The sequence below is a fragment of the Pinus tabuliformis genome, chromosome 7 (genome assembly GCF_031772625.1).
Source record: "Pinus tabuliformis cultivar Carrire ecotype Pingquan chromosome 7, CPIR1, whole genome shotgun sequence".
Classification (NCBI taxonomy): domain Eukaryota; kingdom Viridiplantae; phylum Streptophyta; class Pinopsida; order Pinales; family Pinaceae; genus Pinus; species Pinus tabuliformis.
Window position 1 is genome coordinate 1,266,452,849 of NC_142293.1, and position 72,089 is coordinate 1,266,524,937.

Consider the following 72,089-nt stretch of genomic DNA (forward strand, 5'->3'; position numbering starts at 1 on the left):
TGAGGTCACTATTCACAATGGGATGTGCAATTTGAGGCCAAATGGAGCAGGCGGCGGGCATTTAAGACATGAGTTATGGGCAAGATTTGGGAAAAGCTATTTCCAAGAAAGCATTAATGGCCTGAAATTGGGGGGAACGGTCGAATTCGAATTCGAAAGGTGCTATAAAACTCAAAGGGCTAGCCAGTGAACAGCACTTGGTCATTTTAGAATTGAGCGCTTGAGCAGAGCACTGAGCATTGAGAGCCGAGTGATACTTGAGCCCCTAAGTTCGCGAGAGACAGAATACAACCTAGATATGATGACGACCACTAAGGATGGGTTAGGAATTGAAGAGGTAATTGTCAGTGAGGCCGCGCAAACCCAAATGGTGGAGGATGTTCCGGAAGGCACCGTGGTAGTGACAGAAATCCCCAAATCACTGTGAACACCGAGGCCCAAGAAGGATAAACAGGCAATGGGTCTAGTATGCATGTCCCCGAGGAATCCGTGGCACAACAAACTATCCATGGTAGAGAAGGGGAAAGCAGTCACAATAGAAACGGATGAGGAAGAAGAAGACTTGCAAGCCCTGATCGCCACAGCAGAAGAAGAAGAAGACATGGAGGAGGATATCCAACCGTTGCGCTCTGCAACAAAAATGCTCGTGTATGTCCCTCCGTGGAAAGGAAAAACCAAAGTGCCGAAGGACCTAGACAAAACAAAGAGTTCACTCCAGACCCTGCTCCTCCCTGATGGCATTGTATTTCAGGGCACGCACCTAGGCCGCATGCCAACCATGAAATTTGAAGACTGGGACCTCGCTAACTGCAAGAAGTTCCCGCACCTAGAGACCCGGATCCTAATGAAACAGAACACTGAGGGGGCAGTGATAACATTGGAGCCATGGAAATGGTTGCGCAAGTGTGGAAAAGGTTGGGTTGCTGCACTTATTATGGATATCACATTTCCACCGTGTGCCCATCACCATTTTCTTCATCAGGCAGCTACTCTGCCTGGTGCATTATGGGTATCTATGGATGGAGGAGCCTATTCTTATCACAACAGACCTCATTCACCGCATCTCTCAGCTCCCTTATAAAGGAAAGGACCCTGCAACTATAGCTGGAAAAGGTAGCAATTTGGCTCTTGCAAAATCCATGAAGGAAAAATATAAGATGGAGAAGAAGAAGAGGGGATATGCCATCTCTAGCATCAAGGACAAAGGGGTGCGCGTAGCAACCCAACTCTTGGCCGACAAAGTTATGAGGAAGTGTCACGCCGATGAGGTACCGGTGCTGGTGGTCGCGCTGATCGAGCAGTGCGCAGAGGGGGTCTAGTTCAACTGGTCTGAATTCCTCTGCGAGGAATTTTTGACAAATTGTCGCAAAGCCTAGGAGCAGGGTAAAACCTTCCACTACGTGTGGTTGCTATTATCCATATTGCTAGTAGCAGGAGAACTGCTAGAGGACAGTCAATTCCCCAACATTGACAGAGAGTTACCAGAGGCCGCGAAGTACACTTCACTTTGGGCCACAAAGGACACGAAACGGATTCACAAAACCAAAATTTTCTGGGTGCTGATGGAGGTGAGCATCCGGATGTGGATCAAGCGGAGGCTGCACCTATCAACTATGGTGCACAATAGTATGTAGAGTTTTGCAGACTTCAAAGCTAATATGCACAACATTTATATCAGGGTGTGAAAGGATCCGGCTAAGCAGTGGATGAAGTTACTGTTTGTAGCCACTTACGATGCGATTTTTACTGTCTTGGAGACATGGCCTTCCGAGTGGCACACCCTAGATCTGTCAGAACTAGAGAAAGTGATAGCCCAAAAGAAAAAGGACGATGCCAAGCTGCGCGTCACTCAATTGACAGAGAAAAGGAAAAAGGAAAAAGCATTAGCTGAGGTAGGGGCAGCATGAGAAGTGGCACAGAAAGCCACGGAGCAGAAGAAGGCTACAGAAGCAGCAGCAGCAACATAGGCAATGGAGGCAGCAACAACACAGGAAGACAAGGGTCAAGCAACATCCTCACAGGGGCAGGAGGCAAAAGAAACCGAAACAGCAGAAGGGAGCGCAGACCCAGGGGCCGCATCCACACAGTTAAAGCGACCACGCATCGCAGAAAGAGTAAGACCAAGGAAAAAGGTCAAGGCCTCAAAGTTGGCCATTGACCTGATCACCTTAACCGAAGGTGATCTCCATGACATCGGCGAGACGGTCCGTGATGTCACAAATGAAGCACTTCAGGATTTTATGCAGGAACATCAGACTGTGTTAGGGGCCCTCATGGCACAGCTGTAGGAATTACAAGTGCGTCCCCCTCAGGTGGGTACCCTTTCTACCCAGCTCATAGCAGGATCTTCGGCAGCAAAGCAGATGCTGTGCGCACGGATGGACAATACGATAGTATTACCGGAAGGGGCCATAATTGCAGCGAATGTGACCAATATATTTACGGTTAGCATGTTGAAAGGACTTGGCCTTAATTTGGCTACCCTTTCGCGAGAAACACTGTATTATCTATAGGATGGGATAACAACAGAATTGCGTGCCAGGGAGAGCCACGCGATCCAAGTTCTGGGAGAGAAGAAAATAAACATAGAACAGCTTAGCTTGCAGCGCGACGAGTTGGTGTTGCAAAATCAACATTTGGTGCACATGGTAGATGACGCTTGCCAACATGTCTCGGAGTTGGCCATCGTAACAGATCTACTGGTAGAAGTGCAGATCCACAATTTGGCAACCGGAGTTCGCGAGGCCAAGGAAGAGACAACAAAGGTGTACCTGGAGCTGAATCTCCAGATCACCGAGCTGGGGTTGAAGGCATAGCCTTCCACTCCCTTGGAAATTAGAGAACAGCACGCTAACACTATTATAGCAGGGTTGGAAGAAATTGGAGGTGCAGTGCTTGACTGTACTGACATGTTGGAACATGCACTTAAGGTCCTCACAACTTTGCAGGAGGACCCCAACATCTAGTGGCTGGAGACAGAGGTGTGCGAACTCTAGCAGCAATACGACAGTGTCAGAGGAACTGTGCAGACAGTAGTCCTCACTCAGCGGCTTGCGAGGATGCAGCAAGCCAAGGCATTAAAGGAGCAGGTGGATGTGGCGCGCCATAAGGAAGCAGTTCTCAAAGCACGCATTCAACCATGGATTGACGAGGCCTTCACGATCATGGAAAAAATCAAAGGGAAGCTTGCACACATACAGGGGATGCATGCGCAGATGCAGGAAAGCGCACTGACCATAGAGCTCTCAGAAAAATGGATGTAGCAGGTTCAACAAGCAGCAGCTCAATGCGCTACAGACATCAGTACTATTCGAGAGTAGTTGGAGGGACTCTGCGCCAAGATTGTCGTTCCGACAGAGTGACTCGAGGGTGAGTCATGATGTTTGTGTTGGGGGCCTGTTGGGCATGGAATCCCCCCCACAACATGTTTTGGGGCTCAAAGCCCAAGTTTTGAGTTAATATTGTTGTAAAGCTCCGCAAATTATGGGCACGAAATGTATGTTAGAGTCATAGGGTTGTCCACCCTAAGTTTGAATGTAATGTCGGCCTACCCATGATCCGCGGACCATGGGATTGTATAAATAGAGAAAATCTCTAAGTGTAAAAGATAGTTAAGTGAAGTTAGAGCAAAGTATGAGATAGAAGCGCAGAGTAAGTGTCTAAGTGTGTCTTGGTTCATAGAGTAGGAGAAGGCTCTACAGCTGAGTGTGCAAAAGCATAGTTGTCCGCAACTGAGTGTGCAGACCCCTGAAGCTAAGTGCGTAGGGCGGAATAGAGTTTGTAACCAAAAGAAGAGAATAATAAAGCGAATTTTTATCTGAATTCCATGTATCTTTCCTTGAGTTATTACATGTTCGATATCAATTGCTAATGTACTGTTTATTTACTGCGCGCACTTGTATGAATGATTTATAATGCTAAGTATACTTTACACATGAAAATAAGCTAAGTTAATCAACTAATATCAGGTTACTAGTAAGGACATGGGTGATAACACTGTTCGGCCCCTGAGTAGGGCTATGTGAAGGCAACATCACAGGCTGCGAGGTACGAGTAAGTGCGTGTAGCGACATGTGCACTGGGTCGAACCGCGGACCACTTGAAACCATTAGACATCTCCAAGGTGCAGAAACCTAGTTCGGGTGAGACCACAGTCTGTGCTCCATGGACTATTGCCGAAAGGTCCAGTAGTACCAGGATTTGTTTGGCTAAATCACCTCTGAACCTGGGTCAGGCCCCAACAAGCCAACAATTGTTGTTTTTTTAATGCCTGTAGCTAGGGTTGGCTTCAACTCATCACCGCTTGCAATCATCCATGCATTTTGCCCTTCCAACAGGGTCTGCAACTTAAATTTCCAATTAGAGTAATTAGATCCGTTGAGCTTATTTCTCTCATTCAGATATGCCTCTACCATCTGGTTATTCATCTTGACAAGTCTACCTCAAAGGAAACTTTGTCCTCCAGCAATTGATTAAAAAAATGGATCTATCTCCAGATCCAGAGAAGGGATCTCTCAAAAAAATATATATGTGTGCCTTCTATTAAAAGTATATATAAAAAAAAAATCCCTCTCCCTCTTTTCTCCCTCTTTTATAAAGTGCAACCCCAGAACTTGCTTTAAAAAATGTACCCCTTTTTTTAATGCACCCCAAAAATGACTTCTCAAAAAATATTCTTTGACTGAAAAACCAATGATCACAAAAAAAATACCCTTCAAAAAGAAGACGGTCTCCAAACAATCAACCTTTAAATGTTGGCACAACACCTCGCACGTAGCTTCCACTGACCAAGGCACCAAAACACAACACTAGCATGCAACTCCAACACGTAGTTGCCATCGAACAAAGCACCAGCACATTTTGGCTCTTTGCCTCTTCGATCAATGCCACGACAAATGCTAGACTCATTGATCACAGATCTGTGAAGCTGTTACTGTTATCACCGACTCCTTCAATTCTGTTCTGTGGATCAATAGAGAAATAAGCACAAAATTCTACATGGCACTCAAATTATTACAATATGGAAGGGACTTGGACTCTTAAATGACCTTAAATCCATCCCATATTGAGAGATTTGTTCAGAATAAATATACACACCCAAATAAATATACGTAAACTCAGTTGGAAGAAGTAGAGAGTAAAGTTACACCTCCAGATTATCCATGGAAAAAATACATTCATAGGCGCATTTGTTGGGATGGGGTCCCCTGGGTTAGTTTTGGGGAAAAAGCCTAAGTTTAGATTGAAAAAGATGAAAAGTCTCCACAAATTGTGGTCACGAAGTGCGTAGCTAGTTAAGAATCAAAAGGGTTTTTACCCTCCTTTATGTAAAGTTGAGTTAGATTTTGAGATCTACCCATGGTCCGCAGACCATGGGATTGTATAAATAAGCGTGTCTTAGAGAGTCTAAGGCAAGAAAATAGAAGTCAATGGGTACGAGCAAAAAATTCTAGCGCAGAGAAGTAAGTCTTAGAGGAGGGAAAGGATCTTCAGCTGAGTGCGTAGAGGTCTAGAGTAGTTTTCGAAGCTGAGTGCACGAACCCTTGCGGCTGAGTGCGTAGGGAAGTATTGAGTCTGTAAACCTATATTAACGATCAATAAAGAAGATTATTGCAGAAATTTCTGTGTTTTAGCTCTTTACTTCCAATATATATGATTGTGATATATGTTGTAATGGAATGATGTCTTTATAAAATAATGATGTATTGATGCTCGAATTTACTTGATCCATCTTATTATTTGAATGAAATTAATGTTAAATGATTATGTGAAGATCACAACACAGTCTTTTAAAGTTATCTAACACTTAGGTAATTTTGAGTAATTACTGATCTAAGGGTAATCTATGGTGCACGTAAGTAGCTAATTGGCCTGTTCAATGTCCACAAAAGTTAGTCATAGACCTTTGCGGAGGTCTCGAGGATGGTTGAAGAAAGTTACTTCCGTAAGCCATAAGCACTTAAAGATCTGTGCAAAGGCATATCTAGGTCGCAGAAGAACATCACACTGATCTCTGGGTGTGGAAACTTGGTTCCAACATCCCCCCATACTGCTTCGGGTGAGACTTCAGTCCGCACACCATGGATTGATGCCAAAAGGGCCAGTAGTGTAGGGATTTGTTTGGTGCAACTAACTTTGAACCTGGGTCAGGACCCCCTAAGCCAACAAATGGTTTCGTTTTCAAGACTAGGATCTGCATAAAGAGATGTGTGATGTCGCATCACTGGAATCCAACCAAGAAGGAAATTGAGAAGTGGTTAGATAGAAAGATCCATGAATTCGTGGTGCAAGAAAACAAAAATCCGCACCTGACAAAAGAACAATGGTTGGACAAATATTTATACACAAAAATACACGAAATCTTCTTCTGCACCTTCCCGAGCGAGCTATATGAGTGGATCGCTAAATTGGCAGAGGACCAAGGGAGGTGGAAGTTTGCCGGTCTAATAGTGTGGACTCCAGAATTAGTGTGAAGGCTAGAAGCTTCTGAAGATAAGATCATGTACGTTATTGACCATTGGCTTGATTGGGTTATAGGAGGATTTGTTACAGAGTTCGTGGTCGACACCTCAGCCAATTACAATGAAGCAGCGCGATGTTTCTTCAAAGGACTATGAGGTAAGTATCTAAGATCTTTGAATACTTGGATTAAGATGTTGTTGTGTGAAAAATAGGTCATGCCACTAACTTGATGTTTGGAGCTACGCGAAGTGGAAAGATCTTCAGGGATAGGGGAAGAACAGGCCCTGAATATAGCCCGTTGATTGAACCTCCTGTGAGTGATGACGAGGGAGCAGCACAGGCTTCACTGTAGAGCACTGTCCAGTTGATAAGGTAGGGATTTCTGCGGATACCTCATCCGTCCACAGCACCTCCACCTTCACCTCCACAACATACACCTTTGCCCACACCGCCACCACCACTACCGCCGGTAAATATGTCGAATACAATGAAGTTGCTAGTTTTCATGGCTTAGGAAGTGAGGATCCGGATCAATTCTTGTTTGTTGCAAAGGCTGTGTGGACAACACAACAAATTACATATGATAATATAAAGAAGTCGCAGTTGGTCACTGCTCTACAGGACCGTAGGCTGACATGGTATGTTAAGTACTACACCGATAATCCATTGGCATCATTAGCAGATACTCAGACCGCTTTGAACAAGGAATTCAATAAGCCTAAATTTTCCTCGCAATCAATAATTGAATTTAAAGAATTCATGATGAGGCCTAGTGAAATGCCATGGGAGCTAGATCAAAGATTGAAGTGCGGGATCCGCGAAGCTAATATGAATCTCACAAATAGTCAGCACCGCGATTGGTTTATAATCGCGCTATTGCCCCACTTAAGGATTGCTTTATCACAAAAAATATAGGAAATCAGGTAGAAGCCCTAGAAATTTCGATGAGATTGCATGAAACTCCTATTCAAGATGCTTTGTTGGGGTTTCAATAGATACACACAGAAGAACCTTTGCTTGGAACTGCAAAGCTTGAAGAAAGAAAAAGCGGTGCGACCAGAGGTGCACGAAGAATTTTGGTGTCTTAAGTGTAAAAACTAGGGGCATGATAAATATCACTACCCTGTGTTTAAGAATTACATCACAGGAGGGGGACCTATGCCCCTAAGTCCGAAATCTCTAGCAGGACCAAGTGCAGGGCCCGTGCTATGGTGCACTATTTGTCAAGTGGACGGAAAACATGTCACATATAATTATCATTTACTGCAAAAGTCTGTATAGACACCACAACAATTGTTCTATGATTTTTGCAAATCGGTGGGCCACGATGAGCGCCACTATCAAAGCTATGAGTTAATGATGGAGAGGATGCCTACGTATCAAATGCAAGTAGAAACCTAGCCTCCGGATCAAGGTGTTGGCAGAGTGCACAGCGGATATCAGGGACGCAGACGAGGCCGAGGAGGAGGAGGACCAAGTAGGGGTCATGGTAGGTCATTTGCTACAATTGCAGAACACTAGGACACTATGCACGAGAGTGTATGAAATAGACACGTTTGTCATGTTAATACTGCACTCAGTTTGACCACACAATCAAAGAATGTCCTGTGTTGATGGCCAAGATGCAGGAGAAGAAGGCGTAGCCTTAGCATCCTACCTAGAACTTATAGATGATGAGGGCCAAGCCCCACGTGGAGGACCTGAATGTGAATATCATGCTATGAAGTGAGATCACGACCAGTGACGATAAGGGAAAGCAACTTGAAGAAGGTGGTTGGGTCCGCAAGGTCCCAGAAAAGGAGACTAGTTTCGATCTGGAACGTGTAAAGGAAACATTCATGGAAGTGAAGAAAAGATTCGCTGAAGCCTCCACCTCAGTGAGTCAAAAAAAACTGCCAGACACCAGCGCCCCTACAGAGGTTGACCCCTCTGTGCTTACCACCTTCTTGGAGAGTTGCATGAAACTATTGCACGATAGCAAGGTTGTGAAATGACTACAAGAGTTGATAAAAAAGTGTGTTAGTAAGGATAATGCTCCTGATGGACCCCACGTAGTCTGAAATATGGGTAAGCATAAGGAAAGAATAGGGCACGAGATGAGGCTTACTGCACAAATAAGAGACTATGAGATGGACCAAGTTATTTTGGATTTATGGTTTGACGCGAACGTGTTGCCTAAATAGACCTGGGAGAGAATGGGGAAACCTGCGATGAAATGGTCTCCGATTCAAATGAGGATGGCGAACCAACAAAATATTATCCCTATGGGATGATTGCAGGGAGTTATCATAGATATAGAAGGTGCGTGCACACTCGCGTATTTTGAAGTGATAGAAATTGTTGATGACAACAATCCATACCCCACGCTCCTTGGAATAGACTGGGCTATTGATATGAATGGGGTAATCAACTTGAAGAAGCGTACAATGTCATTTGAAAGAAAATCACTCCGCGTTGTAGTACCATTGGACCCTACAGAAGGACTGCGCTATACTGAACCGGTCCGCAACTATGAGGAAAGTGACGATGATTTGGATCAAATATATAAAATTATGGCATGAGACCAAGATTGGGTCAATCCAACAACTGATGGATAGATTGCATGGGACCGCGAAAGATCCTATACCTGGGATTTAGACAAAAAATTGGAACATTGGAAAAACAGGTTGAATGAAGTATCCACACTGCACTGCAACATGATGACCAAATTGCTGCGTTGTGTGTCTTCGAAGGTAAGAAATTTACCTTATTACGATGGCTTAATTGATGTAGATAATTTTTTGGATGATTTTGAAAGAGAAGTTCCAGATGATCACCGCTTTCAGGCACTGGATTAGGCACTATGCACTGCACCCGCACGGTGGTGGGGTACGCACAAGGACAACTTTGATTAGTGTTGAGATTATAGGAGGATGATGAGGATGTAATTTGGTTGTCCTAAAGTGAGATTGGCCAAGAAATATGATGTTATGAATGGCCCGCGTGATCATCTAGAAAAATGGGCTGAAGTGTATGGAATGAAGCTGCAACCAGAATGGGTGCATTTATTCTGTCACACTCTGGACATAATCCCTATGAATTGGTATTTGGAAAAAAAGCTTTGCCGTGGAACCGTAGAGTGGGATATCTTAAGAGAAGGATTTTTGATGACTTTTAGCTTTGAAGACAAGTTCGAAATCATTGATGAGGCGCTGTAGGAGGTTAAGGCAATGATCTTCCAAATTCCGCAAGATCCTTTGGAATTGGTTCAACTAGATTGGAGCATCCAGTTGTGCCATGTGCTAGAATGCTATAATGTGACTGCTGAAGAGGAGGATGAGGATCTAATGAATATCAATGTCTCAAAAGTGGAAGGCCACTTCAAGGTTGAAGGTCCACAGATAGAGAACCCAGATATCACCGTGCTGTTGATGACTAGGTAGGTAAACATTGGTACAAAAGTGGAGCCTAAATTAACAAAGATTGGAGATTATTTGGACAATGCCATAGTGGATAAAGTTGTTGAGTTACTCTGCGAGTACCGAGATATTTTTCCTACAAAATTTTCAGACCTGAAAGGCATCATAGGCGATTTGGGAGTGATGAAAATAACTTTGAAACTGAACATGAAGCCCGTTAAGTAGAGGCCACATCGCCTAGATCCCAAATACAAGGAAAAGGTTCGCTTAGAATTGGACAAGATGCTTGAAGCAGGTATTATTGAACCAGTGGAGGAATCTGATTGGGTGAGCATAATGGTAGTTCAGGAAAAGAAGTAGAAGGGAAAGATAAGGATTTGCGTAGATCTAAGAAAGCTAAATGATGCCTGCATTCACGATCCTTTCCCAACATCGTTTACTGATGAGGTACTGGACAATGTTGGAGGGTATGAGGCCTACTCATTTACTGATGGGTTCTCTAGATACCATCAGATCAAGATCGTGCCAGAAGGCAAGAGTAAAACAACCTTCGCGATAGAATGGGGGTGTTTTCAGTACACAATGATGCCCTTCGGAATCAAGAATGCATCAGCGATATTCTCTCGCATAGTCATCAAGGTGTTCAAAGAGTTTATTCAAAGATTCTTGGAGGTATATTTTGATGACTAGACAGTGTTTGGTCTATTAAAGCACCATGTAGCCAGTCTGCACTTAATGTTGGATACGTATCGAAGGTATCAGATAGCGCTGAACTTGGAGAAGTGGTTGTTTTGTGTCCCCTTTGGGATTTTGCTAGGTCATGTGGTATGAAAGCAAGGACTCATGGTGGACCCTGCCAAGATCACATTAATAATCAATTTGGAAGCCCCAAGGAGTGTTAAACAGTTGCGCGCAACAATAGGCCATAGTGGGTACTATCAAAAGTTCATCAAGGCTTATGCTCAAATTACCACGCCCATGGAGAAGTTGCTAAAGAAGGACGCTATGTTTTGTTGGGATGAAGAATGTCAGCACAGTCTAGATGTCTTGAAGGAAAAGATGGTCACTGCACCAATATTGGTCTTCCTGGATTGGAAGAAGGAATTCCATGTGCACGTTGATGCCTAGTGTTTGTGCTGGGAGCAGTGCCGACACAGGCTGGCGAAGGAGTGATGGATCACCCTATAGCATTTGCAAGCATAAAATTATCAAAGGATGAGAAGAACTACTCAATGACAAAGCATGAGTGATTGGATATGGTATATGCACTCCAAAAATTTCAACACTATTTGTTGGGCAGACATTTCAAGATGTACACAAACCCTTCTGCTTTCAAGTACCTAGTCAATAAGCCTATGTTGGGGGGGAAGATATGCATATGGTTGTTGTTGTTTCAAGAATACGACTTTGAGATAATTGTCAAGCTAGGAAGGTTGAATTCTAAACCTAACCACTTGTCGCATATTGAAACAGGGGAGGAGCCTACTAATTTGGAGGAAGGGTTGCCTAATGCGCAACTCTTCGTGGTGCGCATAGCGGACAACTATTTTGCGGATATTATCCACTTTTTGACTATAGGAATGGCTCCAGAAGGATACACTGGCCAACATAAGAAGGAATTAGTAGTGCGTGTGACAGACTTCTTAATAATTGACAGACATTTGTATAATATGGGCACTGACAAGATACTCTGATGGTAAGTGCCCGATTTTGAATGAAATAGCATCCTCGTTGAAGCTCATGGAGGAGCTGCGGGAGGACATTATGTAGGAAAAGAAACAACGTAGAAGATTTTTTGTTCCAGATTGTGGTGGCCTATGCTGCATAAAGATTCTAAAGCATATTGTAGGGCGTGTGATGCATGTCAAAGGATGGGCCAACCATTGCAGAGGGATGAGCTGCCATTAAATCCTCAAGTGTCATTGCAACCATTCAAGAAATGGGCAATCAACTTTGTGGGACCGATTCAACCCCCATGCAAGAAAATAGGTGTGCATTATATCATCACCACGATGGAGTATCTGACCAGATGGGCAGAGGCACAGCCTGTAAAAGATTGTACAGGGGTTATAATAGCTAAATTTTTGTTTAATTACGTGCTAACTAGGTTTGGGTACCCAAAAGTGTTGATGAGTGATCACGGTATGCACTTCCTCAACAAAACGATTAGCACGCTGACAAAAGAATTTCAGGTTTACCATTAGAATAGTACACCATATCATCTTTAGGCCAATGGAACAGTTGAGGAATTCAATAAGATATTGGAAAATGCATTGACAAATATTTTCAACGTGCAGTGGAATGATTGGGACGTGCACATACCAGAAACATTATGGGCATGCAGGACTACTTCCAAAAAACTAACAGGTTAGACACCTTTCCATTGGTCTATGGCGTAGAAATTGTGATGCCTATGGAATATATCGTGCCTAGTCTACGCATAGCAGCCTTCACAAGGATGGCAAACTGCGGAGCCTTGGAAGAATGGCTCGCGCAATTGATGGAGCTCGAAGAGGACAGATTCTTGGCTGGATTTCATTAGCAAGTACAGAAGGAACATGAAAAGGCATGGCACAATCAACACATCAAGCTGTGCACATTTAAGGTAAATGACTTGGTTTTATTATATGATAGTAAGTTCTATAAATTTCCAAGAAAAGTTCAGATGCACTTGTTGGGACCATATGTCATCAAAGAAATCACAGATGGGGGTGCAGTTCAGCTCGCAAAGCTGAATGGAGAACCATTTCCGAGAAGGGTAAATGGAAGCTGGTTGAATCCATACATAGGTGATCCAACTAAATGACTACATGATGGTAGCATAGTCTTATCTTTCTAGGTAGCTGCAAGGGAGCAAGGAACTATAAACTACACTCCCTAGTTTGTGGATCTACGCGACAGAGGAGTTGCATGAAAAAGGGTGACGTCACAGTCTCAGAAGGTGTGTGAAGGGAGTTGCGCTATGGGGGAAGATACCACACAACACAGCAAGAAAATGACCGTTACAGTCACTGTTCATGATTTGACACCCAGGAGACAATTAAGAGGACTGGGGGGGAGAGACATTTAAGGCTGAAATCTTTGAAGATCTGCCACCAAATCAGCATTTATGGACAGATTTTGGGGGGAACGGCCAAATTTGAATTCAAATTCGCCTATAAATTATGCATGCCAGTTGAGTAGAGAACACTTTGCACCCTTAGAATTTTTGAGTTGTACTGGCCATCACTTATGAATCCTCAATTTTTCGCAAATTTGTTCGCAAGCTCTGTGTTTGATACTTTTAGTAAGGATACCCAACAATTTATTTGCAGCACTATGTCAGGACTAGGTGAGACTGCAAGCACCGGAGGAACTGTTGCCTCCGTAGGAGTGCTCCAGAAGTTGTGAGCATGGAGGCTCCGACTCCTTTGCCTATGATGCCAAGGTTGACTAGGCCGAAGCCTACACTAGTGCGTGAAACCCCCAAGCCAAAGAAGGACAAGCAAAAGAGGCCGATGCCAGTGTGAAATTCAATGAGAAATCACTCTGCTACCTAGGCCGAGAAGAAAGATAAGCCACCAATGAAGGATAAGGAGAAGGTTGTAGATTTAGAGGCCAAAGAGGGCGTGAAGGATATAGATGCTGAGGGCGTGGAGCCCATCTCCAAGTTGTCAGATTATATCCCTCCGTGTAAAGGAAAGGTGAAGGTCACCAAGGACCCAGACGTAGAGAAATTCCTCATTCATATGCCCTTGCTACTAGAAAGCATCACCATTGAAGGCTAGCGCCTAACATGGATTCCCTATTTAAAAATGGAAGACTATGATTTGGCTGACCATGAGGGGTTCCCTCACCTCACGACGGAGAATTACATGAAGCGAGTGTATTACAAAGAATCGGTTGTCACTGCACTAAAGCCATATGAGTGGATTCGTGGGGTAATTCAATCGGCATTTTTGTACCTACAATGGGTGCCCCACTACCTCCAATATCAATATCGTCTGTATAAAGCAACTGCTGACTTAGGTGCATGACGGTTGTTTATGGCTAAGCGTGCCTATTGTTGGCTTGTGGGGGCCTGGCCCAGGTTCAACGTTAGTTAGCCAAACAAATCCCTACACTATTGGCATGATGGACCTCAAAAATTCCCATGTTTTTTTCATACAATGTTGCCATTCATACCCTAAAACCCTAGGTTTTTAACCCGTTCCGTACCCTAATTCCATCAACTTGCCGCCAAATCACATTTTATGTTTTGTGGTTGACTATCATTAGTTTTCTTAGATTTTTATATGATTAAAGATTATTATTCCATTATTTACTAATGATGGTTTCACCAAGCTCACTTTCACAGGGTTCCAACGCCAAGTTTTTGCACAAGCCAGTAGAGTACGGAAATGACCAATTTGGGACTTTTGACACTTTCGGCATGCTTCCGGAGAAACTGAGAGAGGTTATTGTCAAAAATGATGTTGTAATACCTTTTCATAACCTGGATTGCACCCAGGTCACTCCTGTGGGTCTCTAGAAGGAAATTCCCAAATTTGCCCAAATCTGCAATAATTTTCAAACTGCAAACGTCTGCCTCGATTTTTTTGTAGATGGAGACAAATGAAGAAAATCTGGAACATGGGTTTTGATCCTAGTATAGCCAATTTATTGACCCTCAAACAGTTTTCTAAAATTCCATACGGTTTGGAAGATATATGGAGTTCTCTGAGACCAATTTATATAAAATGTCCAGATTTGTAATTAACAATCAAATTCTGATTTGCCTATTTTGATGCCACAGTTATGGTTTGATAACATATTTTCTTCCATTCATGAATTGATAAACATCAACAGCAACCATTAGCTATTTGAAGGCCATCTAGAGAAGTCAAATTTATTTGTTGTCCCCTTTGATTTAGAATGTAATTAATCTCCAGCATGTATAAAAGCAAAGCAGCAAGAAAGGAAGGTAGACCGTAGCACTGTAGCACTGAACTTATGAAGAATTTTTAATGTATGATCAAACCAGTTTGAATATAAGCATGATTCTCTTGTCCTGAAGATGTTTTTGAATGTGTTGATGGAATGAAGTTTATGGTTTTAACTATGCATCAAATTGTTTAAGTTACTGTAAGTTATCCAACCCCAGGTGTGGCCGGGCCCACTCATCTGGGATTGTTTGTATTTGAATCAACAATGACACTGCAACCTTAGATTTTCTTAATCTCCTTTTCATTTACAATTCTGTTGCGTGAATTATTATTTGGTTAATTGATTATTGGTTATGTTTGCAGAAGTCTTTGTCATTTTCTGAGTTGCAATTGAATTTCAGTGTGATACCACACCCTTCGAACCAAAGCCATCCCGTCATTTGTTGCCTTCGCTTGGAACGCATTGCATAGTCATTAATATATTTAGAATTTTCACCCATAGTGAACGTTGGAGTCCTTAAATCGTTTGAGATGTTATAGACGGGGAATGATTTCGATTGAATCAGACAGGCATTTTCCCCTTCCCCTAAAATTAACCTCCATTTCATTGAAGGGAATCAATTGAAGTTAACCCCAATTATAGTATTACAGAGGCATTTGAAGTTAGGACGAAACTAGTTAGATCATTCGAAAGACTTAATGAACTCAATCAAATCATCAAACTGATAGTTTAAATACAATAATGTTTGGGTTGCACAAATGATTAATTGCCTTGTTCTACTGCGGATTGATGCATTGTAAACTGGTGTAAACATTATAGGGACGCTTTCAAATGATCCATTCCATAGTTACCATTCCTCTTATTTGTTCATTTAATTGCTAACACCAGTGGTAAATTGAAATGATCATCCCCACTTTTGTGAAAAAGGCAGTCTCCTTTGAATGAATTCTTTCTCAGTACATATATTCGGGTTTTTATTCGATGAACAAATCATTTTTATGACTTATAGCGGCAAGAGGTAGGGATTTATTTGATTGTAGTATAGAATTAGGTATAATCTTAGTATTGATAGCTGAACATCAAATGATACAAGTATCATTTTATTAGAATTCTGTAAGTGATCCATTGAATACAAAACATCAGGATAAATCAAAACAGAGTAATTACTCCAATTGATACTTGAACCTTAAAACTTGATCTAGACATAAATCCTTAAGCACAGAATAATTGGTTGATTGAAGCATTAATAGGATAGGTCACTCATTGAATTAGCAATTGGATTGCCATAGATTATTTATCATAATTTTCTCTAGTAACGAATGATTATGGCATCAATAGTTTAATAAGTTGAGTGGTGATTATCATAGGGTTGTTTGATTTCTTTCAAATAATTGCCATTATAGAATGCTTGTTGAAAGTGATTGAATGATTTTTCATATAGACCTTGGTACCAGCATGCAAAGTTTGATTAGGGTTTGGTGTGAATAGAAGTTCATTTTTACTAGGAATACTCAGATAAGTGCAGATTTGAATATTGGGATTTGTGAAGATTTTAGGTAAAATTTGATTGTTGGGTTTGCTCATTAGATGATAAGATTTGCGTAAGGAAACAATTAAACTCTAACATAGCCTGAACAAAGAAAGCGCAAGGAAATTCGTGCTTACGAACCTCGGGTTGACAATTAATCTTAAGGGATTTAATCTGACAAATTAATCTCTCAACATTTTGGCATCGTTGCCGGGGAAATTTCCATTTCTTATTCAGGTAATCACTATCATTTGAGTTTCAAGAACCTGTAGAACTGTCAGAGGGCAGATGGAGTATGGTAAGACGTGAGTGAAGAGCCATGCATCCATTTTTGTGGGGTTGCTCCAAATTCTGACTAATCACTATCTGTTCTTGAATTTCTATTTCCTTCATCTTTATGCATAAGAGTACAGGTAGACCTAGGGATAGCAAAGGTAGATTTATTTTAAATTCTAAATTTCCTACAACTTTTGGATCAGTCAATATAGCTTTTAAATTCATCTTCAGATATTTAACGTTATATTATTTTGGGGTGCTGTAAGAACCTCGTTACTAATATGTGTGTGGAGACAGGGACTATTAATCAACCAAATGGACTTGAAGATGATAATTATGAAGGACCTCTCACAAGCCCTAGCAGCTGCTGGGATCTAGACCTTTACCTCTTAGGAAGAGAACTTCTTGACAATATTCAAGAACTTTTCCATTTCTCCACCATCACAAGAGGATTTGGAAGACTCTTTTGATTCCCTTCACCAGTCATCTAAGGAGATGAATGAATCATGCACTATAATCAATGGAGAACATCCACTGGAACCTGAGATCGAGGAGTTCTTGACATGTCTATAATCAGATCCAGAATGTAATCAAGAGACTACTCACCCTACAGAGAACATTCAACATGACATGGAAGAAGAGGATGAGCAACATGGGCCAAATTAGGAAATGGACCAACAATACCATGATCATATCAAACATTGGTTCTGAACAATGACTCAAGTGAGGGAGTATTCTTCTCTTTTAAAACTCTTGTTGTCATATCAAGTACATTGGTTGGTTTTTCATGCTCATGTACACTTCCAAGTTTATATGTTAAATCTGAGCATGAATATCTATTTTGACCTGCTCTGCACATGGCTGCATTGGAAGTACGCCTACACTTAAAGGATATCTTCCTCTCTCTCTAACTTAGAATAGGGTAGTATAGGAAAATGAATAAAATTTTCATTTGAATAAAATTGTTACAGTAGTACACATGAAACTACAATTCCTAAGGCACAACCATTCAATTTATTTTATTATTCACCCTTGGGGTAAGACTTGTCAGAAGAAATTCACTATTAATGCCTCATATTTTATAAAGTGACTTTGATTATTGGCTGAGAGTATTCATTAGCTTAGTTAGGGGATTGTTATTGTTATACTTTCCATTTATAAACTTAGCAGACTGTCATCCAAGAAATATTTTCAAGTTTCTCGTCGAAGGTTTAATGAAAATCCTCCTATGGTGGACCACTCCTATAAAACCATAATGAGCTCTCATAAGAACCCTAGCATGACTAACTCAACGAGTCTTTTAGTCATTATCTGAGATGTCTTCTTTTTCTTGAGTCTTTAGGGTAGCAGGATCAACCAGTAAGGATTAGTAATTAAAAACATTTCACGCCATCCTGCGCTCTTAAGGAGTAGATCTGTCTCCCCACTTATTAAGTAACCTCTAAGGTTAACCATAATCAGAGTCTACAAAAAGATTTAGGAGAGGATAGGAGGTCTTGTAATGAGCCGACCTACCATGATCATAAGACCTAACATGCATGACATTACTGCTCCTGGTCACCAAGCCAGAGTAATGGCTTTCAGCCCAAAAGCTAGAAGACAGGAGGTCTCATTATGAGCCAGCCTATTCATCCATGTTAATTCTTGTGAGTGGCACTACCATCAGTTGGTTACCAAGCCAGGACAGTGGCCTTTATCTAAAAGTCAAATAAGCTAACTCTGAATCTATATCTAGTAAGTGGGACACGAACATTTCGTTAGGTTAAAAGGCATCCTTGTCGAGGCTATAGATGCTTGCTGGCAGCAGGGCCATGCCTGTGGTATCAAAGTTAACTTTACACTATGATTTACTTGGTTGTTTTTGTCCTTTCCCTGAACTCACCATCATATCTCTCTGAGAATGGCTTTAAGATCCTTTCAGTAATGTGCTCTGGAGTTCTATCTTTTAGAAATGATTTTGTTTTTATGGATGTGGGACCCTTAGTACAGGTGATTCACTCTTCTTGAATAAGAGAATCTAGTACAGGTGATTCACTCTTCTTGAATAAGAGAATCTTCAATTATAAGCTTGGTTAATGTTAAGACATTCATTCTGGGAAATGTATCACTTTTTCATTTTTCCCCTATCTTCGATCCATCATAAACCCTTGGTTTTTAAATAAATTCTCTTTTACTTGTCATAATGAGGCTATTAATTGTAAAGACCTTCTGCTTTGGAATTCCCTTGAGATGTTGTGTGGAAATTCTTATGGTTAAACATTTTAGGATGCCATTATCTTTGCAGTAACAACATTGTTAGCATTCTTTTGATAGCCTTAGCTTTAGTTATTTTGTTTACAATGAAAAATGTTAGTCTGGACATCACTTGATTCCTAGTCACTGCTTTTTATTATCTTATTAATGCAAAGGAAGTTGACATCACATGAAACTTACTGACGTGCTCTCACTTAATTATCCCTATGGTTTAAGTCAATGAAACATACTATAAAATAGAAACCCTAGCCCTTCAGTCTTTGATCTCTACCAGAGGTTTTGGTTGCATGAGGACATGCAAGATGATAGGCATGGGGGGAAGGAGAAAGATGTTAGGAGAGAAATAATTTTCATGTACAAATTAACATTTTTCACCCTACGCTTACTTATGGTTTCACAATTGTTGGGCTTGGAGCATGATCAAGTGATTGTTCTTTGTTTTAACTGTTTCCTTTGTTTCAATAAAGAGGATTATTGATGATGGTGCTTTTGTTGTCTCAGGAAGCTGCGATACACATACATCAGCATTTGTGGGATAATGGGGATGACACATGCATCAAAATGTTTGGGATAATGAGGATGTCAAGGCATTTTTCCTTTTGCAGTAGGTTCTATCAGCAGTCACAACAACTACAACCTTTCCATTCTTCACTTCATCTTGCAGCAATAGGCACACCAACAACAGGGGTAAACTTGAGGTAGAGAAGGCTTAATATTATTTAATTGATTAGAAATTTAAGGGAAATTTTGATGATTAAACCACTACATATTCCATATACCCTCCATTTGCATGCTACCCTAGTTTAGGTCACAATCATATTGGTTCATGTAAACAAAAGCAGCAACTATAATGCCTTCCCCTCCTACATTCACACATATTGTCAGTTGAATCCTATAGAGGATGAAGTCATTTTTGCCTTTCATAAGGGACCATCCATAAAGCCTTGTAAAAATAGCACATGCAAACACATCTCCATTACCATCTACCATTTCCATTGTCACCTATCATCCTATTCATTATTTTCCTCCTCCTAGCAAAGTATTTGTTTGCATGAGGACATGCAAAACCTCAGGCATGGGGGGATGATGGGCCTCGAAAATTCCCATGTTTTCGTCATACAATATCGCCATTCATACCCTAAAACCCTAGGTTTTTAACCCGTTCCGTACCCTAATTCCATCAACTTGCCGCCAAATCACATTTTATGTTTTGTGGTTGACTATCATTAGTTTTCTTAGATTTTTATATGATTAAAGATGATTATGCCATTATTTACTAATGACGGTTTCACCAAGCTCACTTTCACAGGGTTCCAACGCCAAGTTTCTGCACAAGCCAATAGAGTATGGAAATGACCAATTTGGGATTTTTGACACTTTCGGCATGATTCTAGAGAAACCGAGAGAGGTTATTGTCAAAAATGATGTTTTAATACCTTTTCATAACCTGGATTGCACCCAAGTCACTCCTGTGGGTATCTAGAAGGAAATTCCCAAATCTGCAATAATTTTCAAACTGCAAACTTTTGCCTCGATTTCGTACAGATGAAGGCAAATGAACAAAATATGGAACATGGGTTTTGATCTAGTATAGCCAATTTACTGACCCTCAAACAGTTTTCTAAAATTCCATATGGTTTGGAATATATGCGGAGTTCTCTGAGACCAATTTATATAAAATGTCCAGATTTGTAATTAACAGTCAAATTCGGATTTTCCTATTTTGATGCCACAGTTATAGTTTGATAAGATCTTTTCCTCCATTCATGAATTGATCAACATCAACAACAACCATTAGTTATTCGAAGGCCATCTAGAGAAGTCAAATTTGTTTATTGTCCCATTTGATTTAGAATGTAATTAATCTCCAGCATGTATAAAAGCAGAGCAGCAAGAAAGGAAGGTATATCGTAGCACTGTAGCACTCAACTTATGAAGCATTTTTAATGTATGATCAAACCAGTTTGAATATAATCATGATGCTCTTGTTCTAAAGTTGTTTTCGAATGCGTTGATGGAATGAAGTTTATGGTTTTAACTGTGCATCAAATCGTTTAAGTTACTGTAAGTTATCCAACCCCAGGTGTGGTCGGGCCCACCCATCTGGGATTGTTTGTTTTGAATCAGCAGTGACACTGCAACCTTAGATTTGCTTAATTCCTTTTCATTTACAGTTCTGTTGCGTGAATTATTATTTGGTTGATTGATTATTGGTTATGCTTGCAGAAGTCTTTGTCATTTTCTGAGTTGCAATTGAATTTTAGTGTGATACCATACCCTTCGAACCAGAGCCATCCCGTCATTTGTTGCCTTCGCTTGGAACACATTGCATAGTCATTAATATATTTGGAATTGTCACCCATAGTGAATGTTGGAGTCCTTAAATCTTTTGAGTAGTTATAGATGGGGAATGATTTCGATTGAATCAGACAGGCGTTGTCCCCTTCCCCTAAAATTAACCTCTGTTTCATTGAAGGGAATTGATTTAAGTTAATCCCAATTATAGTATTACAGAGGCATTTGAAGTTAGGATGAAACTAGTTAGATCATTCAAAAGACTTAATGAACTCAATCAAATCATCAAACTGATAATTTAAATACAATAATGTTTGGGTTGCACAAATGATTAATTGCCTTGTTCTACTGTGGATTGATGCATTGTAAACTGGTGTAAACATTACAGGGACACTTTCAAACAATCCATTCCATAGTTACCATTCCTCTTCTCTGTTCATTTAATTGCTAACACCAGTGGTAAATCGAAACGATCATCCTCACTTTTGTGAAAAAGGCAGTCTCCTTTGAATGAATTATTTCTCAGTTCATATATTCGGGTGTTTATTCCATGAATAAATCATTGTTATGACTTACAGCAGCAAGAGGTAGGGATTTATTTGATTGTAGTATAGAATTAGGTATAGTCTTAGTATTGATAGCTGAACATCAAGTGAGACAAGTATCATTTTATTAGAATTCTGTAAGTGATCCATTGAATACAAAACTGCAAGATAAAGCAAAACACAGTAATTACTCCAATTGATACTTGAACCTTAAAACTTGATTTGGACATAAACCCTTAAGCGCAATATAATTGGTTGATTGAAGAATTAATAGGATAGGTCACTCATTGAATTAGCAATTGGATTGTCATAGATTATTTATCATTATTTGCTCTGGTAACAAATGATTATGGCATCAATAGTTTAATAAGCTGAGTGGTGATTATCATAGGGTTGTTTGATTTCTTTCAAAGAATTGTCATTATAGAATGATTGTTGAAAGTGGTTAGTGATTTTTCATATAGAGCCTCGTACTAGCATGCAAAGTTTTATTAGGGTTTGGTGTGAATAGAAGTTCATTTTTACTAGGAATACTTAGATAAGTGCAGATTTGAATGTTGGGATTTGTGAAGATTTTAGGTAAAATTTGATTGTTGGTTTTCTCATTAGACGATAAGATTTTCCAGTATTTCTTTCGTAAATCATTAATAAGGAAATGATTAAACTCTCACATAGCTTGAACAGAGAAAGTGCAAGGCAATTCGTGCTTACGAACCCCAGGTTGACAATTAATCTTAAGGGATTTAATTTGACAAATTAATCTCTCAACTTGGCCCTTTTGGCATCAACCCATGAAGCATGGACTAAAGTCTCACCTGAAGTAGTATGGGGGGATGTTGGAACCAAGTTTCTACACCCTTGAGATGGATGTTATGTCGGTTTATCCCAGCTATACCTACCTGCGCGCAAGTTGCTTAACCCTCTGTTCGCCCTTCAGCACATTCGCGAAACGGTACAATCGGCTTCCGTGCGGCCCTAACTTGGGGCTAATATACTTTCAAACTGCTAGGGCGACAAACTGTGATATTTCCCCAACTATGCTATGTGTCTTACTTATCTTGTTAATAGATCTTAGTTAGCTTCACGTAAATAGATGTTCTTACCTTCGTTCACTTAACCAATACATTTACATACATTCGTGCATCATATAAGCATTATAAGTGAAATTTATACCCAATATAACAGATGCATAAACAGGAAATAAAGACATAGAAGTTGTACAATACTTCTCTTTGATAATTCCGAACAATTACAGACTCGACTCGCCTTGCGCACTCAGCTGCGGACTTCTAGGCCTCTGCGCACTCAGCTGTAGAGCCTCTACCTACACTATGACCCAAAAATTAGACTTCTACTTCAGAGCTATCTCTCATACATGTTCGATCTTCTTCATTGATTCCATAATAATGCCTCTAACTACTTAGAGCTTAGCTCTATCTATACAATCCCATGGTTTGCAGACCATGGGTAGATCTTTTACAGCTGACATTACATTTTCAATATAAGGGCGAACAACCCTATGACTCTTTAACAACTACGTGCTCCACGACCACAAAATGCGGAGTCTTTGCACTTGGATTACAAAATTGGACCAAAATATGGGCTTTAAGCCTCAAAACTGCCCTTGGGGGATCCGACCCACTGAGTGACCGCCTGTTGGACTTCTTCCACTCGTTGTTCGGTGACTGCTACTCTGAATCTTTTGCTGAGCTACCTGCAACTTCATGAGCTTTCCTTCAATAGTGGTTTTGATCATGTAAGCCTCATCTATACATGGTTGTAGGTGCGCTTTTAAGACTGCTTCTTTATGTCGAGCAACATCCACCTGTTCCTTGAGTGCCTTTGCCTCCTACACCTGTGTGAGCCTCTATGTAAGAGAAACCGTCTGCGTGGTCCCTTTTACCTCGTCATACCTCTGTTGTAGCTCGCACGCCTCTATCTTTAGGTGCTCTATATGCAGGTCCTCCTACAGGGTGGTTAGGACCTCGAATGACTGTTCAAAAAGCTGCATGTAGTCTACCACTACACTGTCAACAGCCGCTATTGTTGTTGTAACAGTGGTGGTATGTTGTTCCCTGACTTCTGGCAGAGTTGAAGGTTTCACCTTCAACTACAATTCCGCGATCTGCAGGTTTAGCTCCAGTTGAACCCTAGCCTTCTCCGCTCGAGCGTCCCGCACCCCTGTGGCTAACTTGCGGACACCTGCCTCCACTGGTTCTTATACCTAAATGTCCAACTCTAGGACCATTTGGTAGGCTTCCTCTACTACCTGCATAATTTTCTTATTCTACTCCACTGCCTTGTTATGCTGTAGGCCTAACTACTCGATGTTGATGCGCTGCTTTCTCATCACCTATAGAGCACGACTCTCCAGGACCCTGAGTTCCATGGTGACTCCATCCTGCAAAAGGTAGAGCATCTCGCGAGGGAGCACGACCATGTTCAATCTGACCCCTTTCAAGCTTCTGACCGTGGGCTTGTCGGCCTCATTCTTTGTAGTAAGTGCCCCATCTGGTAGCACTATCGTGTTGGTTACACTTGTGCGGAACATCTCATCGGCAGTTGAAGTGCCGATCACGAGGCTAGTGGACAATGTGCCGGCCTGTGGAGTGCATACCTACAACTCTTGCAACTCTGTTCGGAGAGCCCCCAATACCAACTATACTATTCTTTGAACTGTTGGAGGGCCTCTGCAGTGACATCCCTCACCGTTTCGCCGATATCATGCAAATCCCCCTTAGTGAGGGTGATTGGGTCAAAATATGTCTTTTATGCCTCTTTTTTCTTTTGTGGCACTAGCTACTCTCGTGGTCACAGACGCTTGAGTTGGGTGGACGTCATCTGCGGGTCTGTGCCACCTTGTTCTGTCTCTATTTCTTCCATAGTTCCGGGCGAAGGTGACTTTTGTCATTCGCGCTCTTCACCTCCTATTTTCTACTATTCTGCCAGTTTTGTGGTGTCGCGCACTACCTGGGCCTTAGCCTTTGCTTCCTCCTTTCTGCGCTTCTCCACCAGCTGTGCCATTCGAAGCTTTGTCTCTTCCTTCTTGTGCTGTGCAGCGGACTTGTCCATTTCCACCATGGAGCCAGCTGGAGCGCGCCACTCCGGCGGCCAAGACTCAAGGACTGCGAAAATTACATCATCAGTCGCCAAGTACGATAGGTTATGCCATGTCTTCATAGGGTCCTTCCACACCCTGATAAAAACATGGTGGAAATTCGCTTTGAACTCTGTAAAGCTCTACAAACTAGCATATATTGTGGGCGACAATCGCGGCTTACAATTGATCCCCATTCAGATATTCATCTCCATTAAGACCCAAAAGATCTTGCTTTCTTTTATTTGTTACATGTCCTTGGTCACCCACAGTGAAATGTACTTCACTGCCTCTGGAAGTTCTAGCACGACCGAAGGGAATTGGCTATCTTCAGGCAACTCCCATGCCACCAATATGATCAACAATAGAAGCCACTCATAGTGAAATGTTTTTCCCTGCTCCTGTGCCTTGGGACAGTTCACAAGGAACTCATCACATAGATATTTTGCCGAGTTGAACTGGACTCCTTCTGTGCATTGAGCCACTAGTGCAATCATAGGCGCGGGCATCTCATCCATGTGACACTTCTGCATCACTTTTCCTACTAGTATTTGTGTCGCAACCTTAACTGTAGGGTTTTTAATGCTAGAGATGGCATATCCTCGCTTCTTCTTATCCAACTTGAACTTCTTCTTCATCACTTCCACGAGGGCCAACTCGACGCCTTTTCCTTTTGAAATATTGGCTGGATCTTCCCTTGATTAAGGCAACCATGTAATCCGATGAATCAAGTGGGCTGTGATGGGAAGGGGCTCCTCCAACCACAAATACCCATTGTGCACCAAGCAGAGCAGCTGCTTGATGATGAAGATGGTCACTGGGGCACGATGGTAATGTGGCACCCAGAGCAGGTTTAGAAACCTGGCTTTCTCTACACCCTTCAGCCATTTGCGTGCCTCCAATTCAATCATTCCAGCTATCACGTCAATCCACCAGCGCATTAGCTACTCAGTCGCTAAATGCGGGAATTTCTCATGATCCACAAGGTCCCAATCTTCAAACTTCAGTACAGGAACTCACCCTAAGTGCAGTCCCTCAAAAGCAATATCATCTGGGAGTAACAGAGTCTGCAGGGAGCTCTTGCTCTCGTCTATGTCCTTCGGAACCTTGGCTTTACCCTTGCGCAGAGGAACATATTCTGGTAACCGGGTAATAGGGTCTGCACCCTGGGTTTCAACTTCCATTTCCTCATCCTCCTCATCCACCAGGATTTCTTTAGATTCCTCCTCATCGACCTCCAGATTAATGGCCTTCCCCTTTTCCTGCAAGGTGAGCTTGGTCCTCTGTGGGTTTCTTGGTGAGACATGCACTGGTATCATAGCCTGCTTATCCTTCTTAGGTCTCGGTGTTCTGGGCAATTTAGGGACCTCAACTATTATTCTGACACTCTCTACTGCAATTTCCTGCAAGAATTCCTCGGTTGTTACTACTCTCATGTCCATGGCTTTTACTGGTGTTGACATAGTGCTATTCCACAATTCTTGCAGTGTCTATGGTAGTTTCTCAAACAATGAATTCACTTCCAGAGTCTCGAATAGGTCTTGGTTCATGCATACTTGAGCGCATAACAACTCAGTTCTCAAAATGCCAGTGTTTTTCGTTGGATAGCCACTTGTAATTTATAGGCCTTTTTGAATTCAAATTCAACCGTTCCCCCCACATTCGGCCCAGTAATGCTATATTGGCAGTAGATTTCCAAGAACCTAATCCATAAAGTTCACCTTAACTACCTGTCGCTCGCTCCATTTGGCCTTAAACCAGCCATCAAATCATGAATAGTGACTTTAACGGTCACTTTCTGGTGGACCTGTGTGCTAGCGCAGCTATCTTCGCGCTGTTGTGGACCCTGTGACACTTCGCTGCATCACGCACTCCTGAAATCGCGCAGCTCTCCAATCCGGGCAGTGTAGTTTATATTCCCACACCTCCTTTCAGCTGCCTGGAGTGCTAAGACTGTGCTTCTGTCGGCTAGTTAGATGGCCAGGCCACCTATGTAGGGCTTCAAACAACTTCCATTCACCTTTCTTGGGAAGGGATCTCCGTTCAACTTAACCAACTGGACCGCGCCACCGTCAGTAATCTCCTTAATAACATATGGCCCTAACCAGTGCATCCTAAATTTTCCGGGGAATTTATCAAACTTACTATCATACAACAAAACCATATCATTTACCTTGAATGTGCGCATCTTGATGTGTCGATCGTGCCATGCCTTTTCATGCTACTTTTGGACCTACTAGTTAAATCCAACCAAAATTATTTCTTCTCCCGGCCCATCAAACTGTGCGAGCCTCTCTTCTAGGGCTCTGCGATCCGTCATACCTGTGAACACTGCTATGCGTAGACTAGGCACGATGTATTCCATAGGAATTACCGCTTCAACCCCATATACCAGCCTAAAAGGCGTTTGTCCGGTTAGATTTTTGCATGTTGTCCGATAAGCCCACAATACTGCAGGTATGCATAGGTCCCAATCATTTCGCTGAGCATTGCATACCCTGGTGAACACATTTTCAAGAACTTTGTTAAATGCCTCCACTGTCCCATTAGCTTATGGGTGATAAGGTGTGCTCTTCTGGTGATACACTTAAAATTCCTCCGTCAGTGCGCTGATTGTCTCATTCAAGAAGTGCGTACCTCGATTTCTCATCAAGATCTTTGGACATCCAAATCATGTCAGTACATGTTCAAATAGAAACTTTGCGGCTGTCATGGTCGTACAATCCTTCACCGGCTATGCTTCTACCCAACAAGTCAAGTACTCCGTCGCAGTGATAATGTACCTCGCACCTATCTTCCCTGGAGGTTGAATAGGTCCTACAAAATCTGTTTCCCACTTTTTGAAAGGTTGCAGCATCATTTGTGGATTCAAAGGAATTTCATCCCCCCACGATGGCCTACCTGTTCTTTGACATACGTCGCATGCATTGCAATATGCTTTTGAATCCTAATGAAGGGTTTACCACCACAACCCTGCGCGTAAAATCTTCTGTGCATTTTCTCTCCCAGCAGAATGTCCTCCCGCAGTGCTCCCATGAGCATCCGCGAGGATGCTGCTTCATTCAAACTCAAGTATATACATTTGCAGTATCTCATCAATCCCCATCTTGTATAGATGCCCAGCAATGACAGAGAAATCTGCCACGCGCACCACTAATTCCTTCTTTTGTTGGACATAGTATCCTTCTGACACATTTCCAGTTGTTAGGAAGTGTATTATATCCTCAAAATGTCCATCCGTGATGCGTACAACAAAAAGTTGCGTGTCAGGTAATCCTTCCTCCAAATTAGTAGGTTCCTCCCCTGTTTCGATGTGCGACAGATGGTCTGGTCCCACGTTCAATCATCTAGGCTTCACAAAAACTTCAAAATCGTATTCTTGGAACAATAAAAGCCATCTGTAGATGTGCCCCCCAACACAGGCTTATTAACCAGGTACTTTAGCACGGAGTGATCCATATACATCATAAAGTGACATCCTAGCAAGTAGTGTCGATACTTCTGAAACTCATACACCATAGCTAGTCCCTCGCGCTCAATGGTGGAATAGTTCTTCTTTGCTTTGGATAATTTGCAACTTGCGAACACGATAGGGTGGTCCAAGCCTTCTCCACCATCCTGTGTTAGTACTACCCTAGGCACTATACATGACGTGTCAACATGTACATGAAACTCTTTCTCCCAGTTTGGGAAGAATAGAATCGACGCGGTGACCATCTTTTCTTTCAATATATCCAGGCGTTTCTTACATTCATTGTTCCAGTAGAATGAGACATCCTTCTTCAACAATTTTTCCATTGGCACGGTTATATCAGGGTTCTCAATCTATGGTCCTTGAACCTCGCGGTGGCCTTCTATTTCTGGAATTTTAATCTTCCGTGGATCTTCATCCTCTTCTTCAGTGGTTACATTATAATATTCGAGCGCGCGATTCATTTGAGTAGCCCATTTAGGCTGCGTTAGGTCTAAAGTATCCTGCGATATCCTGAAGATGGCTGCTTTCACCTCTTGTAGAGCTTCATCAATACTGTCAAATCCATCCACAAAACTGAAGGTCATCATGAATCCTTCGCATTAGATATCCCATTCACTTGTCCCATGGCGGAGCTCTATTTCTATATACCAATTCATTGGGATAACATCTAGGGTATGACAGAATAGGTGAACCCACTTAGGTTGCGACTTTTCTCCATAGGCCTACGTCCATTTGGCCAGATGCGCATGTGGATCACTCTGTCCATCGTACTTGTCTTTCAGTCGCATATTAGGCTTCCCAAATCGTTTTCTCATCATCCTCCTACATTCGCACCAATCATCAAAACTCCCTTTGTGCATACCCCACCATCTTGCGGGCATAGTGCGTAGTGCCCAGTCCAATGCCTAGAAGTGTTTCTTTTCTGGAACTTCCCTTTCAAATGCATCCAAAAAGGTATCTACCTCATTCAAGCCATCATAAGTAGGCAGATTTCTTTCCTTTGACAACACACAATGTAGTGACTGGGTCTTCATGTTGCAATTCAGTGCAGTTACTTCATGTAACTAATTCTGCCAGCATTCTATTTCTTCGTCAGAATCCGAAGCGCAGGAACTCTCACACTCCCATGTGATCTGCCCATCCGCAGTGGGATTCACCCAGTCTTGGTCTCGTGCTGTTATCTTATAGATGCAATCTAGATCATTGTCACTCTCATAATTGCGGACTGGTTCTATATAATGTGATCCTTTAGCAGGATCTAGGGGTATTATTATGCGCTGTGACTTCTTCTCAAAAATCATCTTTCGCTTCTTTAGATTGATTACCCTGTTCATATCAGTAGCCCAGTCAATTCCCAAGAGTGCGGGGTAGGGATTTCTATCAGCAACAATCTATATTACTTCAAAATCTTCTAGCGCGCTCTCTCCCTCGATATCCGTGATCACTCCCTGCAGTTGCCCCATGGGTATGATTTTCTGCTGGTTCGCCATCCTCAAATAAATCAGAGACCACTACAGTGTAGGTCTCCCCATTCGCTCCCATGTTTGTTTCAGTAGAACATTTTCATCTGATCCCAAATCTAGAGTGACTTGATCCATTTCGTATTCTCCAATCTATGCGGTGAGCCTCATTTCATGCTTCGTCCTTGTCTTATGCTTTTCGATCTTGCAGACTACGTGCGGTTCACCTGGCGCGGTCCCAGCACATCTATTGATAACTTTATGTAGCCCTTTCACAGCCTTACTGTCGCATAGTAACTTCATACATGTTTCCAGGAAAGTTGTGAGAATAGAGGGGTCCATCTCTAGCTCTGGTTTATCCTTGCTTCCTGAAGTGGAGGCCTCAGTGAAGCTCTTCTTAGCTTCCATGAATGCTTCATGAGCGCACTCCAGTTCAAACTCAGCCTCTTTCACCAGGGCTTTACGAACCCATGTATTGTCTTCCGGTTGTTTCTCCTTGTCATCTCCTATCGTGATTCCACTTCGAAGCACTATATTTATGTTCAGATCTTCCTCGAGCGGTTCAGACCTCATCATCTATAGGTTCTAAGTCGAGGGAGGTGGTAGCACTCCTTTGTCACATATCCTAGTTATCAGTGTAGGACAATATTATGTCTCATGATCAAACAACGTGCTATACTTGCACAACGAGCATGTTGGATTAGTGCAATCGCGGGCATTGTGTCCTGGCCCTCCATAATTGTAGCAAATCAACTATTCGTGACCTCTACCAAGTCCTCCTCCACCTCAGCCTCATCCACGCCGTTCCTGCATTCTGGTCAAGGGGCTGCATTTCGACCTGAACCCTATAGGTGGGAGTTCTATCCATCATCAATTCATAGCTCCTGCAAGTATGCTCATTATGTCCTACCAATCTGCAAAAGTTGCAGAACAACTGTTGCGGTGTTTGCACATACTTCTATAACAAGTGGAAGTTATCCGTGGCATATTTTCTAGCTGCTTGACAGATAGCGCACCACAAAGCAGGCACCACGCTAGGTCCTACTTGAGCTTTTGACCTTAAAGGCATCGGTCCTCCACCTGCAAGGTAATTTTTAAAGACCGAGCAGTGGTCTTTGTCATGACCCTGACTCTTGCATTTCATGCACCATACCTCTTTGCGTACTTTTCGCCGAACCATCCTATCCTGCTTCAAGATTTGCATCTCAAGGCACAAATTCTTTAGCTACATGTGGATCTATTGAACTCCTAGATTAGGATCTTACATCAGGGTCTCATGTAGTCTCATGGCAATCTCCAAGGCCTCTACCTGAGTTGTTATCTTCTACTGTGACAACACACTTCTTAAGTGTGGTAGAAGTGAAGCCACAAACCACTCGTCTTGCTATCCATCTGTCAAATTCATGTTGGCTTCGTAGATTGTACATTTCAGCCTCTGATCTAGTTCCCAAGGCGTCTCACCTTATAGCATCATTATCTCTTTGAATCCCACAATCGACCGCGCTCCAGATTTAGGCTTGCTAAATTCCATATTCAATGATGCTTGGATGCTTGCTACTCTAGCATTCGGGTTATTGCTGGAGTACTTAATATACCAAGATAGTGTGCGATCTTGCAGAGCACAAACCAGTGTTTCCTTCTTTATGTGATCATCTGTAACACCTTGAGCTTCCCATACAACCTTCACAATGAACCAGAATTGGTCCAGGTCCTCATTTCCCAAGCCTTTGAACAAAGGAAACTTCACTGTGTTTGCCATACTGAATCGTGGTGGAGGTGGAGGTGGTACGGGTGAAGTTGGAGGCAATGGTGCTAAAGACGGAGGTGGTGTGGGCAGAGGTGGTATTCGCAAAAATCTCTACCTTCTCAACTGAATAACACTTCATGGAGAGACCTCCGCTATCCCTTCTTCGTCCCTTCGTGGTGGTGAAATCAAGGGGCTATACTCCGAAACCTTATTTCCTTCATTTCTGTAATTTTTTCTGCTTCACGTAGTTCCAAACATCAAGGTAGCCACATAACCCATTTTTCGCACAACAACATTTTAATCCAAGTATTCAAAGATTTTATGTACTTACCTCGTGGTACTTTGAAAAAGTGTTGCTCTGCCTCGCTATAGCTAACTGAGGTGTCAACCGCGAATTCAGTAACAAATCCTCCGATGATGCGACCAAGCCAATGATCGACAACGCGTGCGATCTTATCCTTCGATGCTTCCAACCTTCACACAAGCTCTGGGGTCCAAACAATAGGACCGTCAAGTTTCCACCTTCCTTGGCTATCTGCTAGCTTCGCAATCCACTCGTATAGCTTAGTAATAAAGGAGGAAAAAAAGATTTCGTGGATCTCCGTATACAGGTATTGGTCCAACCACTATTCTTTTGACAGTCATGGGATTCTGTTCTCCTGCGCCATGAACTTGTGAATCCTTCTGTCCAACCAAACTTCAATTTCTTTCTTAGTTGGATTCCAGTGATACGACATCACACATCCCTCATGCAGATTCTGGTCCCAGCAATGGAACCATTTGTTGGCTTGTGGGGGCCTGACCCAAGTTTAGCGTTAGTTATCCAAACAAATCCCTACACTACTGGCCCTTTCGGCATCAGCCCGCGGAGTGCGGACTGAAGTCTCACCCGAAGCAGTATGGGGGGATGCTGGAACCAATTTTTTGCACCCTTAAGATGGATGTGATGTCGGTTTATCCTAGCTATACCTACCTGCGTGAAGGTTGCTTAACCCTCTGTTCATCCTTCAACACCTTCGCAAAACGGTACAATCGACTTCTGCGTAGCCCTAACCTGGGGCTGATATACTTTTGTGCTGCTAGGGCAGCGAACTGTGATATTTCCCCAACTACGCTAAGTGTCTTGCTTATCTTGTTAGCATATCTTAGTTAGCTTCGCGTAAACAGATGTTCTTACTTGCATTCACTTAACCGATACATTTACATACATTCACGCATCATATAAGCATTATAAGTGAAATTTATACCCAATATAACATATGCATAAACAGGAAATAAAAACACAGAAATTGTACAATACTTCACTTTATTGATAATTCCGAACAATTACAGATTCGACCCGCCCTGCGCACTCAGCTACAGGGGTTCGCGCACTCAGCTGTAGACTTCTAGGCCTCTGCACACTTAGCTGTAGAGCCTCTACCTATGCTACGACCCAAAATTCAGACTTCTACTTTAGAGCTATCTCTCATACATGTTCGACCTTCTTCATTGATTCCATAATAATGCCTCTAACTACTTAGAGCTTAGCTATATTTATATAATCCCATGGTCCACGGACCATGGGTAGATCTTTTACAGCCAACATTACATTTTCAAAATAAGGGCGGACAACCTTATGACTCTTTAACAACTATGCACTCTGTGACCACAAAATGCGGAGTCTTTACACTTGGATTACAAAATTGGACCAAAATATGGGCTTTAAGCCCCAAAACTGCCCTTGGGGGATCTTGTGCCCAACACTTATCCCCATCACGTACATGCTTATCCATCATATCACACCCTTGCCACATTCAAGCTTGAATCTGGACAAGGAGTTTGGTGGAAATACCAGTGAATGCGACTTGGCATAAAAGATGAAGAAGAAATTTGACCTAGTCAAGAAGCCATGCAGGTACTCCATAACGTCCATCAATGACCCTGTGGTACAAATTTCCACGCAAATATTAGCTAGTAAAGTCATGGGGAAATTTTGTGCGGATGAGGTTCCGACACCCATGATCTCGTTAACTACACAGTGCGTGGAGGACGTGCAGTTTAACTGGTCGAGCTACCTCTACAATGAGTTCCTTGTGAATTGTCGTGAGGCTCACAACAAAAGCAAGACCTTCCACTATGGGTGGTTGCTTCTCTCCATGGTGCTAGTTGCTTGGGAGATGTCGGAGGACAGTCAGTTTCCTCCCTTGGAGAAAGGATTGCCATAGGTTGCATAGTTTGTCTCCCTTTAGGCCATGAAGGACCCCGCGCAGGTCATGAAGAAAAACATTTTATGGGTTTTGATGGAGGCACGAATTCATATGGCCATCAAACAGGGCCATAGTTGTCCCCGACTATGTATGAGAATTTATTGGAGTACGTGGAGTTCAAGGCAAACTTCCACCATGTGTATATTAGGGTGGGGAAGGATCCATAGCAGAAGTGGTTTGATCTGCCTTATCTTGCCACGGATGATTGCCATTGAGGAAGTCATCAAGTGTTGGCTGACAAATTGGCACTCTCCATCCGATTTTGCTATGGGTAACAACAAAGGCACGGGGAGTTCCACGGAGAAGAAGAAGAAGGAGGAAGCAAAGCAAGTGGTCCAAAAGTTGGTCGCGCAGCGAAGGAAGGAGGCTAAGGAGAAGGCCCGATCGGGAAAGGAGTGCGTTGTAAAGTAGTAGGCTAAACAGGAACAATGTGACTCCGAGCAAAGCAGTAAATCCACTTCACCCTAGACCGAGGAAGAAGAATAGTTAGACCAGGGAGGTGGTGGTGATGAAGGACAAAGCACTCCATTCCGGGTGAAGAGGTATAGGAAATAGTAGAAGGAGGGGCCTTGAAAGAAGTTAAAAGTGATGAAGCTACCGCTTGATCCCATTACACTCACAGAAGGTGATCTCGATGAGATCGAGGATAAAGTGAGTGACACCACTGCAAAACTATTGCAGTAGTTCGAACAACACCTGTAGTTGCTAGGCACTATTCAGAAGGATCTACATGAACTGGAGATCCAGACCAGTAGGATCCAGGTGGGCGCAGGGAAAATGAGTGGTGCACAAATGAGCCTGGCACTAGGGACCAGTCAGGCTGCCAAGATAGTCAGGTCAGTGGATCTCTAGGAGGTCGTGCTACTAGAAGTTTCCTTGAGTGTAGAATCAACCGATGAAAAGGTCATCATAAGTACTCTGAAGAACATTTGCCTCAACCTCGCAGCGCTCCACAACGAATATCTTCGCACACTGCAGACAGGTGTGATGGCGGAATTAAGAGCGCGGGAGCAACACACTCTCAGCTTAATAAGTGAATATCGGGTCAACAATGAGAAAATGTTCGTCGAGAATATGGAGGCCCTGAAGGCAAAGGAAATGATCCAGGCATAGAGCACCCAACTGGCGAATGTGGTTGCAGAGGCATGTAGGACATTGTCGGAGTTTCACATACCTGAGGAGGCAGCATTTGAAGCTAAGATCTGGAAGCTAGCTATGGGTGTCTGCAATGCTAAGGCAAAGGTGGCCAGAGTTCAGTTTAAATTGAATATGAAAATTATAGAACTAGAGCTCATGTCACAGCCTTCAACTCTGCCAGAAATTCGGGAACAATGCGAAGTTGTTGTTAAGGAAGGAATTGCTACTATGGATGCCATGGTTGTTGATTGCACATCTCTATTTGAACAGGCCATGGAAGTGGTGATGACCCTGTAGGAAGATCCCACCCTGCAGATCTTAAGTACAGAGATCTGCGAGCTGCAGCAGCAGTATGATGAAGTAAGGGCGACGACGCACTCCATTGCTATAGCACAGCACCTCGCCAAGCTGTAGGAGGCTAAGCAGCTCCTTACATAGGTGGAAGCAGCACAGAAAAAGGAAGCAATCCTTAAGGCCAGGTTGGGGCCTTGGTTGGATGAAGCCTACCTAGTTTCGGCCAACATACAGGAAAAATTGGCAAACTTGCAGACTACACAGTAGAAGATCAAGTGAGCCGGTGAAGGACCAACCACAAAGTAGCTAGTAGAGTAAGTGAAGCAAGCAGCCACACAGAGAGCAGTTGAAGTCACAATTGTGTAGGTAGAGCTGGGGGATCTTTGCAGTAAGATTACCGTGCCAGCCAAGTGACTCGAGGGCGAGTCACGACCTTTGTGTTGGGGGTTTGTTGGGATGGGGTCCCCTAGGTCAGTTTTGGGGCAAAAGCCCAATTTTAGATGTAAAAGGATGAAAAGTCTCCACAAATTGTGGTCACGGAGCACGTAGCTAGTTAAGAGTGAAAAAGGGTTTTTACCCTCCTTTATGTAAAGTCGAGTCGGCTTTTGAGATCTAACCATGGTCCGCAGACCATGGGATTGTATAAATAGATGTTTCTTAGAGAGTTTAAGGCAAGAAAATAAAAGTCTATGAGTACAAGCGAAGAAGTCTAGCGAAAAGAAGTATTGAGTCTGTAAACCTATATTAACGGTAAATAAAGAAGATTATTACATAAATTCCTGTGTTTTCTCTCTTTACTTATGTTATGTGTGATTGTGATATATGCTATAATGGAATGATGTCTTTATAAAATAATGATGTATTGATGCGCGAATTTACTTGATCCGTCTTATTATTTGAACGCAATTAATGTTAAGTGATTACACGAAGATCACAACATGGTTTGTTAAAGTTATCAAACACTTAGTTAATTCCGAGTAATTATTGATATAAGGGTAATCTAAGGTGCGCGTAAGCAGCTAATTGGCCTATTCAAGGTCCACAAAAGTTAGACATAGACCTTTGCGGAGGTCTAGAGGCTGGTTCAAGGAATTTACTTCCATAAGCCATAAGCGCTTAAAGATCTGCGCAAAGGAAGATCCATGTCATAGAAGGACATCACACTAATCTCTAGGTGCAGAAACTTGGTTCCAGGATTCCCCCATACTGCTTCAGGCGAGACTTTAGTCCACGCACCGCAGATTAATGCCAAAATGGACAATAGTGTAGGGATTTGTTTGGCGTATCTGACTTTGAACCTAGGTCAAGACTCCCTAAGCCAACTGTATTATTTTTAGTCAAATTCACACCTCTTTTCCAAAGGTAGCATACTCGCAAATGTAGTGAGCGAACAATTCTTTCGACTGCAACATGAGTTATGCTTCATGTAGTCAATCCATTGGGAAAAGTTACGCAGCTCAACACACTCACAAAAACTATTCAAGTTGCAACTTAGGACTTACTGCACCAACACCTAGAAGGGATGCATCCACACAGGGATGACATAGCTCTATAGAGGCCATTGCCATGAATCTCACAACTGCCATGGGAAACGATGGCCAAACTACCACCACTCAGCCTACTCAACCTATAGTGTAGTGTCAGGCCACCTTCGATCTCACCACTCCATCAGATCCGCTCTCACCACACAACGATCTACTAGTGATCTATGATCTGTAGCTTTTGGGCCACACACCCGATGCCAAGATCCACGATTTCCATGAATTCTCACCCCCACACAGCACACTAGTAGATCCATCTCCCACTATTGTAGATTCACTCGAACAATAACTCTAACACCTCTTGAGCAAATGGAACAACACCTCACCTCACCGTGTCAAGCCACCACAATATTCAATGGCATCTATCCACAAATCCACAATCTAGCAGTCTTCACACCACGAACTCCGCGTTCAACGAGCTGGTCAATGGAGCAGTGCAATTTCTACATCCAAATTCACGCTGATGGCCTGTGCTAAAATAAATTTATGTAAGAGAAGGTCGAACAACGCGACTTTATTTCTAGGAAGGGCACTGGCCAACACCTAAAAGCACATTTTCTAAGAAAAATGGGCTCTGATAAAATTAAACTTCAAAGAAAAAAAATTATTCTCCGTGCTCCGCCTCCTCACCAGACCTTCTTTGCACCACTCAGGGCCACAATCCTACCCTAGGCACTCACCCAATCACCAAAGAACTCTGGATTTACCTCACTCAACCCTGAATCTCTAATACCATGTTAAAAACTAGAAGACACATGATATATTCAATAAACTAAGAAACTCTTAGGTGAAGGCTTCTCCTGGAGACTACCTCTGGCAGAACACTCTACACATTCATCATTAATCATCATGAATAAATAGTTTACTAGCAAATAAGGAGGTTATAACAATCACCTAGAAAATAGGAACAAATTCCTAATCTAAGTCTCACACATAACTAATGAACTGACTCTCTCCAAGAATACATTTCTCCTTTAACTTTAACACATAAATATAATAGGACCATATTTGTCGGCAAGTTCTTTCATAACATGGTGAGGAAATTCTACCAACATATGTAAATTCCCATTGATGGGAAATGGAGATGGCCTTGGAGGAAGTTCCAGTATCTCTTGATTTCTTGATCGCTTCATCTTCAAACAATATTTGCAGAAGAAGAGGATTTTCGAAAGGAATATCATGATCAGTACTATTGTGGTAGCCACTACCCAACTCGTAAGAAAGTTCTCCTGTAGTCATTTTCCCTATCCATGAATGTCTAACTTCATGGTGCATTTATGGAATTAGAGATGAAAATGGAAATAGGATGGAGACAAGTAAATGAATGAGTTGATGATGTCAAAGGGCTATCGACAATGGTATGATGTTGAAGCAAAGGCATGGCATCTATGAGCTTATAAATATTTTTCACTAAAAGACGTTGCCCTATACCAGATACCTTTCAGTGAAATGCATGTGAATCCCGATTGTTATATCATCACCACCGAATGTTTTATAAGTTAAAATCCAGATTTTTTCACCAATATTTTTGGTATGGTAAAATCATTTTATAGGCTAAATGAGATGCACGACAGGAATTGTAGAAAAGAAAAGAAATTATTTCCAACATCATGATATATATATATATATATATATATATATATATATATATATATATATATATATATATATATATATATATATATATATATATATATATAGATATATGATTTTATAAAAAATATGTTAATACTAGTAAATCTCTCTAAAGTTGCAAAGGAACATGGAAGGAATAGAAGATTTTGGAAGTTCATCTTACCACAAACAAAGGCCAATGTTGAATGCTTGTGTATAAGGTTTTCCAAACATTCTAATGAAAGCGCCACCAAGCAGGCCTATTTATCACAATCTATGCATAAGCATTGAGTGTTAACAAACCTTGCTCCACGTAAAGAACTTCAAGTATTAATGAGATCCCTTTGAGAGGAAACCTTCTCTTTGTAAATGAAATCCATGGTTTTTATTTCTAATTTGATGTCTCAGATACAACAAAAGTGTATCCCACCAAACCATTAGATGTTTCTATATGTGGGAAGTTAATTCATCAAAGATTCGCTTATAGCATATTATGTCATCAACAAGGATGCTATAATGCATTTTTTCTTAATCCTTTTGGAGGAGTCCTAGGTGCCAATGCCCATCCACTTTCGAACTCTATTCCTTCAAGGATAGTGATGTCTTGGTGAGTATCATTTCATATGTATCGGTTTGTAAAATGTCGACCAATCACCTTTCAAAAAGATGCCAAACATAAAATCAAATTTTTGGGCAGATTACAACTTAAAAACTTTGAACATCCTATGAAATTGACCATGGGGCCATGATCCCATAATTTAAGAAAGAAAATTATGCACCATGGTCTAAAAAGCAGGTTATTATTTCTTGAAAATATGACTTTAAAATAAATACCTAACCTAACCATAATGTCCAAACGTTGTTCTAGTAATGCGACCACCATTAAACCTTGGTCCTTCATATACATAGTTATATGTCCCTAGTGAGGAAGTGATTGATACATGAACCCACTAAGAATTGTTCTAATGAATGAATGACATTTTCACATCCACAAGACTAAAAATAGTCTATGGGACCAAAACAAAAATACCCATTAGCTGAACAAATGATTTGAAAGGTTTCTCAAGAAAATGGGTAATCTCCAACACATCTAGACCTTTTAGATCAGATGCAAATGGAGCAAAATGGTATGGATAAAACCATAGCCATGAGGACACTCCTTGATAATAGTAGTGCATTACCCATACAAGTCCTTTTCTATACTTCAAGACCTATTTAAGTGCTTAGGTGACATGGCAAGGAACCTTTCTACCCCTTGTCTTAGGTCTTTCTTAAATCTTAGTCATTATTGCAACATCTTTTTTGACATATTCAATGACCTCTGGTGTTGATGCTCCAAAATTTTCAGCATAATATCTTGCTTTCCATCTAGGTTCTCCTATTTTAGCCTTCTCAACCTATGGCTGATAGGAATCTGAACTTTCTACAATTTAATTTTAAGTCTTGATATATCTTGTTCTTTGTCACCCAGTGAATCCAAATTATCCATTTCCTTATCGCCCAGTGGAGGATCATAATCTGACATATTTAAGTTCTTCAATTTGAGTCTATATGCATCTGCATGTTCCTATTTCAAATGAGCTCACTTTTGGAAAATTCTATCCTCTTAAAATGATACAGAGTGAATAAAATGTTGCACCTTGTCAAATTTACCTCACCCACATCTATCATATAAACGCCCATTGCAGCAAACTCCTTTTTGTATACAACCATCAAAAATTTCATTTCACCCTCACAAATTTCCAATGTAGACATTGTTGTAGAGGCTACAACCACCCTCCAAAATTTTCCCTATGCTTCGATTTTGGAGCCTTTTTTTTATATGAGCTTAACTTTGACTGTTGTCATGTATTCATGATTTGATTGAGACTTATCCATTTCATCTGTGCTTGTGTTTTCTTATTTTTACACTTAGCTGATCTTTATAAGTCACAAGATAACCTCCTGACTTGGCCTTACAATAGTTCTAGGCGTGCCTCCAAAAACTGTGCAATCCATGATGGCAAGCCAGCCTTGATGATTGGAATTATGTAATCCAGACTCGTAGATTTTCCTTGGGCTTAGAAAATGTGCATTCATGGAAGGAAACCCATCACTAAGCACAAAAACTGCACAATCCATCACTAAGATCAAAAACTGTGCAGTGCACTAAGCCAAAAATTTGCCCAGTTCTCCAAAATTGCGCAATCTTTCCTGATAATGTGCATGGAAATTTTCCTAAAAAAGAAGAAAAGTAGAAAAAAAAAGAAAAAAAAATCCTAGAAATTAGGGATTCATCATTAGTTTTCCGAAGGTGGCATATTCCCTATTTTTAGAAAATTCCACCAAGTATCGATTTTTCGTTGATTTTAGACATGCATGTCATAAACTCTAATTTGCTCAAATCTATTTAATATATGCCTCTAGAGATCATTTTTACATTAAATCTTGGAGATATAGCATTCCCAAGGAGATAAAGGAACCTTCAGTGGAGTTTTTGCCATTTTTTCTAAGTGAGTTTTGCTTTTGTCATTTTTTCTATCGCTTTTTGTCGTTTCGCTTATATGATTATTGTTTTTCTTGTGTCTCTTCATGGATGTTTCTGTTTTAACTTGTATTATATGGTAGAATTATTTTTTATGTTTGTCATTTTTCTTTCATAAGTGTCGCATTGATTTTCTTGTTTCTTCACATTGCGATCATCGTTGTGGCGACTCTCCTCACACATTTGTTCTTCCTTCCGTTTATTAAGTTTCTACATTTTATTTACATTGATTCATCTATACTTAGTCAGATCTACACTCGAACTCACATCATCACTTAGATTTGCATGTTTCCCACACTTCCACTAAGCAGATCCATACTTCCCTTGGTTGGTTTTCACAGTTCCTTGCTGGGCAATGTGCAATTGCGTAGTCTCAAGCCTCAGGATGGTATTGCGCATTCCGAAGTCTCAAGCCTTAGGATGGGATTGTGTATTGCAGAGTATCAAGCCTTAGGGTGTCCCTTGGCTGCTGGGACTATGCAATGCAGAATTCCCATTTCCAGTCTCCCTCACTTGCCCAAGAAAATTCCACATGTTTTCTCACCAGTGCACTGTCTTTCTTCCTCATCTTATTGTGAAGATAGATTTGAAAAAGGCTAATGTTTGCTTGCCATGGGTGTATTTTCTATCCCACGGGTACCATAGTTTTTTATCACTTCTCTCCCGTAGTCATTGTTACCATGGCACCCAAGAAAAATTCTTCAAAATATACCACTAAGAGCAGTACTAGGGAAGCAGTTGATCAAACTCCAGTGAACTTTCCAGTACACACGGACACTGAACTGTATGTAGAAAAAGACCCAGATCTTACATGGAAAAAAGTTAATGAATCTTTTTAAGAAAAGGACTTTGCAGCAGATCTCAAGGACCGACAGGTATATATTAATGTCCAAATATCAAAGCTACATAGGTTTTCATGCATATATCTAACCTTCCATGTGCAAATCTTATCAACTGGATTGTCTCACATGTTGATGTGAAAACTACAACTTTGAGTAGTACCAACGGATGAAGGCTTTCTACTTTTCTGGTAGTAGATTACTAACATATGTACCATTTTCCTAAGCCAGAAGCATGCATGGATTCACTTTTCTCTGCCACCAACAACTATGTGGTCACAATGGATGTTGTTAAGAGATGGGTGAAGGAGCCATCAAAGTTTTGACAGACACCCACCAACACATACAAGAAAAGATCTCTCAAGAGGGCCTATGAGATGTTGATCATCTTAGCTTGAAAAATGCATGGTCAACAGAATATAGAGACCTTTTCGGAAGGGTGGTCAATCCTTCTAAACCATATCGTGAATAATGGGAAGCCACTCAACTGCTCAGATTTTTTGTCTCAACAGTTAAGGATCCATGTAGGTAACACCTTGAATCCTCCCAAGCGTGAGCAAGTAAGATTTTATATGTCTGCATATTTTTTGCATGAAATCTATGGACATAATGCATTTCCTGGTATGAAATGGGCTTAGTCAGCTTGAGAACTTGTCGTGCACATCCACTGCAAGCTGCTCTCAGATTGCAGCCATCGAAGGGTTATGGAGAAGCTAACTGACCACTTCCTCATTCCTCTATACATGACGATATTTGAGGAAGAACCACCTTGCATGTCGCCTGCGATAATGGAGGCAATATCAAATATCACAGATTGGTTTGCTTCACTGGATGACACCTTCCTTAGAGTATTCGATAGAGAGAATCCACCGCATGTTTTTCCAAGGTATTCCATCGAAAATCTCATCACGCAAGAAGTGTTGTATCATCTCGCCACAGGGTTATTAACTGATTTTCACAACAAGAAGAAAGCACCTTGGCCAACTCTTCCTATGAAAATTGGATTTTACAAGCTAAATAACCTAAAATTCATGGATACTGAAGGAAAGGAGATAGATAATTTTTCATTCGGTACTCAAGACTTTAATTTGTACAATCCCCGTGGTATTTTCAATAACCATGGTGTGAGAATTCACTTTAAGTGGCTCAGGGGAACATTTGACTTGTAGGAGAAGAATCTATGGAATAATTTTTACAATGCATCTAGACCCTGCGAGTCGATCAATATAGAAAGAACTTCACAGGTCACTATGTAGAAGGAAACACCTCCAAAAGCAGTGACAATAGAAGGGAGCAACCCTATGCAAGATAAATGAAAGAGAAAGGTTGCTCATAGTTTAGGGGAAGAAAGAAGCTGCAAGATGACAGAAGATCCAATTGGTACAAAAGAAGCTTTAGCAATTCAGGCAGCGAGGAAACAAAGGATCCAGAGAGTAGAATAGAGGGAGATGGAAGAGAAACAAAGGAGATTGGAGGAAGAAAAGTAGAAGCAAGAACAAGAAGAGATGAAGAATTTAGAAGAAGAAGAAAGGAAATGCGCAATAGCAGAAAAAACAACACAGAAACAAGATGAAGAGCAAGAACAAAGCCAACCACCAACAAAGGAGGAGGGAAGATAGATGCAGGATCAAGATATTTCTCAAAATATTGAGAAAATGATAGAGATTGATGATACAAAGGCAGAACCAGAGCTGCAGAATCAGGATGTCGACCTGATTCCTAGCACACAACAGGTCACTATTTAATCTCCACCACTTCCAGCATCAGAGTTAGCTCTGGGCAAGGAATGGGAAGTTATTCCTCTTGACAATGATCCAGTTATGGACATGTACAATTTGTCATACGATGAACTCCAGAAGAATATTGTACATGTGTGTAAGAAGCATTTTTCGAATGATCTTGCATCTCCTTCTTTTATGAGAGAAAGGGTGATTATGGCCAACACTAGGAGAGATCCTGAAGCCATTGCCTCAACCAACTTGACCTTCGCAGGTGCAACAAATTCGAATGTTCAGTGTTTGATGGTTGAGAATAAGAAACTTTCAAAGAAATTGTAGGTTGTCAAGTAAGAGGTTGAACAGCTTCGTGCAGCATCTCGGAATGCAACTTTCTAATAGGTCTACTTAGAGGAAATTAAAGCAGTGATTCTTAATGAAGTATCAGCACTTGAAGAGACCATGCGAGATCTCTATGAGGAGTTTGTTACCATTCATAACATATTTTTCTTTGTTATTTTCTTGCAACAATAGTGTAAACACTTTGTTATAACTTTTCAAAACGTGCAAGCTACAATTGTTGCCATGAATGAATGCACAATGCGATACAAAGGCGCACCGCTTGACTTGGGTAAGAAGATGAAGCCCTAGGTAGAGATGGAGAAATAAAGAGTGCAAATTTGATCCAGAACAATAAACAACTTGCCTCATTCATTGACAACATTCAGGCCTCATATGCATGGATATACAACATTCTGGATTTCTTGGTGAAGAGCCACAAGATCACATCAGTTGTCTCACTCACTGAAGCCAAACATAGGAACTAGGTTAGAAAGGAGGTAGAGGAATACTTTGAGTAGCTGAGACATATTGCCACTAAGGAGGAATTGGAGGTGAACAGACAAAACATGCACAACTACATTGGTGGTCTTTTCCAAGTGCAGACAATGTTGATCATGCTTCGGAGGGAAGTAGAAACTAGTTCCAAAACATTGTACCCGGATGACATGGAGGCTAGAGTCCACTTCCAACTAGACACCATCATGAAATTTGGGGATGTCATTGTGCAATACCAGGCTTGGCACCACTATGTGACTGGCAAACATCAAGTGGAAGTTTTTGAGCTAGAGTCTCCCTAAACTCAAGCATCATAGTGTTTTGTCTTGTTAGGTTGTCAAGTTATCTCTACCCTATTTTGTCTTATATGGGTATGAGTGTAAAATGTAATATTATTTGTAATTAATTGTAAAGTGGAATTCCAAGTGTCAATATTGGAATGCGAAGAGTCATGATGTAATGTAATGATTTATTTTGTAAAGAAGTTGAAGAGTCATGAGGGTAGTCCAAAGGTCACAAAGGGGAGTTGAAGAGTCACCCCCTCTTATTACAAATATAACCTCATAACTCATGTAAAGGGCTTGTTGGGAGCCAAGATTTTGGCTAGGCTAAGGCTTAGAAGGATATTGGGAGCTTTGTGAGAGCCTTGACTTCTTTGTAGCATAGAGGGAGTATACTTCTTTGGAGAAGCATATGTCGTTGACTTCACGTTCCACTATCAGGACTAGTGGTTCGTCAATGGTGTATGTATGATTCGAACTTTCAATTTTAATAAAAGCTTAGAGTTGGCATGATTTCATGCATATGTTGTGAATATAGTAGGACTATTCTTATTGTGTTTACAATGTATGTTATTTAACTTACACTTATGATTATGAACTATTTCGTTTGCATTTTTATGAATATTGTTGAATACGTGTTGTTGTATTAATTCATCACTGTTAACTTGTGGATTATTCTGCATATTATCTTGTGGTCATTATGCTTGTGGGTTCCTTTCAAGTTGCGTACTATTACAGGCTTTTAAGGGGCTCACTTCCTTTTCCCTTTGTGTGTTGGAACCACCATGCATCGTACTTGACCTTCCGTATGGTTACACACTTGCTTTCACCAAAGTTACCATAAACCACTCTATGAGTTTTTGCAACCAAGGCACATCATTAACACCCCACTGTGGGGACTCCTACTCTAAACAGTGTGAGGTATAGTTGGGACTTTATATCGGGGAGATCCCCTAAATGTTGGCGGGTCCAGCACCATCAACATGCATGTGTGGAAGGAAACCATTCCTCACAAAAGGAACATAAAGACAAAATCATCCATGAGTCATGGAAAGTCCACCTCAAATGGAGGTTTTTGTATCTTCATGTCATACTCAAAGTACTCTCGCAAGGTCTAGATGTTGAGAAACTGATAGGGATTTTTAGGACCAAGAATCTTTTCATTCCCCTCCTCATCCAATTCTCCTAGATTTCCTTCACAATTAGATTCCAAATGACCAACCTAACCACAAAGGTAGAATTTTTATTGCTGACCAGGGAAAGTGACAACCTCTCTTAAAATTGAAAAGTGAATTTCATGAGTTTCCAATGCCAAGATAATTAAATATGCATCTAATCCATACAATAAATGACACGTATTTGGATTGAAACTAGGAAGGTTTCTTTGGAGAAGTATGTAGGACATGATTTTTTGTTGCCCCTTTAATGGGTTGTTTTTCTCGAAGTTGTGGTATATACATACTAAGTATATTGAAATATACCTTTGCACATCTCAAGAAAGATCATGCCATGTAACACAATAAACACTCATCACCTCCTGATCTTCCATGTTGCATTCTTCATGCAGGGAGATCCAATGAGAGAGAGCGACATATGTTTTTCTGTTTTTCACTTCAAATTGTACATGTCTCTGTGTAGAGGTTGAGAAAGTTTGACATATATGAGTTGAAAAGAAATGGGGAGCGACACAATTATGAGAGATTTCATGGCCCATTGCTAAGTCTGAGTGTTTCAGTGAGGTCATATTGGTTCTTTTTCTAGATCTTCACATCCACTTTGGTAGTTTTGGGCATTTTTTCGCAGAGTTTGCTTCTAAGAATCTTTGGAAGTGGCCAACACAGCATTAGGAATTACTATTGATAATGAATGAAAGATCAAATATTTGGAGTTGAAGAGTAAGAGAACTCATCGTTATGTAACATTCAATATTTATGAGAAGCTTCAATAGATTATCGTGCACAAGATTGGCACTCTTGGGAAAAATTATCATGATTTCACTACTTCTCTTCGTGAGAAGGAGTGCAAATATGTTGATTATGACTTTGACTTTGTGAATAAAGAAAATGTCAAAAGAGAAAAATATTTTTCATTGCATGGTCTCTTGACAGTTCCGAGGTCCTAAACAAGATGTTGTATGCAAGCTCCAAGAAGAGGTTTAAGAGAGAGCTTGATAGAACCTAGTGTGAATTTCAAGCAACAAATGCCTTTGAGATAAGCATTGATAATATTAAAGACAAATCACTCTAGACTTCTTATGATTTGATGTTTGCATTATATGTTGTGTGGGTATGAATATTGATTTTCTGCATGGTTGAGCATTTGGGAACTTCCTCTTTCTTAAAGTAGATCCCATTGCTTCAGGTATTATGAAACCCTCCTAATTTATTAAAAGCGAGTAACAAGTACAAGGATCAATACCCCACATCTACTTTATTAAAGTGGGTAACAGGTACAAGGATCAACACCTCGCATCTACTTTATTAAATTAGCGATTTTGAAACCTCCTTATAAAACAATTATGGGGTGGTTATAGCACATCACGTTTTTTTCACAAGTTACTGAACCCCCTGTTTTACTAAATTAGGCGAGAGGTACAAGGATAAATAGCTTGCATTTGTTCTATTAAATCAGGGGTTTTGAAACCTCCTTGTAAAATAATTATGAGTTCTTAAAATGAATCCCATGTTTTCAAGAGTTACTCAAACACTGGTAGTTTATCAAATTGGGTGTCGGTGAAATATCCTCCTACTAAAACAAGATCTCATTATTTTAGGAATTATTGAAAATCTTCTTTTTTATTAAATAGAGTGCTTCAAAAGCTCCTTTTTCAATTTTTTTTATCAATGGGTCATAAAAAGAGATGTCCCATCATTTTTTTTACAAAATTAGAGGTTTTGATTCCCCACACCTGATCTATTATATTCTAGGGGATTTAAAAAATCATTGTGAAACAATTATCAGTGCAACTCTACTAGTTTGTTAAATTGGCCTTTCTGAACCTCCTCCATCATTGTTGCAAGAGTTAATGAAACATCTGATTTTATTAAATCATGGGCATTTTGAAACCTTCTCTTACTTGAACCAGATATCATTATTACAAAGTTTTGAAACCCTTATGTTTTATTAAACATAATGGGCGATATATCAAGGTATGTGACTGATCAGCCTCATCGTTGGGTAATTATATGGGCCTTAATTCACCTCCTAGCTTAGTCAAACCAGCTATTCTCACAACCTATTACATACTTTTGATTATATTTTGTTTATGAGATGAGTTAGAGTTGGATATTTTGCTTTGTGGTCTAATGTGCATTTAATGCAGGATTAAAGGATAAAAGCAAGGAATTTTGTAAAAGACCTTGGTCAAGATTCAAATGGGACAAGCGAGAGGAATTAATGGAGGTAAATCTCCTCATTTACTATCCCCCCTTCGAATATTCCTCCATCATCTTGGAGTGCAAACATCCAAATCATGAGGACTAGAAGGCAGCTGAGCAAGTGAAAGTAAAAGCACCAGTTTATCTCGAGTTTGGAAGCCAAGCCTCCCTAATTTTAAGGAAGTTGTTGGAGACTTTAGTCGTATAAGTAGAGAGTCCTAGGACCTTAGTAGGATTTAGAATTTTGATTGTAAAACTCTAATTTATTTTCGGGTTGCAAGACTTGTGATAGTTTTTGATGTAATCCATTGTTTTGATAATAAGAATGAGTTTTGTTTTGAGCCGGCACTGAGTTAACTTAAAGGGATGAAGCTCTTGGGTTAGGGCCCAACCCTAGCAGCTACGGCTCCTATTTATTGTACATGTATGCTAGCATATATTCATGGTTTAATCATTCATTTTCTTAAGTAGCTGCATTTCCATTACAGTAGTGTAGCATAGATTGGTTGTGTTTTAGTTTGCTTCCATTTGTGCCTTCTTTCAATTAGCAGGTTAGCCAGGAGTTCTTGCATGAAGTTTGTTGTCTTGATTCAGTACAAGGTTCATTCCATTGTCATCTTTTTCCATCACTTTTTGCTCATATGCTCATTTCCTTCAGCACGAAATCCTTAAGCAGAAGCTAATAAAACACGTCTTGATTAGATTATACTTGTAGATTTCCTTAGCGTCCAATCCACAAAAAACCTGACCAATCACTGTCTGATTCATTTCAACACTTGACTTTCTTCACTCCAGATCTCCACCACCGATCTGTCTATCTTGATCCAACGACTATCGTGAATTCTTCCACCTACTTTATGCACTCCAAATCTCCACCGTCGATCTATCGTGCCCTTGATCCAACGGCTATCACGTCACCCAATCGTCAACTAGCTTGGCCGATCTCCACCGTTGATCAATCCCGCATGATCCAACGGTTATCACACAATCTCGCGCCAATTCTTGCACAACCGATATCCACCCAAGAGCACGCGAGAAAAGTGGTTTTCCTGTGCTACGTGTCACTCACTTAGGCTAATCGCGTGAAAATTAGAAATACAGCTTACAACTTTGAGGGCGTGTGAGAAACTGCTTACCACCTACGAAAACCCGCTCCATCATTCTACACATTTTTCCCGTGATAAGATCTCTGCCACTCATCCTCCGTTAATCATGTTCGTCCATCTATTAACTTAATCTCCCACGATAAGATCTCCACCGCTCATCTTCCATTAACCCTGTCCATCCATCTATTCACTCAATCTCATGCGATAAGATCTTCGTCGCTCATCTTCCGTTAATCCTGTTCATCCATCTATTCACTCAATCTTTGCGATAAGATTTTCGCCGCTCATCTTCCGTTAATCCTATTCATTTATCGATCCATCCATCTATTAACGTAATCACCTACAATAAGATCTTCACCACTCATCTTCCATTAATCCTATTCATTGATCTGACTGATCCAACGGTTCCCGTGCACTATTGCTTCATTACATCCTCCTTTCACTGATTTCAATCTTCGATTGCTCTTCCGCTTGAAAACAAATTTAGTTTAGTTTCCTTGCTTACACCTTAGTATGGTTTGATGCTCTTTACTTCTGCAACTTAGATAGTAGCATTAGGTTAGTGTTGATTTAGCAATTCTTCTTAGCATAGTTGTTTAAATGGTGAATTAGGATATGGTGTGATTTAGCATTACCTGTTGTTTTCTTCATTACTGCAGTAGAATAGCTCTCTTAGAGTAGATTTTCTCTTCTTCCATCAAAGAATCAAGCTTCTTCTGACTCTATAGAAGTCTGGCTTGGAACCCCTGGGGTCTCTTGCCAGATGAATAGTGACAATAGGCAGGACCTTCACTTTTACTTGTGCATATAGCACTGTCACCTCCAAGTTTGTACGAACCCCAGGTTGATAAGTAAAGCTAGTAGCCCAGGAGTTGCAACATCCTTGCTGCAATACTAGTGCTCATCACTTTTTGGCGTCATTGTCAAGGAGGTGTCTGAGTAGAATGTGAGTACTGCTTTCTTTTCTTCTATTTCTAGTCTCCAATTTTCTGCCATTAGTTTATTTCTGCAAAAGTAATCTAGTAGCTTCCTTTCTTTCAGTTGTCATTATCTGCTTTCCTTTCCATTCTGCAAGTAGAATTTCAATTCAGCAAGTAGTTTTTTTTTTTCTGTCAGTAGTTTTCATTCAATCAACAATTTCATTTCTGCAAAGTACTTTCCAGCTTAAAAAAATCTTATAAAATCCAACCCAAAAACATTTCCTTTCATGCCTCATAGGAATAGGGATAATTTAGGGAAATTCTTTCCAAATATCCCCACTGCATCCAACAACCAACCTTCTCTCTTCTTCGGTGGCTGTGAACTGGAGGAACCTTTAAGTGAGCAACCTGACATATTTGAAGAACCTACAGGGGAAGAAGAAGAAGAAGAACCCATTCCTACTGAACCAATGGCTGAAAACCGAAATGACAGAGGAAATAGAGAGAGAGAATTGAGGGTGCCTTTCCCATTAAGGAAACCAATGGGGACAATAAGATGAAGAATATAAGCCCCTCTCTTCTACCTCATTTCCATGGCTTCACCATAGAGGACCTTGTCACTTTCCTATTTGAGTTTGTTGTTATATGCCGAACCTGTGACTATACCGATGATGAGAAAAAGTTAAAATTGTTTCCATCTACCTTCAAGGATGCAACATTGCACTGGTTCATGGGTTTACCTAGAGATAGCATCACAACTTGGGCTCAGATGCAGCAGGATTTTAACAACAAATATAGGGACTACTGTAGGTCAAAGGATACTAAAGAAGAGATTTTCAGGATGACCATGGGCTAGGATGAATCCTTAGAAGACTACGAAGAAAGATTCTAACTCAGTTACAAAAGGGCCAAGTGCACACTTGACCCCGAGTCACTAAAGTTGGTCCTACTTAGAGGAGTAAGGGAAGATCTTCTAGATACCTTACATTTGTTAGCAGGAGGAGATATCTACCAATTACCCTATGAGGATATCAACACTATCTTTAGAAACCATTCTAGGGAAGATTTCAAAAGTGAGATGCTGCAAACCCTTGCCTTGCAATTGGACACCATGAATATCAAAAGGAAGCAAGAGGAAGCAGAGAGAGCCTTGGCCATATTTTGTCCTAGATGCACCAAGAGGCATCCTAGGAACGAATGTCCATTGAACTGCATTGATATTTTCTCGGTCTATGAAGAAAACCACTCCACAGACAAGTGCCCTTCTTTACCCAGACTCAAAGTTGTATATCAAGGAGCTGAAGGGGTCAATGAGTAGCTTTGCTACATCAACCAAAGGAGACCTCCTGGGCCTAGACCATACCAGCAGGGTATGCAAGGGTCATCCCATGCATATTACAACCCCAACCAAACCACAACTATACCTTCTTGGGGACCCCCTGCTCATCCTTCCTAGTCTACACCCCCTCCTTGGTCCTATGCATCTCAGTATCATTCCCAACCATCCAGCCAGTCATTTCAACCTTACATTCTGCCACAACCTCAGTGGAATACCCCACTCCAGGGGTGGAGGCCCCAATACAACAATGCTCCAGCTCTATTGCCTCCACCACCTACCCAACCATAACTCCTACACTCTGCTCCACCCAAGCAACCCTAGATGCCTACCCAGCCAAATCCAAACCCAAACAATAGGCAGGCTCAACAAGTATACAGTGGAGAGACATCATACCTAGCTTATGCTGTAGAAATCCAGGAGATCAACCTAATATTTGGGATAACTCTCCCGAATAGGGAGGTAGAAGAAGAAAGAGAGGAAAGAAACCTTAAAGTAAATCCACCCTTTCCTGAGAGATTAGCCCAACCACTCCATCCTACCCTAGAAGAAATTGAACTTCTGAGAGAATTGAAAAATCTATGTGTAAAGATCCCCCTTCTTCAGGCAATAAAAGATGTTCCCATTTACAATAAGTTGATTAAGGAGAAATGCTTCAAGCATCCAGGAAGAAGAAAAAGGGATGCCCCTACCATTAATGTCATTGGGCAACTGTCCGACTTAATTCTGGGGCAGGTAATATGTCCGAAATATTTGGACCCTGGAAGACCTATAGTAGATGTGCACATCAATGGCACCATCGTCCCACACACTCTGATCGATCTTGGGGCTACCATTAATGTGATGACCAAGGACACCATGCTCAAGCTCAACCTCCAAGGGTCATTGAGGAAGACCACAACAGTTCTACAACTTGCAGACTGTTCCACGGTCACCCCTGAGGGAATTGTGGAGGATGTGATGGTCCCCTTTGACTCCTAGGAGTACCTTTTAGATTTCCTAGTTCTCTAGACTAAGACTAAGCTTACTGGTTACCCTCTCATCCTTGGGAGGCCATGGTTGGCCACAGCTGATGCTTACATTAGCTGCAAAGCTAGGAATATGACCATCAAGAATGGGCATATGTCCAAGCAGTTAGTCCTATACCCTCCTACTTAACCTTCTCTAGAGCATGATTTACCTTTATGGTTGGAGTAGGAGGAAGAAGATGAGGCTTATTCAGCCCAACTTTATGCTTTGGAAGCAACCATAGGAGGAGGACAACAAGATGAGGATGAATTAATTGAACATCTGCTCCAAAGCCCAACTCCTAGTTCACTACCATTAAAAGAAGAAGTAAGGGAAATCTAGAACAATAATCCAATTGACTTATGCTTAGCCAATTCCAACCCATTCTGTGTCAAAACCATAGAATTTGGCCCAAAGAAAACTTTGAAAATTAATCCATCTCTTTCTACCCTCGAAGAGGAAAAGCTATGCAACATGTTGAGAGAAAACCTAGAAGCCTTGGCTTGGAGTTACAAGGAAATGAAGGGAATACACCCCTCAGTGTGTACTCACCACATATACATCAAAGAATGTTGCAATCCAGTCCGGAAACCACAAAGGAGGATGAATCTAGCTCTTGAAGATATAGTCAAAGAAGAACTGCAAAACCTACTAGATGCAGGATTCATTTACCCTATCTATGACAGTGAGTGGGTCTCTCCTTTAGTGTTAGTTCCAAAAAAAAATGGTAAGTGGAGGACTTGTGTCGATTACAGGGAATTGAAAAAAGCCACAAAGAAGGATCATTTTCCCCTACCCTTCATTGACCAAGTGCTAGATGGCCTGGTAGGGAACAAGTTCTTTTCTTTCCTAGATGGATTTAGTGGGTACAACCAAATCCAAATCTGCCCAAAAGACTAGGATAAGACCACATTCACCTGTCCTTGGGGTACTTTTGTCTATAAGGTCCTTCCTTTTGGCCTATGCAATGCTCCTGCCACTTTCTAGAGAGAAATCTTGAGAATTTTCGCCGAATTAGTATGTTAGCGCTTGAAATTTCACCTCAGGCTGAGAAAGGCAAACCTCAAGGCTACATCAAACCATTCAGCCTCGTAGCTAGCCCTACGGGGCATGAGAAGGCTCTCTCCGGTCAATCTCGGTAGATCTTCAATGGGATGAGATGACCAACAAGGTAAAATTGATATTAGGCTAGTAAACTGATTAGAAAGGTTGATTTGGGTGTTTTTTGGGTTTTTGGTGGTAATTTGAGGGAATGGCAATTTTGAGTGCGGGGATTGGACACAGTTTCTGCAGGGGATTCTTTGGGGCGAGGTAGGAAACAATATTGATGCCTTTAACTGAGGTGGATGATCAAGAATGAAAGATGAGGAGCTAAAGAGAGCAAACAATGACTTTGAATTCCCTTTAGACAGTAGAAAACATGGAAATTAAACAAATTTAAAAGCAGAGCATGGCTAGCATGAATTCATACTTTAACACTTCATTTGTTTAATGTGCAGCAGTAAAGAAAGGAAATGAATCACATAACAAAGCTTAAAAGAACATTGAGAAACACACCATCAACACATCAGTCCACAAGAATCCCAAAGATGACTGCAAAACCCTGGTCTTCCTTAGCCAAAAATTGCAGAGATACAGTGAAATAATACAATGATAGCTTCTCCCTCAAGAGTCCAACCATGAAAATGAGCAAGAAAGTACATAATATAGATGATCTAACCTCTTTCCCTACCTCCATGGGTCGACCTCACTATCCTAGGAGCTGTTTGAACCACTTCTAAACTAAGCACTACAAAATAGGCAGTCAAAACAACTTGCCTCTATAAACTTGGAAACCAGTTCATACATTCAATTTTTACCCTTTACATGCATAAATCTTCTAGAAATGTTAAACAATGGTAAAAGTATCCAAAAAGTGTCACAATTACATCCATGAAGATCATCATTAACCTCAGAAAGTCGAAAAGGGTCAAATCTGCAATTTCTGGGCTGAACTAGTCAAATCTGGCAACATTTCCTCAACGGGTCGCGCACTTTGGAGCTCTGTTTGGAGGCCTTCCCGGTATCAGAATTGGCTACAGGATAGCTCGTTGGAAAGGTCTACGAGCCTAATTTCCAACCCAACCGGAATTTTTGAATTTGGAGGTAATTTTCCCAGTCAAAACTCAATTCTCCCAAGACTGCTTCTGCAACTCAAAAAAGGGGCAGAAAGTCAAATTTGGCATGTATTTTGACCTTCTGGAGGCCCAAAACCCCATAAAAACTCAAGTCCATCCATAGGCATGTGTAACTTTGCGTGAAAAATCTAGAAATGTTGAGTTTTTGCAAAACGGAGCTACGATGACAAAGGGTCTCATCGGGGGTGAGACCCGTTGAGAAGCCAAAACCTGTAAATTTCCAAAAAATACCAAAATTACCCAAAATTCTCAAAAAAATTTGGGATTTGTGCTATAGCTGATGCTAGTGAGTGCCATGATCTTTGAGGGATGCCTCAGCCAAGATACGGAGTGGATTGGTTTCTTTCTCTGTTTTTTGTGCCTTGGCCAAACTCCTTGGATCCGGCGATTGTAATTTTGGCATTTCTCTAAAACCATGACACTTGTGAAAAAATTGAATGAGGTTTTTCTTATTTGGCATGTTATGGACAAAAACCTCTCTCAGTTTTCGAAAATTCATCTTTTATTGCTCTGAAACATCATTTGAGTGCAACTTGTCCCGATGTGTGAAACAAGGAATTTTGTCGAAATGGAGCGAAATGAAGGGGATAGGGGGCTTCTAAATTCTTGGGGAAATTTTTGGGAGTAGGGAGGGATGTTAGGGAGCAGAGGAAAGTGGAATCTCAGAGATTGAGCAAGGGGAAGGGGTCCAAAAGGGCAAAACACAGGCCCAACCTAGAAAATTGCCAGGTTGTAGCTAGAAACTAGGGTTTGTGGAAAAATGAAGAATTTGGGGGATCTCAGTGATGGGAAGTGTTTGATAAGGTACTTTAAGGATAGGGGAAGGTGTATGAACATCTGGATACAAGTTTTTCCAATGATTTGACCGTCCAAGAGAAATTAGCTTCAAAACCCTAGGAGAGAGAAATGAACTTGCCAAGGCACAACTGAAGCATGAACAAGGTGTAAAATGACTCATTAGACACTGACATGATAATGAAAACCCAATGAATGATGATTGACTCAGCTGAATGATGACATGGACTGACATTTGGGCAAACCCTAGGCCTAATGCCTAGTGACCAAATTTTGCTTGAAGACTCACTGAAATGACAGAATTTGACCTTGACACTCTGAGACCACTTTGTAAGAGCATATTTGATCACTGTAGGAAGGCTGGAAAGAATGACACTAACATTGGCTCCAATGGGGATGGTAGCTCCTTGGAGGTGCCAAGAACCATAGACCTCTGGGAGAGCAGACCAGTGCCTTTCAATCATTGGGCAATGGAGTCAAAAACTCAAGCTGAAATGCATGACTGAAAACCGACTCAAACTAACTTAACAACAAGACTGAAAATGGACTAACAAAGGACTCATGACTCAACTAAAAACTGACTCAATACTTAAACACAATCGACCAACTGAAAATGATGCTCAAAGTGGAGCTTATTCATCACAACCTACTCTAACAGTTTCATTCATCACCTGATCAAGTGAAATGAAACAACCAATGCAACCAAGTAAGTATCTCATCTGCTGTTTGAAATCTCCGCAAGTTCTCACTTATGACCAACAAGAGAGATCTAATGAAAGGAAACTCCCATGACAACTTAGAAACAAATCCGTTGAATGATATGAATTCTCTATCCACCTCCAAAAACACTGCATAAGGATCTTGAAATTCAAGCACACTGGAACTTAGCTCATCCAATGGATTACTTCTCGTTTCCTCATACCATGAATGCAAACTTTGATCTAAGCCTTGTGACGAGACCTCTGCTAAAAATGACAAAGAAACCGGCTGCCGGATCAAATTCATATCAGCACATGTTTCAAGCTCACATGTAGTCAATGGAGAAAGACTTTGACTGCAAACCTCATCCAAAACATCAGCAATTGGATCATGAAAAGCTTGAAAAGACTGTTGCAACCCATTTTCTATTGGTTCCAGTGTGATTACATGATTGCCTACATGCTGCTCATTCTTCACTGAAGATGGACTATGCAAATTTCCCTTCAAATACTGAAATGATTCAAAACAGAAAGGTAGGGAACCTTCTTGTATCATTTGATCAAATATGTCAGCTTCCATGCTTTCATCTGCAACTTGACAACCAATGGCATTTGGGGACTGCAAATCTGAATATGTAAAGTCTGGAACAAGGTTTTTATTGCCTTCAAGATGGTCTAGATCAAGACTTGTTGACAGCTGATTTCTAATTTCATGGAAGTTGTCTCTAATGAACTGACATGAATCAAAACAAAAAGGCAAAGATCCACCACTTACTTCAAACTGTGCTGCACTTTCCTCGTCAATGTCATAGCTGATATGTGATGGCTGAACATTGTATTCAAGCTGCTGAAAATGAACTTCCTCCTCCCACAAACTAGCTGCTGATTTGTCTGCAAGATTAGCTTCTGTTTGGAGAACATAATCATCGTCATACTCATCAAAATGAGGCAAATCATCACTATAAAACACATCATCAAGCATGCATGTCATATCAACAGATCTATCTTCTCCAAGATGATTAATAAGACAATCATCATCAAATCTATAGCAATTGGCATCAGAAAGAAAATGATTTGAATCAGCAACTTGTTCTTCTTCAATCAGCGAGCCGTGAGCTGGGACATCACAATCATTCCTTGTGTTGATCTTGTCCATCATTTTTTCCACGACACTTACCAAAATGTCAAGCTTCACCTCTAGAGATTTTGATTTGGCCGGATCTATGTTTTTCATCTCTTGTTCTTTCAACCTTGCCCTTCGGATCAGCAGATGAGCCTCTACACTTACTGCACTGTTTTGCATCTCGTGAAGTGTTGCAATATCCCTTTCTCTTAGCTGAAACTCCATCTCCGGATCAAAGGCGCCCGGGTAGTGCAAGAGAGCAGATCTAGTAGTAGGCCTTATATCAACTAGCATTGAATAATAAACTTGATTAAATCTGGCTGAAAACTGTTGTACTGTCTCCCTTGGCAATCTTTTCAGCTGGTTATACTCTTCTACAATCAAGAAAAGGTTCTGCCCGATCATCCACCTGTCGAGAATTGACAAACTGCTGGAAATCTGAGATGCTTGCATCAGGCAGGGCTTTGAACCAACTCTTCTCTTTGGCTTGCAAAGAAAGAGAAAAAAGCCTAATACTAACATCTTCTTCATCAACTTCAAAAAGATCTAGAAAATTCTCAAAATTCTGCACATGTTTCTCAGCGTTGAAATTCTTACTTTCACCATCAAACATCGGCAAGTATAGATCATAGTTTTTGGGGAAAGCATGAAGAACAGAAGGTAAAACAAGAGGTTTATACCGATCTGGAATTTTACAAGGTATAGGGGTATGTACAGCAGGTATAGAATCAGACTTGGTCTTTTGAGTTTCATCAATTTGAAGATAGTCATCACAAAATTCGGAAAAAGGATCTTGATCAAGCTCAAAGGCATGCAAATCTTTGGTATTCACAATCTTCGAAGGAAAAGAATTAACTGTAGGCCGAAGATCTCTCCTCAAATACAGTATACTTTGCAAAGCCCTTTTTACATTCTCAGGAAAAGAGGAGAAATAATTTATGACAAAGAACAAAATGTCTTGGATGAAATTCCAACTTGAGTACCTGATCTTGCCATGTTGTCCTTTCATGTTTCTGCTGGTCGGGATCATCCTCCAGTGGAGTCTTTGGATCTGATCACGAAAATGATTTAGAGTCGCCAAGTGAATGATTTCAGCCTTTCAAGTGTCTGATCGGTGTCCACCATCAACAATCAGATCTAAACTTGATACATGTACTGGGGTAAAATGCAAATGAAGTGTCCGTATTCACAAGCTCACGGAGATTGACTGAAGCAACGTTTATCTACTAACGCTGATGTAGAACAAGAGCATTTTCGAAGGCTACCTGGCGTAACTTCAGGCTCCGTCTAAGACTTATGAAACAAACACATCAATCCACAAACAAGTTTGTTCTCCCCAGTATGGTCGCCAGTATGTTAGCGCTTGAAATTTCACCTCAGGCTGAGAAAGGCAAACCTCAAGGCTACATCAAACCATTCAGCCTCGTAGCTAGCCCTACGGGGCAGGAGAAGGCTCTCTCCATTCAATCTCGGTAGATCTTCAATGGGATGAGATGACCAACAAGGTAACACTGATATTAGGCTAGTAAACTGATTAGAAAGGTTGATTTGGGGGTTTTTTGGGTTTTTGGTGGCAATTTGAGGGAATGGCAATTTTGGGTGCGGGGATTGGACACAGTTTCTGTAGGGGGTTCTTTGGGGCGAGGTAGGAAACAATATTGATGCCTTTAACTGAGGTGGATGATCAAGAATGAAAGATGAGGAGCTAAAGAGAGCAAACAATGACTTTGAATTCCCTTTAGACAGTAGAAAACATGGAAATTAAACAAATTTAAAAGCAAAGCATGGCTAGCATGAATTCATACTTTAACACTTCATTTGTTTAATGTGCAGCAGTAAAGAAAGGAAATGAATCACATAACAAAGCTTACAAGAACATTGAGAAACACACCATCAACACATGAGTCCACAAGAATCCCAAAGATGATTGCAAAACCCTGGTCTTCCTTAGCCAAAAATTGCAGAGATACAGTGAAATAATACAATGATAGCTTCTCCCTCAAGAGTCCAACCATGAAAATGAGCAAGAAAGTACATAATATAGATGATCTAACCTCTTTCCCTGCCTCCATGGGTCGAGCTCACTATCCTAGGAGCTATTTGAACCACTTCTAAACTAAGCACTACAAAATAGGCAGTCAAAACAACTTGCCTCTATAAACTTGGAAACCAGTTCATACATTCAATTTTTACCCTTTACATGCATAAATCTTCTATAAATGTTAAACAAGGGTAAAAGTATCCAAAAATTGTCACAATTACATCCATGAAGATCATCATTAACCTCAGAAAGTCGAAAAGGGTCAAATCTGCAATTTCTGGGCTGAACTGGTCAAATCTGGCAACATTTCCTCAACGGGTCGCGCACTTTGGAGCTCTGTTTGGAGGCATTCCCGGTCTCAGAATTGGGTGCAGGATAGCTCGTTGGAAAGGTATGCAAGTCTGCTTTCCAACCCAATTGGAATGTTTGAATTTGGAGGTCATTTGCCTAGTCAAAAATCAATTCTCCCAAGACTGCTTCTGCAACTCAAAAAAGGGGCAGAAAGTCAAATTTTGCATGTATTTTGACCTTCTGGAGGCCCAAAACCCCATAAAAACTCAATTCCATCCATAGGCATGTGTAAATTTGCGTGAAAAATCTAGAAATGTTGAGTTTTTGCAAAACAGAGCTACGATGACAAAGGGTCTCACCGGGGGTGAGACCCGTTGAGAAGCCAAACCCTGTAAATTTCCAAAATTACCCAAAATTCTCAAAAAAATTTGGGATTTGTGCTGTAGCTGATGCTAGTGAATGCCATGATCTTTGAGGGATGCCTCAGCCAAGATACGAAGTGGATTGGTTTCTTTCTCTGTTTTTTGTGCCTTGGCCAAACTCCTTGGATCCGGCGATTGTAATTTTGGCATTTCTCTAAAACCATGACACCTGTGCAAAAAGTGAATGCGGTTTTTCTTATTTGGCATGTTATGGACAAAAAAATCTCTCAGTTTTCGAAAATTCATCTTTTATTGCTCTGAAACATCATTTGAGTGCAACTTGTCCCGATGTGTGAAACAAGGAATTTTGTCGAAATGGAGCGAAATGAAGGGGATAGGGGGCTTCTAAATTCTTGGGGAAATTTTTGGGAGTAGGGAGGGATGTTAGGGAGCAGAGGAAAGTGGAATCTCAGAGATTGAGCAAGGGGAAGGGGTCCAAAAGGGCAAAACACAGGCCCAACCTAGAAAATTGCCAAGTTGTAGCTAGAAACTAGGGTTTGTGGAAAAATGAAGAATTTGGGGGATCTCAATGATGGGAAGTGTTTGATAAGGTACTTTAAGGATAGGGGAAGGTGTATGAACATCTGGATACAAGTTTTTCCGATGATTTGACCGTCCAAGAGAAATTAGCTTCAAAACCCTAGGAGAGGGAAATGAACTTGCCAATGCACAACTGAAGCATGAACAAGGTGTAAAATGACTCATTAGACACTGACATGATAATGACAACCCAATGAATGATTATTGACTCAGCTGAATGATGACATGGACTGACATTTGGGCAAACCCTAGGCCTAATGCCTAGTGACCAAATTTTGCTTGAAGACTCACTGAAATGACAGAATTTGACCTTGACACTCTGAGACCACTTTGTAAGAGCATATTTGATCACTGTAGGAAGGCTGGAAAGACTGACACTAACATAGTACATGATGTGGTGGAAATTTATATGGATGATTTTACACCTTATGGCTGTGATTTTCAAGAAGCCCTAACTAACATAGGAAAAGTATTGCACAAATTCATTGAAATGATCCTATCTCTCGGTCCAGAAAAATGTGAATTCTTAATGACTGAAGGAACCGTGCTAGGTCATTCAATATCTCAGCAAGGACTGCAGGTGGACCTAAACAAAATAGCAATCATCCAAAGGGTCCCACCTCCACAAAAGCAGAGGGATGTCAGGAGTTTCTTGGGGTTAGCTGGATACTACCGAAGGTTCATAAAGGACTTCAACAAGTTGACCTCTCCTTTATTTGGGTTGTTAGCCAAAGATTCTGAGTTTATATGGTCAAAAAGCTATCAAGAGGCCTTAGACATTTTAAAGGGTAAGTTAACCACTGCACCAATTCTTCAAGGCCCAAATTGGGCCCTCCCTTTTCATATTCATGTTGATGCCTCACACAAAGCCATAGGAGCAACCTTAGGTCAGGTAGAGGAGAAATTTCCCTATGCCATCTATTTTATCAGTAAGAACCTGTCAAAGGCTGAGCTAAATTATACTGTGACTGAAAAGGAACTCCTAGCTATTGTGCATTCATTAAACAAATTTAGGCATTACATTACATGCTACCAAAGATTTGTGCATACTGACCACGCTGCAATCAAATATTTAATGAACAAACTAGTTGTGAATGCTAGAATTATAAGATGGTGAATTTTATTACAGCAGTTTGATCTAACTATTGTTGATAAGCTTGGTAAGGAAAATGTTGTTGCAGACTTTCTATCTAGGATGAATCTTCCTGCAGGTGAAGAAGGAATGGTGGATGACCAGTTACCAGATGAGCATTTGTTTCTATTTCAGTTCTCTCCCCATGGTTTGTTGATATAGCAAACAATTTGGTATCATCACAATTCCCACCAAACTTTCCCTCCAAAGAAAAGGGCAAGATAGTTAGGAAAAGCACCCCCTTCACCAGGATTGGGGGCAATCTTTTCAAACTTGGCCCAGATCAAATCTTGAGAAGGTGTGTAAGGGAAGAGGAAATTTTTGACATCCTTCTGACCTGTAATGATAGGCCTTGTGGAGGTCACTTTACAGCAAAGAGGATAACATTCAAAGTGTTACAAGTACGCTATTATTGGCCAACTCTTCATTAGGATGTGAAAAATTACATTAGTCAATGTGATTGGTGCCAGAGGATGGGAAAGCCTACTCCAAGATATGAAATTCCCCTACAACCTCAAGTGACTTTCGAGCCATTTGATAAGTGGGGCATGGACATCATTGGGCCTATCAACCCTCCTTCAAAGCAAAAACATTACATTATTATGTGCACTAATTATTTGACTAAGTGAGCTGAAACCAAGGTGATTAAGGTTGCAACAGAAGAGATGGTGGTTGAGTTACTAAGGGAGAATGTATTCTACAAATTTGTGTACCCTAGAGAGCTAGTACAGACCAAGGCAGCTAGTTTACCTCCAACATGATTGAAGAACTACTCAGCCATTACAAAATCAAGCATAGGACCTCCACTCCTTATCATCCACAAGCTAATGGGCAAGTGTAGGTGACCAACAGGGCACTGGAGAGCATCTTAACCAAGGTAGTAAGCAGCGGTAGGCAGGATTGGGCAGAGAGACTAGTTGAGGCCACCTGGGCCTATAATACAACATGGAAGACCACCACTGGATTTACACCCTATGAGCTAGTCTATGGAAAAAAGGCTTTGTTGTCCATTGAGTTTGAATATAACACATTGAGGATGGCAACCCAACTAGATTTGGATCTCAATCATGCACAGAAAGAAAGATTGTTCCATTTGAATGGCTTGGATGAATTCAGAATGTAGGCCCTCCTACATACAGAGATAGTTCAGCTTCAGAGGAAGATCTGGCATGATAGACATATTAAGGAGAAGCAATTTCAAGAGGGTGATTGGGAATTGTTATATGATTTTAGGTATAAAGACTTCAAGGGCAAGCTAAGGACAAGATGGCTTGAACCTTATGTGGTGGAAAGATGCCATGATAATGGTTCAATGAAAATCAGAACTATAGATGAAGAAGCCATTCCATTGCTTGTTAATGGACACTGATTGAAAATGTACAAGAGGCATTTATCAAAACAAGAGTTCATTGACAATATCAATAAGACAGTGATGATGGTGGAGCAAGTTCCAGCTCCTCCCTCATTAGGTCACTAAAAAAAAAGAAAAAAAAAGGAGAAAAAAAATAATAAGGATTTAGGTGAAAACCTCCATGAGGCACCTGAGTACCATCTTTGGATTGAAAACCTCATGAGGCAACCCAATGATGAAAAAAAATGAAAATAATAATAATAATAAGATCCCTGGGTGGAAACCTTCCTTGAGGCGCCTAGGGAAAACATTTAGGGTGAAAACCTCTCTGAGGTAGCCTAGGTGTTTTTCAAAAAAAAAAAAAAAAAGATAAAAGGACATAATTGTTATCTGCAGGTGGGTGAGAAAGAAAATCAAGGAGCAAAGAGAGGATCCAAAGGGAACCCTACCTCACATATATTCATCTCCTCCACTCCTTACTAGGCATCTCTCCATCAATTCCATTTTTTTTTTCACTTCATTGATTCTATTTAGGCGAAGGTTGTGTTTTCTATAGGATCCCCTGTATTCCTACAGGATCCATCGAAAACCTACGGGGATCAATTCGAGGGTGAATGGTAGGTTGGTTAGGTCCTGTAGCAGCCTATCCCATAGAATATCAATCATTAGCTATAGGTCTTCACTAAGATGATCCAGGAGCTCCAGACAACAGATGAGTAAGAAGAATGATCATGAAGGAAATAGACAAAGCATCACCTCTGATCTTTGACAACTGCAGCATGGCATTAAGACCACAAGTAAGTATCCCATTAACTCACTTATATGCATCATTTGATCAAAAGTTGTAAGGGTTACGAGGTATTTGGTTTATAAGTGAAAAGGTGGCCAGTTAACTTGGCCACCTTCGACAAAGTAGACAGTCAGGTGGCAAAAAGGAAATTCTTCTTAAAATCAAAAGAGAATGCAAGAGTCTCAAAACAGTGATTTATTTTTGATGGCATTCAAATCCAATGTAAGGTGGGGAACCAACCCATATTAAAGTTTGAGTGATAACACAAGATTTAAGTAAGAGTGGGTTCGAGAGGCAGATAAAGTGCTCTATGGGGGAGCAAAGAGCACGAGTTATAACTCAGGCTCAACCCTCGTAGTTGACCATGACATCAAGGTGTTTGATCAAGATCTACAGCCTAAGATTACTACGGGGGGTTCAAGCCTAATGAACATCCCATGCACTCCCTACCCCTGTAGCGGGCCACCCCAATCGCTCCACTCCATCTCATCTCCTCCTCGTCATCCACAACCCTCATTCATGACCGTCCACCTCATTCACCCCACTTCGTCACCTCATCTGCCATTCCATAGATATAATGTTGTGTATGGCTACCATTTTAGGATGCTTGAAGAATTAAGATTTTGCGTAGAAACACCAGTTCACCAAAGACTCAACATACCCTATTTCTTGATGAAATCACTCATAGGCTCTAGCAACAAAGTAAAGGAAGGAAATTCCCAACAATTGGCTCACCATGGATTGATCAGGATCCTCATTGAGGATGCCCTCCGAAACCTCCGGATCCCTATAACATGGTCAATCTTCAGAGACTTACAAATAGAGGATGACATCGAAACCCTCACCTATGATGTTAGTCCTTTTGTCAGTGAGGAGGAGGCAAAACAAAAAGAAGAAGATACAGAGCTAGATGGGGATGAGATGGATGAAGAATAAACTAATACAGAGGAACATGATGAAGGATAAGAGAAATAGGATGATGCTGAAATAGAGGAGGAAACAAAGGAAGAAACTGATGGAGATGAGAAAGAACAGCAAGAGGAAGAAGATAAGAAAAACAAAGAGCTAAGTGGCTTAAGGGACAGAGAAGCAATAATGAGAGATCAACTTGAGAGGGAAAATGCATGGCTGAGAGGACAGACGCAGGAAAGGGAAAACCAACTAGCATGTATGTCCAACCTCTCCTTGGATGCCATCCAGTGTAGGATGCCAGCTAAATCCTATGCACTTTACCTCAGAGAACAATGGCTGCAATTCCATATTAATACACTAGCACAAAGGGGCAACATGCCATTTCAAGACCACGGGCAGTTTATTAATCTTTGTGATCAAAGTACACTAGAGGATAGGGCCAAAATGGTTGAATTTTACATGCATAACATGGCCCTCACAGGCATGAATGTTTGGGATCCTAATGTCGAGATAGGAGATCTTCAATTAATGGTTTTGGCATCATGGATGAACCATGAGGAGTCAAGGGCTACAGATATGAAAAGAATATTGGCTAGAGAGCAGAATGAACCTCTTTTCATCAGAGTTGAACAATCAAATCCCAAGGCCCTAATCAGCACCCATAATCTAATTGCAAATGATCCTCAGCTGGCACCTAGATATCTTGTTACCTAAGAGCAAGCAATTTCACATTTTGAGGATATGTTTAGGCTGCTAGGAGATGATAGTGTACATGCCTACTTAAGGAGATGGAACACACTACCACACAGCTCGAAGATCAGAGAATATCGCTCCCCTCAAAGGTTGACATAGGCACTCAACAGTACACCTATGTATAAGCAATCTATGCAAAGGTTGAAGGTCAATTGGATAGGCCTCAAACTTAGTCCACCACTACTCCTAGAGATGCTAGAAGGGAGAAAATAAGAAGAGGAAAAGAGGCAGTGGGAAGAAGTAGAAAGGAAATCAGGCTTCTATGAATAAGAATAAGAGACCATAGTAGAGGCATGGGATGTCAGAGAGGCTACCAGAGCCATGAAGGACATGGACATTGACTTAGTTTCTCAGAGGATGAGCAACACTTTCAGTAGGGGGGTGATGATGAGCCTCGCCATTAGGTAGTTATATGGGCCTTAATTCACCTCCTAGCTTAGTCAAACCAACTATTCTCACAACCTATTGCATACTTTTGATTATATTTTGTTTATGAGATGAGATAGAGATGGATATTTTGCTTTGTGGTCTAATGTGCATGTAATGCAGGATTAAAGGATAAAAGCAAGGAATTTTGGAAAAGACCTTAGTCAAAACTCAAATGGGACAAGGGAGAGGAATTATAGGAGGTAAATCCTCCTCATTTACTACCCCCCATTCGAATATTCCTCCATCAACTTGGAGTGCAAACAACCAAATCATGAGGAATAGAAGGCAGCCAAGCAAGCAAAAGTCAAAGCACCAGTTTATCTAGAGTTTGGGAGTCGAGCCTCCTTAATTTTAAGGAAGTCGTTGGAGAATTCAGTCATATAAGTAGAGAGGCCTAGGACCTCAATAGGATTTAGACTTTTGATTGTAAAACTCTACTTTATTTTCGAGCTGCAAGACTTGTGATAGTTTTTTTATGTATTCCATTGTTTTGATAATAAGAATGAGTTTTGTTTTGAGCCAGCACTGAGTTAACTCAGAGAGCTGAAGCTCTTGGGTTAGGGCCCAACCCTAGCAGCTAAGGCTCCTCTTTATTGTACATGTATGCTAGTGTATATTCATGGTTTAATCATTCATTTTCTTAAGTAGTTGCATTTCCATTACAACAATGTAGCATAGATTGGTTGTGTTTTAGTTTGCTTCCATTTGTGCCTTCTTTCAATTAGCAGGTTAGCCAGGAGTTCTTACATGAAGTTTTTTTATCTTGATTCAATATGAGGCTCATTTCATTGTCATCTTTTTCCATCACTTTTTGCTCATATGCTCATTTCCTTCAGCACGAAATTCTTATGTAGAAGCTAATAAAACACGTATTGATCAGATTATACCCGTAGATTTCCTTACCGTCCAATCCACAACAAACCTGACCAATCACCATCTAATTCATTTCAATGCTTGACTTTATGTGCTCCAGATCTCCACCGTCGATCTGTCTAGCTTGATCCAACGGCTATCGTGAATTCTTCCACCTACTTTATGCACTCCAAATCTCCACCATCAATCTATCACACCCTCGATCCAACGGCTATCACATCACCCAATCGCCAACTAGCTTGGCCGATCTCCACCATTGATCAATCCTGCATGATCCAATGGCTATCACACAATCTCGCGTGAATTCTTGCATGGCCGATATTTGCCCGAGAGCACACAAGAAAAGTGGTTTTCCCGTGCTATGTGTCACTCACTTAGGCTAATCGCGTGAAAATTAGAAATACATCTTACAGCTTTGAGGGCATGCGAGAAACTTATTACCACCTATGAAAGCCCACTCCATCATTCCACATGTTTTTCCTGCGATAAGATCTTCGTTGAATTGAGGCTTCTGTGATCCATAATATTAATACGTAGAGCTTCGACGTAAATCACATAAAGAGAGACATTTGTCGACGTGTTTCGAACCAACCAGTGTGGTTCACCGTCAGGACCCATCCTCTGTTAATCATGTTCGTCCATCTATTAACTTAATCTCCAGCAATAAGATCTCCACCACTTATCCTCCGTTAATCATGTTTTTCCATCTATTAACTTAATCTCCCGCGATAAGATCTTTGCCGCTCATGTTCCGTTAACCCTATCCATCCATCTATTCACTCAATCTCATGCAATAAGATCTCTGCCCTTATCTTTCGTTAATCTTGTTCATCCATCTATTCATTCAATCTCCGCGATAAGATATTCGCCACTCATCTTCCGTTAATCCTATTCGTTGATCGATCCATCCATCTATTAACGTAATCACCTGCGATAAGATCTCCGTCGCTCATCTTCCATTAATCTTGTTCATTGATCCGACTGATCCAATGGTTCCCGTGCACTGCTGCTTCATTACGTCCTCCTTTCACTGATTTCGATCTTCGATTTCTCTTCCGCTTGAAAATAGATTTAATTTAGTTTCCTTGCTTACACCTTAGTATGGTTTGATGCTCTTTACTTCTGCAACTTAGATAGTAGCATTAGGTTAGTGTTGATTTAGCAATTCTGCTTAGCATAGTTGTTTAAATGGTGAATTAGGATATGGTGTGATTTAGCATTACCTGTTGTTTTCTTCATTACTGCAGTAGAAAAGCTCTCTTAGAGTATATTTTCTCTTCTTCCATCAAAAAATCAAGCTTCTTCTAACTCTATAGAAGTCTCGCTTGGAACCCTTAGGGTCTCTCGCCAGATGAACAATGACAACATGCAGGAATTTCACTTTTACTTGTGCATATAGCACTGTCACCTCCAAGTTTGTACAAACCCCAGGTTGATAAGTAAAACTGGTAGCCCAGGAGTTGCAGCATCCTTGCTGAAATACTGGCACTCATCAGTGACAAAAATAGATCCTACCATTCCAATGGGTTTGAACCTGACATGAATCGAATGCGCAACAAAATTAAATCCTATTGTTCCAAGGACCTTGAACCCAACATGAACGAATCCTACATTGCATAACATAAAAGGACCGTTGGGAAACTGATCGTCGGAAAAACATTTCCAAATGGTCGGTGGCTCATGCAATACCTGTGCAAAACCCTTTCCATGTGTCAAATTTTGACTAGACAGAGGAGGACGAAAATGAGGCTCTTGGATTGGCTAGGATGAACAGTGTTTGCCGAGCCAACTCCATAGAGGGAACACCTTCGGTGTAAATATAATTTTATTTAATTAAAATTTTATTAATAAATATTAATTAAATTTATTTAATATGTTTATATGATGTTTGTTTTGAAATAAATCTTTTAGATTTTTGAATTAATTCTGAATAATTATTAGGGGATGGTGGATGGTTGAGATTCAGACGTCCATAAAATATTTTAAAATATTATTAGTAATATACAAACATCAAAGGTTGAGAATTATCTATAAATTAGTTATGTTATTTTTTTATTTTAATTAAATTCATTAATTAAAATAATGTCATATGAACTAGTGTCATATAAAATGAGTTATGGTTTTGGTCCATGATATTGTAACAAAGACTATTTAAGATTAAGAATATCCATGGTGAAGTGAGAGTGAATTTCCATGGTTAAGAATTTTGTTACAAGTTTTTTATTTAATGTACAAATATTTAGTTTATTATATATTAGTTTTTTATAATTAGTAATAATAATAACATTACTTTAAATAAGTTATAATTTATTTTATTTTTACAAGCTTTTAAATTATAGTAATATGAGATGTAATCTTATGTTTTGATAAATTGATGTTTATCAATATTTATCAACTATTTAATTTATATGTTTGTGCTAATATATCTTATTTCAAATTATTGATTAAATTACTAAAAAACAAATAAATTTCTTTTCAAATTTAAATTTCATCCTTTTTATTTTTAATAAGTTTATATAAAATAAATATAAATCAATCATAAATTATTTAAATTCACTTCACAAAAATTATTCAAAATTCTATAAGGCATACAATAGCGTAGCTAGAAAGCTCCTACACAATCTCAATGTTTAATCACTGGGAAAAAGGGAAAAAAAATTGCATTATGGAGCACTTTTAATATATACTATTTTTCAATTTTATCTCATTTGGTCAATTTTTTATTTTTATTTTTTTTCTCGGCAAAGACTAAATTCTATAAACAAAAAGTAGAATAATATTACAAAGAGTTGAGGCCTCAGATAATAGTACCTGAGAGCACTCAACGCAGCAAAACTGCCCCAGTATAGACAGAACCTGGGGAGACCAGTTACAGAAAGCTAGAAAACATATGTAGAGCCCAGAGATAGACCAGTAGAACATAAGAAGAAACATGAAAGCAAGATAGACATTTTCCTTGGCAAACCAGAGGATAATTATACTGCCACTGCCCTGGAGGGAAACAAAATCATCTGATTGAAGATGCTGACCCATGACTGCAAACAAAACTGCCTGGAAGTAGTCATCTGAAACGTCAACAAAACCAAAAAGAAAGATTGAACAGACCCAGGTGGCCTTAAACTTCCACGTCCTCACTAGGAGGCTTCTCCACTACCGGACACACGCTGCCAATCTACAAATCTTCACTTCCAGCCTTCTCGCCCACTGGGTTCGCCATGGGATGATTAGTGGCTCTAGAATTCCCTTCCCCGGCCACCTGGATAATGTCTTCAAAAGGCGGAGTAACGCTAGGAGCTTCCTCCTTGTCAAGCCTAACTCCTGTGCATTCCTCCGGGCTTCCCCCCTCCGTAAATTTCTCACTGCTTTGAGAAGGCTCAGGAGCTATGCAGGTAAGCACATAAAGCTAGTTTTCTTCTTCCGAAAGGATAATTGTGATATGGGCAGTGATCAGAGGCCTATTAAGATTAATTTGGAACTTGAAATGAGTGGTTTGAAATGCACTATTCGGAGCTGGCTTGCGAGCGGGGCTAGGAGGAGTCACATTAATCGGAGAGGAGGGAAGATTGACAGGAGACAGTTCAGGGTCCACAAAATAGCCTGCCTTCGAACACGTTCGACTACCTCAACGCCCCCCGAAACGATTCCTCCCACTTTGGCGAACCATATTGAGATGCGAAGGGGAAGGCCCTGAACAACCAGGAACAATGACAGGAGGGAAAAAGGACTGCACCGGGAACCAATACGAGCGCACAGAATAGGCCTGAGAGGAAGGTGAGGACCGCCCAATGCTAAATTCCAGAGCAGTAGAAAGCTTACCGCTTATGGCAGAGTTTATCCTGCCATCAAGACCCTTAACATAGTAATACCGCCTCCAAGATAACGGGGTACAGGCATGAAGCTTGCCTCTGTGAGCAGAGACCTGCTTTCCCCCAAAATCCGCAGCAAACCAAGGCCTGTAGCAAGAAGACTGAACACTAATTGTGAAGAGAATGAACGAGAGCGCCATGATTATAACCACCACTGCTTCACTTCGAACGGAGCAAACCATTAATGCCGAGATCCTACCAAATCCTCCCTTCTTAAGTTTATCCTTCTTGCGCAGGGTGAAATCCTGGGAAGCCACGCTGCCCTGCAGCTGGCAGTACCAGCCCTTACTGTCTGTCATGTAGAGCATTAAGTACATTAATGCCACTCGCCTCCGGGGTCATTTAGTCAATTTGAGAAGAAATCTTAATTTTAATTTTAATTTTTTAAATTTTTCAATCTTGTTTTATCATTATTTTAGTTTTAAGTTTAATTAAAATTTTATTTCATTTCTAAGTCAAATATCTAATAATTTTTTTCTTTTTAAAATAAATTTTCAAATTCTATCATCATAAATTAATTTAAAATTATTTATTTTATTTTTTAACTAATGTTTTTATTTTACTGCGTTTTTTGAATATTACTAATTATTGGTTTTTGAATAACTCTCAATTTTTAATTCTTAATTTTGAAAATTCAATTTGAATATGATGTTTTAATTTTTATTTAATCTTTAACTAATATTCTTTGTTTGACTACATTATTAATTATTACTAATTATTGGTTTTCAAATAATTCTTAATTTTTAACTCTTATTTTTCACCCATTCTCAATATTTCAATTCTTAAGTAATTATTTATTAATTTTATATATCAATTTTCTACCAATTGCTCATTCTTTAATAGATTTGGTCAAAATTCAATTATTATTTCTGAGTCATTTTATTTAATTTTGACCCATTCTCTAACGACCAATTTCCTTTCTCCTATAAAAAGGTCTTCCAACCCTCGTTCACTCATGAAGCTATCTGGTCCCTGATGATGGATGGAGTAACCATCTGAAACATTGGACGAATTATAAATCCATTACACAATTCTCCTCCAGAAATTTCTAACAATATGAATAACTGTGGAAATCTCAAATCTCTTATTAATTATTTTAGTAAATGTGGTTGATACATGCTTAAAGCTTCATTTGTATATATGACAGAAGTCATTGATAAATATATAATAACAATAATATTTTAAAACAAATAATTAATAAATAAAAGACAATTAATTAATTATTTTTAATCATTTTTAATATTGTTTATTGAAAAATATAAATATCTTTTTATATTGTATTTTATAATAATAATAATAATAATAATAATAATTTACTAATCATAATTAATAAATAATAGTCAACTAATTAATTATTATTAAACAATAATAATAATTATTTAAATAATAATAATAATGAATTAAATAATAATAATAATGAATTAAATAATAATATGAATAATTAATTCATTTTGATTTCAAAATAATTAAATAAGAAAGTAAGTATTATTATTATTTATTAAAAAAATATATTATTTATTTATAAATGTAAAAACAACCACATTAGTAAATATGCTTGATATATGCCATAGGTGTCAACTTAATATATGTTATCACTCGTAGATCACAACTTGAATTGCTCGCAGATCAGTGAAAACTTAAATCACTCATAGATTGCTCGCATTATAGATCGGTGAA

General features: G+C 40.4%; 1 pseudogene; it reads left to right on the forward strand.

Annotated features, from left to right (window-relative positions):
• The first annotated feature begins 1,970 nt into the window (after positions 1–1,970).
• LOC149252032 (uncharacterized) lies at positions 1,971–46,787 on the forward strand (annotated as a pseudogene).
• The last annotated feature ends 25,302 nt before the right edge of the window (positions 46,788–72,089 follow it).